Below are 72,089 nucleotides of genomic sequence, written 5' to 3' on the forward strand. Positions count from 1 at the left end.
TATGTACATAATGCTGGGTTTGTCCAGGCCATTTCTACCGCTGGTAACGAGGGGATTCAGTGGGGCAGAAGTTGATTTTCTGTGTGCTGAGGGACTCAGACTGAGTTTATGCTGGACAGGAGGAAGATCTAGACACAGGCTATCAGTCTCTCTGTCCCTCTGTCTGAGTCTACAACTCTCTTTCATTTACAGGAAAATAAACAAATGCAATAGAATTCATGAAAAACTATGTATAAAACAAAGACCTATTTGCCAAAGAAGAAAAAATAAAACATAGTACCTAGAATATGAGTTGTAAATAGTCCTTGAAATTTTGTCTGTAGGTCATGAATCAGTTCAGGACAGTGGTGTCTGAAGTTATTCACACCAGTTCAGCAACCTGATTGTTGTATGTTAACTACTGTTCCTGTTCCTGGTGGTGTGGGACCTAATCCTTCTGTGCCACCTGCCTGATGGTGGTAGTGAGAGAATGTGCGTGGCCTTGATGGGATGGGATTTGATGATAGATGCTGCATTCTGTGGCAGAGCTCCTCGTAAATGTGGTCAGTGCTTGGAAGGACTTTGCCTATGATGGACTGGGCTGCATCCAACGCTTTCTGTAAACTTTTCCATTCCTCAGCCTTGGTGTTTCTATACCAGGCCATGAACAAAGATTATTTAATATCATTCCCAGTACACAAGTCTAAAGGAGAACTCAATATTTGTTACTTCAGATCTGATGCAGGATAAGAAAAAACACAATAAGATAAAGAACACAATATTATAAAAAATAATAAATATAACTACGGAAGATAGTTTATATACATAGAGTACACAAACAACAGGAATTCTGCAGGTGCTGGAAATTCAAGCAACACACATCAAAGTTGCTGGTGAATGCAGCAGGCCAGGCAGCATCTCTAGGAAGAGGTGCAGTCGACGTTTCAGGCCGAGACCCTTCATCAGGACTGACAAAGGGTCTCGGCCTGAAACGTCGACTGCACCTCTTCCTAGAGATGCTGCCTGGCCTGCTGCGTTCACCAGCAACTTTGATGTGTGTTGCCTATATACATAGAGTGATTGTATGGCCATACAACGATGCTAAGCATAGGAGCATTTATCCAGAAGGTGACTGACAGGAAATAATAAACTACAGGTGGTTGGAGTGAGGAAAGGTGGGTTAGTGGGTGGAAATGTTGATCAGCCTTACTGCTTGGGCAAAGTAACTATTTTTGTTTCTGAAGGTCCTAATAGCCTCCTCCCTGATGGGAGTGGGCAAACATGGCACAAGTTGGGGGGTGGCATCCTTCATGATGTTACTGGCACCTTTCTGTATCTGCTATCTGACCTTGACGGAGGATAAGCTGATGCTGGTAATGTGTTGGGCAGCTTTGACTACCCTTTGCAGAGCCTTTCTGCCTGCCACAGTGCAATTTCCGTATAATGCAGTGATGCAGCTTGTTAAGATGGTCTCTGGTGTGCAACTGTAGAGCCACTTGAGTATGGATGTGGATAGTCCACCTCCCTTCAACCTCTTTAGAAAGTAGTGGCTTTGATGATTTTCCTGATCATATAGGATTTAGAAACTTAGAAAACCTACTGCACAATACAGGCCCTTCAGCCAACAATGCTGTGGCAAAAATGTACTTGCTTTAGAAATTACCTAGGGTTACCCATAGCCCTCTATTTTTCTAAGTTCCATGTACTTATCCAGGAGTCTCTTAAAAGACCCTATCATCTCTGCCTCAGCCACCGTCACTGGCAGCCCATTCCATGCACTCATCACTCTCTACGTAAAAAACTTACCCCTGACATGTCTTCTGTACCTACTTCCAAGCACCTTAAAGCTGTGCCCTCTCGTGTTAGCCATTTTAGCCCTGGGAAAAAGCCTCTGACTATCCACACGATCAATACCTCTCATCATCTTATACACCTCTATCAGGTCACCTCTCATCCTCCATCGCTCCAAGGAGAAAAGGCCAAGTTTATTCAACCTATTCTCATAAGGCATGCACACCAATCCAGGCAACATCCTTGAAAATTTCCTCTGCACCCTTTCTATGGTTTTCACATCCTTCCTGTAGTGAGGCAACGAGAACTGAGCACAGTACTCCAAGTGGGGTCTGACCAGGGTCCTATATAGCTGTAGCATTACCTCTCAGCTCTTGAACTTAGTCCCACAATTGATGAAGGCCAATGCACTGTATGTCTTATTAACCACACAGTCAACCTGCGCAGCACCTTTGAGTTTCCTATGGACTCGGACCACGAGATCCTGCTGATCCTTCACACTGCCAAGAGTCTTGTCATTAATACTACATTCTGCCATCATATTTGATCTACCAAAATAAACCACCTTACACTTATCTGGGTTGAACTCCGTCTGCCAATTCTCAGCCCAGTTTTGCATCCTATCGATGTCCCACTATAAACTCTGACAGCCGTCCCCACTATCCACAACACTCCCAATCTTTGGGTCATCAGCAAATTTACTAACCCATCCCTCCACTTCCTCATCCAGGTCATTAATAAAAATCAGGAATAGTAGGGGTCCCAGAACAGATCCTTCAGGCACAGCACTGGTCACCGACTTCCATGCAGAATATAGCCCATCTACAATAACTCTTTGCCTTCTGTGGGCAAGCCAGTTCTGGATTCAGAAAGCAAGGTCCCCTTGGATCGCATGCCACCTTACTTTCTCAATAAGCCTTGCATGAGGTACCTTATCAAATGCCTTGCTGAAATCCATATACACTACATCTACTGCTCTTCCTTCATCAATGTGTTTAGTCACATCCTCAAAAAATTCAATCAAGCTCGTAAGGCACGAACTGCCCTTGACAAAGCCATGATGACTATTCCTAATCATATTATACCTCTCCAAATGTTCATAAATCGTACCTCTCAGGAACTTCGCCATCAACTTGCCAACCACTGAAGTAATACTCACCGGTCTATAATTTCCTGGGCTTTCTCTACTCTCTTTCTTGAATAAGGGAACAACATCTGCAACCCTCCAGTCCTCCGGGACCTCTCCCATCCCCATTGATGATGCTAGGATTATGAAAAGTTGTATGAGATGTGCACTCCTAGGAGTTTGAACCTGCTTACTGTTTCCACTGTTGTGCTGCTGATATAAAGAGAGGTGTGACTGATGCAAGTTCTCCTGAAATTCTCCTTTGTTTTGGTGACATTGAGGAAGAGGTTATTAGCCTGGCAGCAGGCCTTGATCTCTACCAGCTCCCCTCTGTAGGACATCTCATCCATCTCATTGTTGTTGATGATGGGCCCCAGCACTGTTATGTCATCGGCGAACTTGACAATGTGACTAATATAATGTCTTTGGCCATACAGTCGTGTGTGAGCAGATGTGTACAGTTAATGAGCTCAACACACAGCACTGGGGAGGAGCCCATTTTGAGGTTGATGGGGACGAACGTGCAGTTGTCTGAGTTCTCTTTGTTTGGAAGTCCAACACACAGTTGCACAGTGGTGTATTTAGACATAAGAGTAGGAGTAGAAGTTTGTTCACCAAGGTCTGTAGGACAATAGTGTTGAATGCCGAACTGAAATTCAGAAACTGCATTCTGACATAAGTGTTGTTGCTGTCTAGGTGTGTCAGGGCCAGGTGCATTACAGATCGTATACAATCTGTTTTAGAGAGGTTCTGGCAGTAAGCATGTTGATAACTGTCGAGTGTGGCAGGAATGGAGTTTCTGATTGCCAGCTGTTCAAAGCATTTCATGATTATTTGTGTCAGTGCCACTGGGCAGTAGTTGTTTAGTTGTGAAGGTGTGTAGAGTCCTTTGATACAAGGATGATAGGGACTGATTCAAAACATGTGGGGACTGTAAAGTGGCTGAGTGATGTGTTGAAGATGTCTGTGAAGTCATCAGTGAGCTGTGTGCACATTCCCTGAGAACTTGACCTGGGATATTGTCTGGCACGGCTGTCTTAGTCAGGTTGACTCTGCAGAGTCTTTCTCATGTTTACTGTTGCTACAATAACAGCTCACTTGGGAGAGGGGTAGATTTTGTGGTTGGTGTTGTAGTACATGCCTCAAACCATATATAAAATAGAGTGTCAAGGAGGGAGGCACGACTGGTACAGGGCTAGAGTCGAAATTGATTTTCCTTGCATAATACACTTGCTGCCCAGCCACATAGGATGAGGATCGTTATCGGACAGCTGTTCATCCTTTATGAGGCGAGGCCGACTTGTCCCTCTTGATGCCTAAGATGAGGTTTCTCGAGGCTGCTCTGTGATCCATTCTGTCACTGGAACTGAAGGCAGCGTCCCTCACTTTTCATAGGAAACCGTTCAGCCAGGGTGTTTGGTTGGTCGTTCTTGAGTCACCAAGGTTGTCTACACACTTACTGATGCAGCCGGTGACAGATGAGGTATATTTCTCCAGGTCTGTGTCCTCTCTCTTTCTGGCAGCTGCTTTGAACATTTTTCAGTTTATCTGTTCAAAACGGTGCTGAGGCATGGCGATTGCCTCATCAGGCCACACAGTGACGGTCCTCTGACAGGTTCCTCCATTTTCAGCAGTGGTTGGAATGCTGAGATTAACATTATGGAGATGGAATCAGAGAGGCCAGGATGAGGGTATGGGATGGCTTTGTAAGTACCGTGTCTGTTAGAATAAACGTGGTTGAATCTGTCCCCCCCACACCACCCCATCCCCCGTGGCAATGGCGATGTGTTGCAGGAATTTGGATAAAATGTAATCCAACCAGTTAGGGCACTCCCCACTGTGCATCTACAGAAATTTGTCCCTCACATTATTTTATATTTATAGAAGTCTCTTGTGCGCTATTCAACTCCTCATGTTTTCTATCCAACTGAACTGGGGTCAATTTCGAGTGACCCATTCGCCCACCAAACCGCATTTCTTTGGTAAAGGAGAGGAAACTGGAATACACCAAAAATACCGACACGGCAACGAGAAAACATGCACATTCCACGTAAGCACAAAATAATCTGCAGATGCTGGGGTCAAAGCAACACTCACAACACGCTGGAGGAACTCAGCGGGTCGGGCAGCATCTGTGGAAAAGATCGGTCGATGTTTTGGGCCGGAACCCTTAGTCAGGACTGTAGAGGGAAGGGGCAGAGGCCCTATAAAGAAGGTGGGGGGAGGGTGGGAAGGAGACTGGGGGGCCGCTTCGTTAACCCGACGCAGATTGGGGGACCGCTTCGTCGAGCACCTCCGCTCCGTCCGCCAAAACAGACAGAATCTCCCAGTAGCCACCCACTTAAACTCTGCTTCCCACTCCCATTCAGATATGTCCATACATGGCCTCCTCTACTGCCATGATGAGGCTAAACTCAGGTTGGAGGAGCAACACCTTATATACCGTCTAGGTAGACTCCAGCCCCTTGGTAGGAACATAGAATTCTCCAACTTCCGGTAATTCCCTCCCCCTCCCTTCCCCTATCCCTATGTCACTCTGCCCCCTCCCCCAGCTGCCTATCACCTCCCTCATGGTTCTGCCTCCTTCTACTACCCATTGCGTTTTCCCCTATTCTTTCTACACCTTTCCTGCCTATCACCTCCCTGCCTCCCTTCCCCCACCCCTTTATCTTTCCCCTTACTGGTTTTTCACCTGGAACCGACCAGCCTTCTCCTTCCCACCCTCCCCCCACCTTCTTTATAGGACCTCTGCCCCCTCCCTCTTCAGTCCTGATGAAGGGTTCCGGCCCGAAACGTCGACCGATCTTTTCCACGGGTGCTGCCCGACCTGCTGAGTTCCTCCAGCGTGTTGCACATTCCACGAACAGACATCATCGAAGGTCAGGAGGACAGGACAGCTGCACCTCCCGCTCTGCCATTGTGTCACTCCGCGTCATCTCGCTGCCTGCAGGCAAAGATTGGTTTGTTTTGTTGCAAATGGGATTGAATATTGTGCAGTCCTGAGCAAACATCCAATTTGTGATTTAGTTCTGACTTTAGAGGAAGTAAGGTCGTTTATGATCATTTCAAACTGGTTTTACTTGATACCAGGACCTGATGAAATCGTACGTCGATATCATGGTGCTGGATTGATATATCTGTAAATCTCTTAAGGAGGCTTCGATCCTGACAGAGGGCAGTTTGAATATTCTCTCCGTGATCCCGAGAGTTTCCCCAGAGGCTTATATGTCCTTCCACATCCTAGCTGGCTATCGTAAATTATCCACAATGTAGCTGGCTGGCTGAAGAATTGAGGAATCTATATTGGGCGGTGTATATTGGAATGATTGGCAGCTGTGAAAGAGTATATTGTAGTTTATAGGGATCTTTCTGTAAGTGCACGGTTCTGAGTGCACGGTCTGTGTTCATGACACACCGAACCTGCAGAATGAAAAGAATCAAGTCACCCAGCAACAAGTGATCTCATGTATATCTTTATTTCCTATTGGATAACACACGTCAATCTGTCCAATCCGTGAGAGGCTCACAGTGTGAATGAAAGCGGAAGCACAGAATGTACAAATCGCAACGGAGTGTCGATCCAAAACGGACCTTTACTGACGGAGCCTCTTTAATCAAAGATCCAGTGCAGGTAAAGACAAGAAATTGATTGTCAAACTGAATCTATTTATTACCATTACAGAATTTTAACTGTTAGATTGAGACAATTCTGGGCAGTTTACGTATTTGTAAACTGGGCCAACGATCGTAAAACCAATATCGCACGAACAATTTGAGAAAACTCTTGAACGGGTATTACTTTTGTCCTATTTTCTGCCTCTTTTACTATCGTGTAGACATTTAACATTGGGGATCTGGGGGTTTTCGAGTGAAATTGAAGTTGAGCACGTAACAACAGCAGCAAGCTGCCCTAAATTGATAATCGGAATCAGGTTTAATATCACCGGCGTATGTCGTGAAATTTGTTAACGTTGCGGCAAGCAGTACAATGCAGTACATGATAAATGTAAAAAAAAACTGAATAACGGTAAGTATATACAGTATGTGTATATTTACTAGTTAAGTAAAATCAAGTTGTGTAAAACACAACAAATAAAAAGTAGTCTGGTACATAAAGAGGTTAGGATGTATCCAGGAAACGGGAGAGCTGGGAGCAAACCGCAATTCAGTCAAACACAACGTGCGTGCTGCATCATCGCAAACTGGCTAGAAAACAAGTGAGGGTCAAGATTTCCACCTTGGGTTTAGTTCACTTTCCCAGCCTATTTGACCATTCCCAGTACTGCGTGAGACTGTATCATAAGACTTTAACGCAAACTGCAGATCAGGTAACAAAATCTCTGACCCGCGGACTTTGATGGGAGGTGTAGCGTCCAGCCGTTTGCGGGTTTCTCTTTCCTGTCTCCATCCGGACTGGGAGGTCGTGGAGAGTTAGCACACAGTTCAGATTGAGTGTGACCACGGAAGTTTCTTGAGCCATCTGACATTTCAAGTGCGACGTTGTTATTTTATGATATTATTTAAAAGAGAGAAACAAAAGATGTTAAGGAGAAATCTCGAACACATAGCTAAACTAGAAAGTGATGAGTTGTTTGATATAATTCCACATGGTTGCAGTTTCAGGAAGCCATTCCAAAGGCACAGGATGTATACATCTCAAAGAGGAAGAATATACGAAAGCCAAGGTGACACAATCGTGGATAACAACGGAAGTCAAAGTCAAAATAAAATCCAAAGAGAGGCCATATAACGGAGCAAAAATTAGTGGCAATTAAGAGGATGGGGCTTTGAAAAACCAACAGAAAGCAACTAAAAAAGGCAAAGGTGGAATACGAAAGTAAGCTAGCCAATAAAATCAAAGAGGATACCAAAAGTTTCTCCAGATGTATAAAATATAAAAGGGGGTTGAGAGTGGATATCAGACCATTGGGAAATGATGCTGGAGAGGTAGTAATCGGGAAAAAAGAAATGGTGGATGAACTGAGTAAGTGTTTTGCATCAGGCTTCACTGTGGAAGACACTAGCAGTGTGCTGGAAGTTCCAGGTTTCAGGGGTCATGAAGTGTGGGAAGTTACCATTACTGGAAAGAAGGTTCTTGGGAAACTGATAGGTCTGAAATTATATAAGTCACCTGGATTGAATGGTGTACACACCTGAGTACTGAAAGAGGTGGCTGAATATAGGCCAACCAACAGGAATTCTGCAGATGCTGGAAATTCAAGCAACACACATCAAAGTTGCTGGTGAATGCAGCAGGCCAAGCAGCATCTATAGGAAGAGGCGCAGTCGACGTTTCAGGCTCTGTCCGCCAGAGAAAGCAGGAACTCCCAGTGGCCACACATTTTAATTCCACATCCCATTCCCATTCTGACATGTCTATCCACGGCCTCCTCTACTGTAAAGATGAAGCCACACTCAGGTTGGAGGAACAACACCTTATATTCCGTCTGGGTAGCCTCCAACCTGATGGCATGAACATCGACTTCTCTAACTTCCGTTAATGCCCCACCTCCCCCTCGTACCCCATCTGTTACTCATTTTTATGCACACATTCTTTCTCTCACTCTCCTTTTTCTCCCTCTGTCCCTCTGAATATACCTCTTCCCCATCCTCTGGGTTACCCCCCCCTTGTCTTTCTTCCCGGACCTCCTGTCCCATGATCCTCTCGTATCCCCTTTTGCCTATCACCTGTCCAGCTCTTGGATCTATCCCTCCCCCTCCTGTCTTCTCCTATCATTTTGCATCTCCCCCTCCCCCTCCAGCTTTCAAATCCCTTACTCACTCTTCCTTCAGTTAGTCCTGACGAAGGGTCTCGGCCTGAAACGTCGACTGCGCCTCTTCCTATAGATGCTGCTTGGCCTGCTGCGTTCACCAGCAACTTTGATGTGTGTTGCTGAATATAGGCCAGTTACTTTGACCTCAGTGGTTGGGAAAATGTTGGAGCTGATTGTTAAGCATCTGGTTTCGGGGTAACTAGAGCCACATGATAAATAGGCCCAAGTCAGCATGGTTTCCACAAGGGAAAATCTTGCCTGACAAATCTGTTGGAATTCTTTGAAGAAATAACAAGCAGGATAAACAAAGGAGAATTGGTTAATGTTGTGTACTTGTCAGAAGGCCTTTAAGAAGGTGCCACACATAAGGCTGCTTAACAAGCTACGAGCCCATGGTATAACAGGAAATATTTTAGTATGGATAAAGCAGTGATTGATTGGTAGGAGGCAAAGAAAAGATAGAGGGTCCTTTTCTGGCTGGCTGCTGGTTACTAGTGCAGCTTCACAGGGGTCTGTGTTGGAACCAATTTTTTTTATGTTATATGTCAATGATTTAGATGATGGAATTGTTGGCTTTATTGCAAAGTTTGCCAACAATATGAAGATGGAGGAGCAGTTAGTTATGAGGAAGAAGAGAGGCTATAAAAGGATTTGGACATATTAGGAGAATGAGAAAAGAAGTGGCAGGTGGAATAGAGTGTCGGAAATTGTATGGTCATGCACTTTGATAGAAAGACTAATGGAAGGGTTGACTATTTTCTAAATGGAGAGAAAATACCAAAAACTGAGGCAGAAAGTGACTTTGGAGTCCTTTTCCAGGATTCCCTGAAGGTTAATTTGCAGGTTGAGTTGGAGGTGGGGAAGTCAAATGCAATGTTAGCATTCATTTCAAGAGGACTAGAATATAAAAGCAAAGATGTAATGTTGAGACTTTGTTAAGCACTGGTGAGGCCTCACTTGGAGTATTGTGAGCAGATTTGGGCCCCTTAGAAAGGACGTGCTGAAACTGGAGATGGTTCAAAGAAGATTCACAAAAGATATTGCAAGATTTAATGGTTTGTCATATGAAGATTGTTTGATGGCTCTGTGCCTGTATTCACTAGAATTGGGAAGAATGAGGGGTGACATATTTGAAACCTATTCAATAGTGAAAGGCCTTAATAGAGTGAATGTGAAGAGGATATTTCCTACAGTGGAAGAGTCTAACACCAGAGGACACAGCATCAGAATATAGGGGTGTCCTTTTAGAATGGAGATGAGGAGGAATTTCTTTAGCCAGAGAGTGGTGAATATGTAGAATTCTTTGCCACGAACAGCCATGGAGGCGAAGTCTTTATCTATATTTAAGGCAGAAGTTGATAGATTCTTGACTGGTTAGGGCATGAAGGGTATGGGGAGAAGGCAGGATATTGGAGCTGAGAGGAAAATTGGATCAGCCATAATGAAATGGTGGAGCAGACTCGATGGGCCCAATGGCCTAAATCTAGTCTTATATTTTCTGTTCTTATAACAGAAGGCATGGGTTTGTCATGAAAAGCATGGTGATCAGTTGGAGAGAAACAGAAGTGGTGGTGGGTGTCAGTAGTCCCACAAAGTATAGTTGGCAGCTAAAATACAATTCCCCAGCCTCACTAGGTCTATTAAGGCTAGATCTTACCTGAATAAGCATTGGAATCACATCAGCACAGAAGTTCTTGTGTCATTGAGTGCCTTCAGGATCCTATACTTCCTTCCTGATGGTAGTAATGAGAAGAGGGCATGTCCCGGTTGACTGGGGGGAGGGGGAGTTGGACCCTAATGATGGATGCTGCCTTTTTGAGGCATCGCTCCTTGAAGGTGTCATGAATATTGGGAAGGCGAGTGCCAATGATGGAGCTGGCTGAGTTTATAACTTTCTTAGCTTATTTTGAGCCTGTGGAGTGGTCACCCACCCACCTGCATACCAGACGATGATGCATCCAGTTAGAATTCACTCCACGGTGTAATATTGTCTCAATGTATTCTCAATGCTTTATGGACACAACTCTGAAAATTTTCATCCTCTTGATTTAGTTTAGTATTTAACTATATCTTTAGTATTTTATTCCCATCCGTGAAGGCAGAAAAGGTATTTGACAAGTCAGCTTTTTATTTTAATTTAATTGCAATTTCACTGACATCTGCTGTCTATAGACATAACATCTTTCTGTGAATTGTTGGGAGTGTGAGTGAAAAATGCTATTTTTCCCAAAGCGATTGCCATGGGCTTTTCATTGAGACAGTAATGTGGCATTTTACAGCATAAAGGTTTCTGTCACTTCACTTCAAGGTGGTGCCTGATTTATGATGTTGTTTGAGAATTCCACAGACAATTTTGACCATTCTCATTCAGCTTCAGTTCTCTATGTCCTGAGCTTCATGATAGGTCATTTTTCATTGGAACATTGAGAAGGATGCACGACTACCCTCACAATCTCTTTCTTCATTTTGACTAAGGCAAGGTGAGACAACACGATTGCGTATTTTATAGTTGCTTGCATGAAACTAAATGTTAAAGGTGATTGGCTTCTCAGTCTAGGATATGTCTGGTATAATAAAAAAAGCACAACTCAATCTGTCTTCTCCTCTAGAAGTGGAAAAATCACACAAGGAAAGACAAAGAGGCTCCCCAAGTATCATTTAAAGCCCTGTAGTCTCTGGATCGTTATACAGACCAGCCAACAAGGGACAGAGATCAGGAATGGGAGGGTCAAGCTCCAGGTAGGTCGGAAATTATGCACATTGTTTCTTCCCAGCTCTCCTGCATCAACAAAACCTGCCAAAGCAGAAGCCTACAGTGCTCAGCTTTCTCTTTAGAACAGGATAGCACTGGCTCTTCGATGGATTAAATCCCTTTTATTTGTTTTATGAGATGTGGGTATTGGCATCGAGAACAGCAGTTATTAAAAGTTTCTAACAGCCTTGAGCATGTAGCCGGGACCTGCCATATTGAAAAGCTGCATTCAGGATCAATCTGATCCCATCTTGTGGTCAGCTAATGATTTCAGCAAGGTAGACCTGGTGACATTAAAGAAACAATGATACCTTTCCTCATAAGCATGTTGCATAATGGAGATGAAGATACATGAAGAAATGTTATCTCATAGTAAAACCCTGATTTTATGGGATAATCAAAACAGAGTTAACGGTCATTCAGCTGAAAAATCTCCGAAGAAAGAGTATGTATTAACTTAGCCTTAACTCTATGACAGTAACATGGCTAAGTTCCTTGATGATCCATTATTTGAAAGACCAGAAAAATGAAAATGGTGGCCGCAAGAGGAGGTATGGTATCCACCAGTGAGTTGCTAACCTCTTCACACCCCAAAGACCTTCTACTATCTGTGAGGCAGAAGTCATATGCATGCAGGATTACCCCTCACTTTCCTATCATGAATCAAGCTCCAGCAGCACTCAAGAAGTTGGACAGGTACACCATATGCTCCCCAAAACAGCCACACTTTCCACCAGTACCACAGAGGATGAAGTGAGTGCCACTCACAAGATTTAATGATGCTGCCTGTTTATGCTATTCTACAACAAAGTGTCCACAAAGAGAATGAACCAGCGTTTTACTGTGAGATAACATTTCGTCATGTGTCTTCATCTCCATTATGCACCATGCTTATGAGGAACGGTACCATTGTTCCTTTAATGTCACCAGGTCTACCTTGATGAAATGAAGGCATTCCTCTGAAGGCCAGTCTGCTCAGTGGGATGGATAACTTACTATGTCATAGAAAAGAGAAGAAAAAGTGAAGATGCAAAAGAAACAAACACAACCATCATTGTTTAGACCACAAGACATAGGAGCAGAATTAGGTAACTTGGCCCATCGAGTCTGTTCTGCCATTTCATCATAGCGGTATTATATTTCTCAACCCCATTCTCCTGTTTTCTCCCCTAATCTTTGATGTCCTTACTAATGAGGAACCCTTCAACCTCCATTTTAAATATACCCAACGACATGCCTCCACAGACATCTGTAGCAATGAATTCCACAGATTCAATACCCCATGGCGAAAGAAATTCATCTCCATTCTAAAGGGACATCCTTCCATTCAGAGGCTGTGACCTCTGAAACTAGACACTCCCGCTATTGGAAACATCCTCTTCATCTCCACTGTAACTAGACCTTTCAGTATTTTTTACGTTTCAATGAGATTGCCCCCACCCCATCACTATTGTTCTAAACTCCCATGAATACAGGCCTAGAGCTATCAACCACATTTCATATGTTAACTCTTTCTACCCCTGTGACATTCTTGTGAATATTCCCTAGTCCCTCTACAATACTAGCATATCTTTTCATAGATATGGGGCCCCTAAATGCTCATAATACACAAAGTATGGTCTGACTAATGTATGAAGTCTCAATATCACAGCCTTTCTGTAACATTCTAGTCCTCTCAAAATGAATGCTAACATTGCATTTTCCTTCCTTGCCACCATCTCAACCTGCAAGTTAACCTTTCGGGAATCTTACACAAGGACACCCAAATCCCTTTGTACCTCTGATTTATGAAATTGTCCTACATTTAGAAAATAATCTATATATTTATTCCTTCTACCAAAATGCCTGGCCATACACTTCACCACACTGTATTCGTTCTGCCACTTCTTTTCCTATTTTCGGATCTGTCCAAGTCCTTCTGCAGAATCCCTGCTTCCTCACCACTGACATCAATGGAACACCACTAGCCACTGGCAGCCAGCCAGCAAAGGAATAAAGAGTCGTTGTTTCAGGCCGAGACCCTTCATCAGGACTAATGAAGTGTCTCTATCTGAAAGATCAGCTCTTTATTGCTATCCATAGATATGTACTGCCTGACCTGAGTTCCTCCAGCATTTTATGTGTGTAAATGTTATTCCCACTCTTTGCTTTCTGCCAATCAGCCAATCGTCTATTCATGCTGCTATCCTTTTGGAATCTTATTTTGTTTCTAGACTTCTGTGCAGCACCTTGTCAAGGGTCGCCCGAAAATTCAAGTAAACAACATTTACTGTCTCTCCTTTATCTATCCTGCCTGCTATTTTCTCAAAGAATTTCAACAGATTTGTCAGGCAAGATTTCCCTTCAAGAAACCATACCAAGTTCTGCATATCTTATCATGTACCTTCAACTACCTTGATTCCTCATCCTTAATAATAGACCCTAACATCTTGCCCAACTATTGAAGTCACGCAAACTTCCCTATAATTTCCTGTCTTTTGCCTCCCTCTATTCTGAAATCATTCCAGAGACCGTGATTCTTGAAGGATCATTCCTACTGTTCCACAATCTCTTTAGCTACCATTTTTACAACCCTGGGGTGTACCCCATCCTGACCAGGTGACTTATCGACCTTCGGACTTTTCAGTTTCCCATGCACTTTCTTCGTGGTAGTCGCACATACACTACCTCTTCCCTCAACACTATCAAATTTCTGGTAAGCTGCTGAAGACTCCCACAGTGACGACTGTCACAAAACACTTATTAGGTTCATCTGCCATTTCTTTGTCCTCTGATACTTGTTTTCCAGTGTCAGCTTTCAGCAGACCTGCGTTAAGTCTTGCCTCTCATTTACTATTTACACTGCCTATAAAAAGCATTCAACCCCATTGGATGTTTTCATGTCTTATTGTTTTACAACAATGAATGACAGTGGATTTAATTTGGCTTTTTTGACACCGATCTACTGAAAAAGACTCTTTTATGTCAAAGTGAAATCAGATCTCTACAAAGTGATCTAATTTAATTACAAATATAAAACACAAAATAATTGATTGTGCAAGTATTCACCCCCTTCAAGTCCCCATTTTTCGATACAAAACTGCTCAAGCTCTGTCACATTGCACGGGAATCGTGAATGAACAGCCCTTTTCAAGTCCAGTCAGAAGCCATTAATTAGATTGAGGTCTGGTCTCTGACTGGCTACTACAGGACATCAACTTTGTTGGTTTTAGGCAATTCTTGTGTAGCTTTGGCTTTATGCTTGAGGTCATTGTCTTGCTGGAAAACAAATCTCGCAAGTCACAGTTCTCTTGCAGACTGCATCAGGATTTCCTCATTTTTGCTGCATTTATTATACCCTCTATCTTCACAAGCCTTCCAGGGCCTGCTGCAGTGAAGCATCCCTACAGCGTGATGCAGCCACCACCATGCTTCACAATAGGGACGGTATATTTTTGATCATCTGTGGTGTTTGGCTTATCATATCATTTAGTCTGCTGGCCAAAAAGCTCAATTGTTGGTTTCATCAGACCACAGAACCTTCTTCCAGCTGACTTCAGAGTCTCCCACATGCCCTCTGGCAAACTCTAGCTGAGATCTCATGTGAGGTTTTGTCAACAGTAGCTTTCTCTTTGCTACGTTCCCATAAATCTGCGACTGGTGAAGCATCCAGTCAACAGTTGCTGAATGTGCAGTGTCTCCCATCTCAGCCACTGAAACTTGTAATTACTCCACAGTTGTCACAGGTCTCTTGTCAGCCTTCCTCACTGGCACAGTCACTCAAGATTTGAGGATGGCCTGCTCTAGGCAGATTTACAGCTGTGCCATATTCTTTCTGTTTCTTGATGTTTGACAACTGGACTCCAAGTGATATTCAGTGACTTGGAAATTTTCTTGTATCCATCTCCAGACTACTGCGTTTCAATAATATTTTTGCGGAGTTGCTTGGAGTGTTCTTTTGTCTTCATGGTATAGTTTTTGCCAGCAGTTGGACCTTCCAGATACAGGTGTATTTTTACATCTTGACTGCACACGGAAGATCTCTATTTAACTAATTATGTGATTTCTAATCAAGGATGATTTGGTGTGTCATATTAAAGGGGTGTGATTATTTAAGTAATCAATTATTTTGCATTTTATATTTATAATTAATGTAGATCACTTTGTAGAGATTTGTTTTTTCTTTGACACGGAAGACTTTTTCTGTTGAACAGTGTTAAAAAAGCCAAATTAATCCACTGTGATTCAGTGTTGTAAAACAATAAAACTTCTGGGGTGGTGGGGTGAATACTTTTTACGGGCATGTATATATCTAAAAAGAAAGCGGCTTATGGTTTCCTCATATTATTTGCTAGCTTACCTTCATATTTATCATTTCGCTTGTGACTTTTTTTTTAACCCAGTTGCTTTCTGCTTGTTTTTTAAAAACTTCCCAGAACCCTGTCTGAATTATTTTCAAAACCTTCAAAACCTTCAGTTCCTTGTTTAAATTTAGATGTTGGCTATTATTAATTTTTATTATACGAGAAGGCATTTTACCTTTTTTTCTCCTTAATAAACAGCTTCGGTCTTGGTAGGGGTTAGACTCTTTTTTTTTGTAATAAATTAGTATATTTCAATATAACTTCCACTGACCTACATGAATATGGGGTAATGAGATTGTTATTATGAATAGATATAATGTAATTAGTAGTTGTATTTTTTTCAACCTTTATATGTACTTCCTGGTATTCTGTATCCTTCTATGCAGAAACTAATAAAAATATTGAAAGAGAGTAACTTCCCAATCCTCTAACTTCTCAGTATTATTTACTATATTGTGTGTCCTTTATTTTGCATTATTGCTGTCTTGACCTCCCTTGTTCCTATGGTTGCTTCATCCTCCCTTGACAATGTTTCTTCTTTGGGATGAACCGATCCTCTGTCTTCAGAATTGGCTGCCAGTGACTAGTGGTGTTCTGCAGGGGTCTGTGTTGGGACTGCTTCTTTTTACGTTGTATATCGATGACTTGTTTGATGGAATTTATGGCTTTGTGTCCAAGCTTGCAGACAACACGAGGATGGGTGGAGAGGCAGGTAGTCTTGAGGACGCAGGGAGGCTACAGAAGGACTTAGATTAGGAGAATGGACAAAGTGGCAAATGGAATACACTTTTGGGAAATGTATGAAAGTATAGACTATTTTCTAAAAGGGGAGAAAATTCAAAAAATAGAAATGCAAAGGCACTCTGGAGTCCTCGTGCAGGATTCCCAAAAGGTTCTTTTGAAGGCTGAGATTCTTTTGAGAAAGGAAAATGCGATGTTAGCATTCATTTTGATCGGACTGGAATTTAAAAGCAAGGCTGTAATGCTGAGGTTTTCTAAGGCACTGGTGAAGCCTGTCTGAGTATTGTCAGCAATTTTGTGCCACTTGTTTAAGAAAGGATGTGTTGACATTGGAGAGGGTTCAGAGGAGCTACATAGAATGATTCCAGGAAGGAAAGAATTATCGTCTGAGGAGCAATTGATTACTGTGGGCCTTCACTTGCTGGAATTTAGCAGAATGTGGGGGATCTCACTGACACTTACTGAATGTTGAAAGGCCTAAATACTTTACATGTGAAGAGGATATTTCCTATGATGGGTGAGTCTAGGACCACAGGGCACACCATCAGAATAGAGGGGCATTCGTTTAGAATGTAAATGAGGACGAATTTCTTTATCCAGAGGGCGGTGAATCTGTGGAATTCATTGTAACAGGCAGCTGTGGAGGTCAGATTATTGGGTACATTTAAGGTGGTGATTGATTGGTTCTTGATTAGTCAAGGCATGAAAGTTACAGGGAGAAACCAGGAAAATGGTGTAGAGAGAGAGATGGATCAGCCATGATGAAATGGCAGAGCAGACTTGATGGGCCAAGTGGCTTAATTCTGCTCCAGTGTCTTATGGTCTAATTGTTGTCAAAATGTCCAGCCATTACACTTCTATCATCCCTGCCAGTGAACTTTATTGCACTGTATTTTATGCATCCAGTTTTATCTTCTCCCTCTCAAACTGCAGGATGAATTCTATACTGGTATGATGACTGACACCTAAGGGTTCTTTTATGTATGGGGCCCTTAATCAAATCTAATTGATTACACAACATCTAATCCAGAATCTCAACCAAAAGCTGTTTGAAAAACATGTCTTATACATTCTACAAATTCCTTCTCTTGGAATCCATTACCAAACTGATTTTCCAATAAACCTAAATATTGTAATCTCACATGGCCAACACAACATTACCCTCTTTTCATGCCTTTTCTGTCTACCATTGTAACTTGTACCCCACATCCTTGCTACCATTTGGAGGCTTATATAAAGCTCCCATCAGGGTCATTTTTTCACCCTTTGTAGACTGCATCTTCCAGTCATATGTCTGTTTTTTTGTGACTTTATTTATTTTTTCTTAACCAACAAAGCCATCACAACATCTCTGCCCAGCTGCCTTTCCTTTTGATACGATGTGTATCCTTGGCTGTTAAGCTCCCAACTGTGATCTTCCTTCAACGATGACTTAGTGATGCTCATCATACCTGGCAATCTGTAACTGTTCTATGAGATCATCTACTTTATTATATATACATCATGCATTCAAATACAACAGATTCAGTTCAGTGTTCACCACCCTTTTCAATTTTGTCACCATGTTACTGAAGATAATTTCTTATCCATTTCTAAACTTTGTCTTCTGCATTATTCTGGAGACTTCTGCAACCTCTCCTGGACTCTCCTTCCCTCTTATTGTATCCATACCTTTCCAACATGTAGAACCCACCCCCTACTATTTAGCTTAAAGCCCTAACCACAGCCCTGGTTATGTGATCCTGAGTCCTGGTCCCAGCATACTTAAGGTGGAGCCTGCCCCATCAGAACAGCTCCCTTTCTCCAACCCTGGTGCCAACGTTCCACAACTTCAAACCCACTTCTCCCACACCAAACTTTATTTTCTGATCTCATTAACCCTGTGAAAATTGAATTTTGCTCAGATAAAGCCAGAGATCATTATGTGTTTGTATCTGCATTTTAATTTAGACCCTAGGTTCTTAAATTTCCCCAGCAGAAACTCTTCCCTTATTCTTCTAAGATTACTGGTACCCATGTGAAACACAAAAATGGAACCTTTCCCCTTCCCATGCATAATTTCTCTGCAATTCAGATGGGATGTCCCAGACCCAGGAACCAGACAGATAACATTGCCTTTGGGACTCTCAATCCTTGTGACAGAGAATTATGCGGATTCCATTGTCTATACAGTCACCAATTGCAACTACATATCTCTTCTCTCCACGTTCTTGAACAGTGCCATGAACCACAGTGCCGTGGTTTGGTTGCTCGTCTTCCCTACAGCCCTCTATCTCATGCTCACAGGGAGCATCAATCTCAAACAAGAGAAAATCTGCAGATGTTGATAATAGAAATGATAGAATCATGGAAAACCTACAGTACAATTCAGGCCCACAATGCTGTGCTGAACATGTACTTACTTTAGAAATTTCCTCGGGTTACCCATAGCCCTCTTTTTCTAAGCTCCATGTAAATAACCAAGAGGCTCTTAAAGGACCCTATTGTATCCGTCTCCACCACCGTCACCGGCAGCCCATTCCATGCACTCAACACTCCCTGCATAAAAAAACTTACCCGACATCTCCTCTGTACCTACTTCCAAGCACCTTAAAACTGTGCCCTTTCCTGTTAGCTATTTCAGCCCTGGGAATAAGCCTCTGACTATCCACATGATCAATGCCTCTCATCATCATATACATCTCTGTCAGGTCACCTCACATCCTCCGTCACTACAAGGAGAAAAGGCCAAGTTCACTCAACCAAATCTGATAAGGCATGCTCCCCAATCCAGGCAACATCCTTGTCAATCTCCTCTGCACTCTTTCTATAGTTTCTACATCCTTCTTGTAGTGAAGTAACGAGAACTGAGCACAGTACTCCAAGTGAGGTCTGACCAGGTCCTATATAGCTGTAGCATTACCTCTCGGTTCTTGAACTCAATCCCACGGATGATGAAGGTCAATACACCATATGCTTTCCTAACCACACAGTCAACATCCACAGCAGCTTTGAGTGTCTCATGGACTTAGACCCCAAGATCCCTCTGATCCTCCACACTGCCAAGAGTCTTACCATTAATGCTATATACTGCCATCATGTTTGACCTACCAAAATGAACCACCTCACACTCATCTGGTTTAAACTCCATCTGCCACTTCTCAGCCCAGTTTTGCATCCTATTGATGTCCTACTGTAACCTCTGACAGCCCTCCACACTATCCACAGCAACCCCAACCTTTGTGTCATCAGCAAATTTTCTAACCCATCCCTCCACTTCCTCATCCAGGTCATTTATAAAATCACAAAGAGAAGTGGTCCCAGAACAGATCCCTGAGGCACACCACTGGCCACCGACCTCCATCCAGGATATGACCCATCTACAACCGCTCTTTGCCCTCTGTAGGCAAGCCATTTCTGGATCCACAAAGCAAGGTCCCCTTGGATCCCATGCCTCCTTACTTTCTCAATAAGCCTTGCATGAGGTACCTTATCAAATGCCTTGCTGAAACCCATATACACTACATCTACTGCTCTACGTTCATCAATGTGCTTAGTCACATCCTCAAAAAATTCAATCAGGCTTGTAAGGCATGTCCTGCCTTTGACAGGTCATAGTTATATACACAAAATTCTGGAGGAACTCAGCAGGCCAGGCAGGATCTTTGAAGAAGAGTAAACGATCAATGTTTTGGGCAGAGAAATGAAGGGTCTCAGCCCAAAACATCAACTGTTTACTCTTTTCCATTGATGTTGCCTGGCCTGCCAAGTTCCCCAGCATTTTGTGTGTATTGCACCAATTTCAGACCTGTTGGGCAAGTTGAAGGGTTGAGACTCCTCCAGCACTCCCTCTTGGAACACCCCCTCCCCAAATGTCTCACTCACAGTGATACCCTCTAGGCCCTGAGCAGAGTCCAGGTCACTTTCACCCTCCCTGATGCATCACAGTGTTTGAAGCTTAGATTCCAGTTCCTCAAATTTGAGCCAGAGTTTCTTGAATAACTCAGGTGTGATCACCACAAACCAGCTCCCACATCGTGTGATAAAACACATCACCTATTTTCTTTTATTTGTTGCAATTTGGTATCCTTATAATTAAGTATGTTATCTACTGTTCTATGCAAAAGTCTTTGGCACATGTATAGTTCGGGTACCTAAGACATTTTTGCACTATACTGTATTCGTCAAAGTGGAGCGGGGAGTGGTGTGAATGTTGTTGCTGTGTTTCGTAGGGGGGAAGAGGGGTTTAGGGGCCAATGATTTGTTGCATTTGTGCGAGAGACGGGGCTTCGATAGTGGATTGATGATGGTGTTGCTGTTCTTTCTTTTGTGCAGGGGTGGGTGAGTTTGTTGTTTCTCTTTGAACTGAATCCATGGTTTTCTATGTTTCGTTGCTATCTGGAGAAGAAGAATCTCAGTTGTATGTTGCATACATACTTTACTGATAAGTGAGCCGTTGAACTTGTAACAATCTGGTGGGAGCAAAGGATGTTGGAAATGGTGAGGCTGGAGAGCTGCGAGAGGAGTGTGAGGCAGTTGGCTGAGAAGGAATGCCAGGGGTGGGGGTGATTGTATACATATATGTATAAGGCCTTTGCACAATAATGTATAAAATAACTTACCTGTTCTTATCTGCTACAATTCTGTTTTCTTTATCAAAGCCTCTGGAGCCAAAGTTTCACATGTTAAATTACTCTGCTGACAAAGTCACACAATGGTCAATCCAAAATGGCTTTGAGACCTTGGTCTCCACCTCTTCTCACCGAAGCCTCTTGAGCCAAAGCCTCAGTTCAGTATCTAACTTGGCCATTTTTTCCTGAAACTCACACGCAAGGAGATTTGGACTTTAGTGGTTTCACCCCCTGCACAATCTCACGCTTGCTATTCCAAACTCCAGTTTATATGGACTACATCACTAACTGTTGGTATGCATTCTTCTTAGTGCCTACTGAAAGAGTGTGCCTGTTTCTTGCCACACTCAATGGAGCTTTATCCTGGGATCAAAGACAGTTTTCATTATGTATGGGAAGAAGCTCTCATGTCCACAATTGCGCAAAGGTTTGAAGATCAAATTGTCCAAATTAGGCATAAGTGTGCATGTGAATAAGTGATTCTTGAAAGCCCCATGATAACGAGACCCATTGCTCTGTTGATGTTTCTGTGTAAACAGATTTGGTGCACTAGATTTGACACCTGAGCAATGTTACATCTTGGCGTGTAGATACCAGTATTGAAAGACCTCAGGCCTTCTGTACTATATTCTGGAAGTTGTCTGGTCTTATGGCCTTGATGTTGCATCTTAAGTATTGCATCTTCCATTTGTTATTATCGAGTGGCATTGTAGTGTAGTGGTTAGCATAACGTCTTACAGTACTAATGAACTGGGCTCAATTCCCACCCCTGCCTGTAAGGACTTTGTACGTTCTCCCTGTGACCACATGAGTTTACACCAACAGTCTAAAGACATGCCAGTTGGTAGGATAATTGGTCACTGTAAATTGTCCCATGATTAGGCCAGGGTTAAATTGGGAGATTGCTGGGCGGCGTGGCTCAAAGTGCTGGAAGGTCTTTTTCTGTCCTGTATCTCAATAAATCAATAATGTAGAGTGAATTGAAGTCTTTGGATCTAGGATCTGTGGTGGTACAGTCCTGGATAATGAACAGCACGCTTGTAAATATTTCAGCCATGTCTTTAGCACTCACAATGGTTGAGGATGGACATGTTCTGAGAAACTGTTTATATCCCCCTCCCTCCACCACTGTTTAGCTGTGTAGCATCATTCAGAATTGCATGTGCTGATATTAGATTATTGACTGTGGTAGATTGTATCAGTGATTGAAGAATTCTAGGTCTGAAACGTGCTGTTCCCATTCCATTGATGCACCACGCTGCAGAGAGAACACATCATCTGCATAGGAACCTCTGACAACCACTCCTCTTCTGAACCCTATCAAACAATTACTAGCACCCCTCACAATATAGGGCTTCATTTGCTCCAATCACCCTGCACCAACTTCACTTGCAACATCAGTTCAGGGAGGAAAAGGTTTTGACAATCTTGTTCTGACAGGAGATGACATGATGAAGTAACATTGATAAACAGAAATAAAATGGTAGAAATATGTGAACATAGAAATTAGAACTTAGAATAGTACAGCACAGTACAGGCCCTTTGGCCCACAATGTTGTGCCGACCCTCAAACCCTGCCTCCCATATAACCCCGCACCTTAAATTCCTCCATATACCTGTCTAGTAGTCTCAAACTTCACTAGTGTATCTGCCTCCACCACTGACTCAGGCAGTGCCTTCCACGCACCAACCACTCTCTGAGTAAAAAACCTTCCTCTAATATCCCCCTTGAACTTCCCACCCCTTACCTTAAAACCATGTCCTCTTGTATTGAGCAGTGGTGCCCTGGGGAAGAGGTGCTGGCTATCCACTCTATCTATTCCTCTCATTATCTTGTACACCTCTATCATGTCTCCTCTCATCCTCCTTCTCTCCAAAGGGTAAAGCCCTAGCTCCCTTAATCTCTGATCATAATGCATACTTTTTAAACCAGGCAGCATCCTGGTAAATCTCCTCTGTACCCTTTCCAATGCTTCCACATCCTTCCTATAGTGGGGTGACCAGAACTGGACACAGTACTCCAAGTGTGGCCTAACCAGAGCTTTATAGAGCTGCATCATTACATCGCGTCTCTTAAACTCTATCCCCCGACTTATGAAAGCTAACATCCCATAAGCTTTCTTAACTACCCCATCCACCTGTGAGGCAACTTTCAGGGATCGGTGGACATGTGCCCCGAGATCCCTCTGCTCCTCCACACTACCAAGTATCCTGCCATTTACTTTGTACTCTGCCTTGGAGTTTGTCCTTCCAAAGTGTACCACCTCACACTTCTCCGGGTTGAACTCCATCTGCCACTTCTCAACCCACTTCTGCATTCTATCAATGTCTCTCTGCAATCTTTGACAATCCTCTACACTATCTACAACACCACCAACCTTTGTGTTATCTGCAAACTTGCCAACCCACCCTTCTACCCCTACATCCAGGTCATTAATAAAAATCACGAAAAGTAGAGGTCCCAGAACAGATCCTTGTGGGACACCACTAGTCACAATCCTCCAATCTGAATGTACTCCCTCCACCACCAGCCTCTGCCTTCTGCAGGCAAGCCAATTCTGAATCCACCTGGCCAAACTTCCCTGGATCCCATGCCTTCTAACTTTCTGAATAAGCCTACCGTGTGGAACCTTGTCAAATGCCTTACTAAAATCCATATAGATCACATCCACTGCACTACCCTCATCTATATGCCTGGTCACCTCCTCAAAGAACTCTATCAGGCTTGTTAGACACGATCTGCCCTTCACAAAGCCATGCTGACTGTCCCTGATCAGACCATGATTCTCTAAATGCCTATAAATCCTATCTCTAAGAATCTTTTCCAACAGCTTTCCCACCACATACGTAAGGCTTACTGGTCTATAATTACCCGGACTATCCCTACTACCTTTTTTGAACAAGGGAACAACATTCGCCTCCCTCCAATCCTCCGGTACCATTTCCGTGGACAACGAGGACACAAAGATCCTAGCCAGAGGCTCAGCAATCTCTTCTCTCACCTCATGGAGCAGCCTGGGCAATATTCCGTCAGGCCCCGGGGACTTATCTGTCCTAATGTATTTTAACAACTCCAACACCTCCTCTCCCTTAATATCAGCATGCTCCAGAACATCAACTTCACTCATATTGTCCTCACCATCATCAAGTTCCCTCTCATTGGTGAATACCGAAGAGAAGTATTCATTGAGGACCTCGCTCACTTCCACAGCCTCCAGGCACATCTTCCCACCTTTATCTCTAATCGGTCCTACCTTCAATCCTGTCATCCTTTTTTTCTTCACATAATTGAAGAATGCCTTGGGGTTTTTCTTTACCCTACTCGCCAATGCCTTCTTATGCCCCCTTCTTGCTCTTCTCAGCCCCTTCTTAAGCTCCTTTCTTGCTTCCCTATATTCCTCAATATCCCCCTTGAACTTCCCACCCCTTACCTTAAAGCCATGTCCTCTTGTATTGAGCTGTGGTGCCCTGTGGAAGAGGCACTGGCTATCCACTCTATCTATTCCTCTTATTATCTTGTACACCTCTATCATGTCTCCCCTCATCCTCCTTCTCTCCAAAGAATAAAGCCCTAGCTCCCTTAATCTCTGATCATAATGCATATTCTCTAAACCAGGCAGCATCCTGCTAATTCTCCTCTGTACACCTTTCCAATGCTTCCACATCCTTCCTATAGTGAGGCGACCAGAGATGCTACTCTACGGACAAAGAGGTTGATATCTAGTGCTCCATTAGTGAAATCAATGGGGTTTAAGCAAAGTCAAAGCATATTTACCATTCAGAGGGTTGTGCAAGTGTGGAATAAGCTGCCAACACAAGTGGTGCTTGTGATCTCGGGATTTTAACGTTTAAGAGAATTTTCAATCGGTACAGCAATAATAGGAGTATGGAGGGCTGTGGTCCCGGTGCAGGTTGATGGGAGTAGACAGTTTAGCTGGGGTGGGTATGGACTACAAGGGCCAAAAGGCCTACTTCTGTGCTGTACTTTCCTATGACTACTTATCCTTATGCATATTTTAATAACAAATTATAGATAGCTGTTGGATAGCAAATTGTAATAGCAAAGAGAACTGAGACCATTGAAAGTAAGGACTAACATGAGAACGTTCTGTGAATGCTATGCTGTGAGATATAAATGGAAGTTGTTTCAATTGAAAATTTTAATGGAACGTATTTTCTTTCAGTCAACAGGTGGCAGAGACTGAGACCTCCTCATACTTCACACAGGAAGAACTGAACAAACTAAAGTCTGATTTTGAAGCAGGTGGGGTGGAAAAAGTTAAACCACTGATAGAAAAGAAGGTAACTGATCTGGATAACACAGAGCTTAACATCGCAGTGACGGGAGAGTCAGGTACAGGAAAATCCACCTTCATCAATGCCATGAGAGGACTTCGGAGCATTGATCCGGGAGCAGCTAAAGTTGGGACCACAGAAACAACAATGGAGCCAACCGGGTACTCACATCCCACTCTGCCCAATGTTCGTTATTGGGACCTGCCAGGGATCGGAACTACACAATTTCCAGCAGCTAAATATCTCACAGAAATGAAATTCAAAAGATTTGATTTCTTTATCATAATCTCCGCTCTTCGATTCAAAGAAATTGATGTAAAACTTGCCAAAGAGATTAAACGGCTAGGGAAACAATTCTATTTTGTCCGTTCTAAGATTGATGCTGATCTTTATTCCATGAGGAAAGATAAGGTGTTTATTGATGAAGAAGAAGAGCTGGAAAAGATTCGGAGTGACACTGTCAGGAGGTTGGCAGAGGCAGGGTTTCCAGATCCAACTGTGTTCCTGATATCCAGTTTCGAGCCGAAAAATTTTGATTTCATTCGGTTAAATGAAAGACTCAAAGGTGATCTAAATAATGTAAAGAAAAGGAACTTTGTCCTGGCCCTTCCAAATTTAATGTAGAGATAGTTCAGAGGAAATATGAGATTCTGAAAAAACATATCTGGATATTTGCAACACTCTCTGGGGGATTGGGAGCGGTCCCAGCTCCCGGTGTCCCTCTCGCTTGTGATATCCGGAAATGCTTGGGTCTGGATCAGGGGAGCAGTGCTAATTTTTTAGGTGCCGGAGCTGACAAAATGCTTGCCATTTCCTATATCCTCTCTATATATATGTTAGACCTAATGTGTGTACCTGCTCATTTCATGTACTGGGCAACTTCCTTGTCCCATTCGTGTTATGAGCAGGTACACAAATTGGGTGTGACATATATATATGAATAGGGCTTCTTATAATGTCAAGCAATAAACCAAGATGAAAGCAATATATGAATTCCAGAGCTCCACAGAAATATAGTGATAGTTAAGACATTGACAAGTTTATAGCCTATCACTACATTTCAGTGCCTAACTGGTGCAATACATCATATAATACAATTTAACAACATGACAAAGTACTCACTAATTAGCCAATGCCGATTCTGCCGTGATCTTTAAGTTCTTGAGGCTGTAGTGCTTTACATAGCTAGCCAGCCATCCCTTACTAGCCAGAAACTCCCTCGGCTGGCTCTTCTCAACCCCCTCACAGCAGTGCTCATAGAGGCTAAGTGCCTTTTCAAGCATAATTTTGCCATCAACATCATGCTGCTGTGACATGTCCTCAAGCCACACACTTAGTATTTGCAAGCACGAACCAGAGAAACCATTTTTGCCATTGTAGGGGTAGCACTAACACTTCCATGAATTTCAGCTTCTTTCTGCTTTATCGTGTGAATGCTCGATTCGTTCTTACCGACCTTACGGCCCACTTTGGCAAGCGACATGCCACTTTTCAAAAGATCTAAGATTTTTATTTTTTTGGCGAACAATTCTCAAACAACGAGTGCTGGAGAGAGTCTGAGGATCTGTGAAATGGTGGGAGGCTACAACAGGGCATGCTGGGACAACAGGTTGAGCGAGGAGGAATTTCACAAATACCTGAATAAAAAGCAGTTACAGCTCCAGGATTTCACCAAAAACGATCAAATATCCTCATGTTATTAGTAGTATTTTTCCCACCAGCCACCATCCTGTCTCCCCAACCCCCACATCCGTAAAATTCCCTCTATTTAATATGCAACCGTTGTTAAATTCCCCGATTGTTTATTTTGACTTTTTTTTACAGAGTTGCCGGAGCAGCGCGCCGGTGATCTCCAGCAGCGCTGCACTCCTGGTCTGGATGATGCTTCTCTTCGAGGACTGGTCAACAGAGCAAGAAAACCTGTGGAAGAGCTAAAGGCAGCAGTAAAAGCTCCACTACTGGGGGAAATAACCACATATGCAATTATGAGGTTAGGCTGTTGCTACTGTTTCAGCCCTGGAATTCACTCTCGACTTTGTCCCTGTTATTGGCTCCATTTTCGGAGCAGGCTCATCATTTCTCATGACGTACAAGATACTGAGTGCTGCACTGAAGGATCTTACAGAGAATGCAGAGAGAGTGGTGAAAGTTACCTTTGAAACTGATTAACTGGTCTGTAGATGTATCGACCCAGTGAATTTGTATCACACCATGCTTAATAATTGGATGACATCACACCAAGCACAAAATCATGCTGTAATTCTACTCAATAATGTTCACCTCTACTGCATGGGTTCCTGGAAATATTTCTCATTCAATACCTGGGGGTGGTGGGGGCGGGGGAAGGAGTTCCAATCTGCAGCTTTGTGGAAAATCAGTACAAAATCAACAGAGTGCTGCTCCATGAACTAAACGTTAAAATTAAACTATATCTGCCTTCAGAGTGTACATAAAGGATGTACCCAATAAATGTTGGCCTATGGAAGCTGGGTGGGCTGTGAGGCAATAATCAGAAGCACCTTACATTATTCAGCCAATTACTTATTTAAAAAAAAGAACTGCACAGGCCAGATGATAGCTGATAACTGAGTGCAGTGTATAGATGCCTGTATCAATCGAGATGTTGTAGATCATTGTTTGAAATATCATGTGCCACCTTCAAGCTCAGGTTTGAAAATCAAATTGTCCAAATTAGGCATAGGTGTGCATGTGAATAAGTGATTCTTGACAGCCCCATGATGACGAGACCCATTGCCCTGTTGATGTGTCTGTGTAGACAGATTTGGTGCACTAGATTTGACACCTGAGCAATGTTACGTCTTGACGTGTTGATACCTGCATTGAAAGACCTGAGGTCTTCTGTACTATATTATGTAAGTTGCCTGGTCTTATGGCCTTTATGTTGCATCTCAAGTATTGCGTCTTCCATTTGTTAGTATTCAGTGGCATTGTAATGTAGTGGTTAGCATAACGTCTTACAGTACCAGTGAACTGGGTTCAATTCCTGCCCCTGCCTGTAAGGACTTTGTACATTCTCCCTGTGGCCACGTGAGTTTTCACCAACAGTCTAAAGACATGCCAGTTGGTAGGATAATTGGTCACTGTAAATTGTCCCATGATTAGGCCAGGGTTAAATTGGGAGATTGCTGGGCAGTGTGGCTCAAAGTGCTGGAAGGTCTTTTTCTGTCCTGTATCTCAATAAATCAATAATCTAGAGTGAATTGAAATCTTTGGATCTAGGTTCTGTGGTGACACAGTCCTGGATAATGAACAGCATGCTTGTGAATATTTCAGCCATGTCTTTAGCACTCACAATGGTTGAGGATGGACATGTTCTGTGAAACTGTTTATATACCCCCCCACCCCACACAACTGTTTAGCTGTGTAGCATCATTCAGAACTGCATGTGCTGATATTAGATTATTGACTGTGGTAGATTGTATCAATAATTGAAGAATGCTGGGTCTGAAATGTGCTGTTCCCATTCCATTGATGCACCACGCTGCAGAGAGAACACATCATCTGCATAGGAACCTCTGACAACCACTCCTCTTCTGCACCCTATCAAACAATTACTAGCACCCCTCACAATATAGGGCTTCATTTGCTCCAATCACCCTTCACCAACTTCACTTGCAATATCAGTTCAGGGAGGCAAAGAGTTAGACAATCTTGTTGGGCTGACAGGAAATGACATGGTGAAGTAACATTGATGAACAGAAATAAAATGGTAGAAATATGTGAAGATGCTGCTCTGTGGACAAACAGGTTGAAATCTAGTGCTCCATTAGTTACATCAATGGGGTTAAAGCAAAGTCAAAACATATTAACTGATCCTGCAAGTGTGAAATGACCTGACAGCAGAAGTGGTGCTTGAGATCTCGGGATTTTAACGTTTAAGAGAAGTTTCGATGGGTACAGCAATAATAGGAGTATGGAGGGCTATGGTCCCATAGAAACCATAGAAAAACTACAGCACAGAAACAGGCCTTTTGGCCCTTCTTGGCTGTGCTGAACCATTTTCTGCCTAGTCCCACTGACCTGCACACGGACCATATCCCTCCATACACCTCCCATCCATGTATCTGTCCAATTTATTCTTAAATGTTAAAAAAGAACCCACATTACCACTTCGTCTGGCAGCTCATTCCATACTCCCACCACTCTCTGTGTGAAGAAGCCCCCCCTAATGTTCCCTTTAAACTTTTTCCCCCTCACCCCTAACCCATGTCCTCTGGTTTTTTTCTCCCCTTGCCTCAGTGGAAAAAGCCTGCTTGCATTCACTCTGTCTATACCCATCATAATTTTATATACCTCTATCAAATCTCCCCTCATTCTTCTATGCTCCAGGGAATAAAGTCCTAACCTATTCAATCTTTCTCTGTAACTGAGTTTCTCAAGTCCCGGCAACATCCTTGTAAACCTTCTCTGCACTCTTTCAACCTTATTTATATCCTTCCTGTAATTTAGTGACCAAAACTGAACACGATACTCCAGATTCGGCCTCACCAATGCATTATACACCCTCATCTTAACATTCCAGCTCTTATACTCAACACTTTGATTAATAAAGGCCAATGTACCAAAAGCTCTCTTTACCACCCTATCTACCTGTGATGCCACTTTTAGGGAATTTTGTATCTGTATTCCCAGATCCCTCTGTTCTACTGCACTCCTCAGTGCCTTACCATTAACCCTGTATGTTCTACCTTGGTTTGTCCTTCCAACGTGCAATACCTCACACTTATCTGTATTAAACTCCATTTGCCATTTTTCAGCACATTTTTCCAGCTGGTCCAAGTCCCTCTGCAGGCTCTGAAAACCTTCCTCACTGTCTACTACACCTCCAATCTTTGTATCATCAGCAAATTTGCTGATCCAATTTACCACCTTATCATCCAGATCATTGATATAGATGACAAATAACAATGGACCCAGCACTGATCCGTGTGGCACACCACTAGTCACAGGCCTCCACTCGGAGAAGCAATTCTCTACTACCACTTTTTGGCTTCTTCCATTGAGCCAATGTCTAATCCAATTTACCACCTCTCCATATATACCTAGCCACTGAATTTTCCTAACTAACCTCCCATGCGGGACCTTGTCAAAGGCCTTACTGAAGTACATGTAGACAGTATCCACTGCCTTCCCTTCATCCACTTTCCTGGTAACATCCTCGAAAAACTCCAAGAGATGGGTCAAACATGACCTACCACACACAAAGCCATGTTGACTCTCCCTAATAAGTCCCTATCTATCCAAATGCTTGTAGATTCTGTCTCTTAGTACTCCCTCCAATAACTTACCTACTACCGATGTTAAACTTACCGGCCTATAATTTCCCCGATTACTTTTCGATCCTTTTTTAAACAAGTGCAGTGTAGTGCAGTTCGATGGGAGTAGGCAGTTTAACTGGTTTGGGTATGGACTAGAAGGGCTGAAGGGCCTGTTTCTGTGCTGTACTTTCCTATGACTACTTATCATGCATATTATAATAATAAATTATAGATAGCTGTTGGATAGCAAATTGTAATAGCAAAGAGCACTTAGACCATTGAAAGTAAGGACTAACATGAGAACGTTCTGTGAATGCTATGCTGTGAGATATAAATGGATGTTGTTTCAGTTGAGAATTTTAATGGAACATATTTTCTTTCAGTGAACAGGTGGCAGAGACTGAGACCCCCTCATCCTTCACACAGGAAGAACTGAGCAAACAAAAGTCTGACTTTGAAACAGGTGGGGTGGAAGAAGTTAAACCACTGATAGAGAAGAAAGTAACTGATCTGGACAAGACAGAGCTTAACATTGCAGTGACGGGAGAATCAGGTGCAGGAAAATCCTCCTTCATCAATGCCATGAGAGGACTTCGGAGCGATGATCCGGGAGCAGCTAAAGTTGGGACCACAGAAACAACAATGGAGCTAACCGGATACTCACATCCAACTCTGCCCAATGTTTGCTATTGGGACCTGCCAGGGATGGGAACTACACTATTTCCAGCAGCTACATATCTCACAAAAATGAATTTCGAAAGATTTGATTTCTTTATCATAATCTCCGCTGTTCGATTCAGAGAAAATGATGTAAAACTTGCCAAAGAGATTAAACGGCTGGGGAAGCAATTCCATTTTGTCCGCTCTAAGATTGATGCTGATCTTTATTCCATGAGGAAAGATAAGGTGTTTATTGATGAAGAAGAAGAACTGGAAAAGATTCGGAGTGACACTGTCAGGAGGTTGGCAGAGGCAGGGTTTCCAGATCCAACTGTGTTCCTGATATCCAGTTTCGAGCCGAAAAATTTTGATTTCATTCGGTTAAATGAAAGACTCAAAGGTGATCTAAATAATGTAAAGAAAAGGAACTTTGTCCTGGCCCTTCCAAATTTAATGTAGAGATAGTTCAGAGGAAATATGAGATTCTGAAGAAACATATCTGGATGTTTGCAACACTCTCAGGGGGATTGGGAGAGGTCCCAGTTCCTGGTGTCTCTCTAGCTTGTCATATCCAGAAATGCTTGGGTCTGGATCAGGGGAGCAGTGCTAAGTTTTTAGGTGCTGGAGCTGACAAAATGCTTGCCATTCCCTATATGCTCTCTATATATACGTTAGACCCAATTTGGGTACCTGATCATTTCATGTACTGGGCAACTTCCTTGCCCCATTCCTGTAATGAGCAAATGAGCAGGTACAGAAATTGGGTGTAACATATATATATATATGAATAGGGCTTCTTATAATGTCAAGCACTAAACCAAGATGAAAGCAATATATGAATCTCAAAGCTCCACAGAAATATAGTGATAGTTAAGACATTAACAAGTTTAGAGCCTATCATTACATTTCAGTGCCTAACTGGTACAATAAAACATATAATACTTAATTTAATAATATGACAAAGTATTGCATGTTTGCACTCACTAATTAGCCGATGCTGATTCTCCGGTGATCTTTAAGTTCTTGAGGCTGTAGCACTTTACATGACTAGCCAGCCATACCTTACTAGCCTTAAACTCCTTCCTCTCGCTCTCCTCAAACCCCTCACAGTAGTGCTCATAGAGGCTAAGTTCATTTTTACGGATAATTTTGCCATCAACAGGGATATGCTTGTGACATGTGCTCTCGCCACACACTTAATGCTTTCTCAGTCTTTACAGGCACTTCATCATGAACCAGGGAGACCATTTTTGCCGTTGTAGGGGTAGCACTAACACTTCCATGAATTTCAGCTTCTTTCTGCTTTATCGTGTGAATGCTCGATTCGTTCTTACCGACCTTACGGCCCACTTTGGCAAGCGACATGCCACTTTCCAAAAGATCTAAGATTTTTATTTTTTTGGCGAACAATTCTCAAACAACGAGTGCTGGAGAGAGTCTGAGGATCTGTGAAATGGTGGGAGGCTACAACAGGGCATGCTGGGACAACAGGTTGAGCGAGGAGGAATTTCACAAATACCTGAATAAAAAGCAGTTACAGCTCCAGGATTTCACCAAAAACGATCAAATATCCTCATGTTATTAGTAGTATTTTTCCCACCAGCCACCATCCCGTCTCCCCAACCCCCACATCCGTAAAATTCCCTCTATTTAATATGCAACCGTTGTTAAATTCCCCGATTGTTTATTTTGACTTTTTTTTACAGAGTTGCCGGAGCGGCGCGCCGGTGATCTCCAGCAGCGCTGCACTCCTGGTCTGGATGATGCTTATCTTCGAGGACTGGTCAACAGAGCAAGAAAACCTGTGGAAGAGCTAAAGGCAGCAGTAAAAGCTCCACTACTGGGGGAAATAACCACAGATGCAATTATGAGGTTAGGCTGTTGCTACTGTTTCAGCCCTGGAATTCACTCTCGACTTTGTCCCTGTTATTGGCTCCATTTTCGGAGCAGGCTCATCATTTCTCATGACGTACAAGATACTGAGTGCTGCACTGAAGGATGTTACGGAGAATGCAGAGAGAGTGATGAAAGTTACCTTTGAAACTGATTAACTGGTCTGTAGATGTATCGACCCAGTGAATTTGTATCACACCATGCTTAATAATTGGATGACATCACACCAAGCACAAAATCATGCTGTAATTCTACTCAATAATGTTCACCTCTACTGCATGGGTTCCTGGAAATATTTCTGATTCAATACCTGGGGGTGTTGGGGGCAGGGGAAGGAGTTCCAATCTGCAGCTTTGTGGAAAACCAGTACAAAATCAACAGAGTGCTGCTCCATGAACTAAACGTTAAAATTAAACTATATCTGCCTTCAGAGTGTACATAAAGGATGTACCCAATAAATGTTGGCCTACAGAAGGCACAGCTGGGTGGGCTGTGAGGCAATAATCAGAAGCACCTTACATTATTTAGCCAATTACTTATTTAAAAAAAGAACTGCACAGGCCAGATGATAGCTGATAACTGAATGCAGTGTATAGATGCCTGTATCAATCGAGATGTTGTAGATCATTGTTTGAAATATCATGTGCCACCCCAACCAACTGTACTAACCTCTGATCTTAACTATCGGGAAGGATTTCACAGCCTGTGTTCAGTGCTTATGAACCAGTTCAGTTTCACTTGCCTTCAAGAGAACCTCCAAATAATTAAAACAAATATCATTAAAAAACTTGGCACAGGGCTTATGTCAAGATCCAGGATCAATGAAGGGCTTGCAGCTGAGTTGAAACTTGATGTTTCAATCCCTATGATAAGTCGGCACTCTCAATGTTGGCAGTGGGCTTGGAGTGATGACAAGGAGGGTAGGTATGTCTTTGGGGTCATCAGGTGGGCACCCTCCTTCTTTGACGTTTCATTGATAAGCCCACGACATCTCCAGAGGGCTCAACTCTGCTACCTGGCGTCCCAGATACAGTCCTCTCAGTTCCCTACCCTCCTGTCTTCATCTTGTAGCCCAGTTGTTGTCTTTCCTTTTAATCCAAATCCACTTACTGCTTTCTTCTGCTGCATTTGACAAGGACTTGATTGCCCTCACCCCCATCTTCCTCAATAGACTGGTCATAGATGTAGCCACAAATCGCCTGCATCCCACTTCTACAGGGAAAATCTTGGTCTTCCAGCCGTTCTGGGCAGCCTCAGTTGCCAGTTCAGAGTAACGGTCTTTTTCCTCTCATAAGCTTCTTCAACACCATCTTCCCATGGTACTGTTAATTCCACAACATAAGCCATCTTGGCTGTTGTGGACCATAGGACCATGTCTGGCTGCAGTGTTGTAGCCGCAATGTCTGGGGGAAACACAAGCTTTTTTTCCAAGTCCTCGTCCATTTTCCAATCCCGAGCAACCTGCAGAACGCTTACCTCTTTTGATGTTAAATGGTGCTCTGGAGGTTGGCCTGCTGGTACAAATCGTATGATATGAACATTTCTTGCTGATGTTTGTGGCAGAGCATTTGTTGTGATTCGCCTCTGTTCCAAGATTGCTCCCAGCTGTCTGAGAACTTGGTTATGCCGCCAAGTGTACCGTCCCTGGGTGAGGCTCGAGGTGCATCCTGTTAAAGTGTGCCTTAGTGATCCAGGTGCTTGACAAAGGGAGCAAGCGGGGTCTTCTCCCCACCACTGGTTCAGGTTCTGGGGTGTGGGTAGGAGGTCATAAGTGGCTCTGATGATAAAATTTAGCTGAGATCCCTCCATCTCCCAGATATCATGCCAGTTGAGTTTCCTCTTTTCCAGGCTCTCCCAATTAGTCCATTGGCCCTGCTTGGATATTGAGATGGTCCTGGCGTGTCAATCTGCCTCTTCCTGTCTTCTTACCTCCTCCACCACGAGCCATCTCTTCTGCACTGATGTTGCTTTGTGCCGTTGAGAAGCCTTTGGGACAAGCCCGAGCCCGGCCAACCACATCCCTGAAGTGAAGAGCAGACTTAGCACTCTGAACAGCTTCAGATGGGGTCCACTTCCTTCCCGTTGCCACACAGGGGAGGGGGGGGGCGCTGTTCGAATAACAGTATCTTCAGATTCAGTGAGGGTCATGACCAACCTTGCTCTGGTGCATTTGAATTCTTCCACAAGACTTACAATTGGTAATTCTAATTTGCCGTTCCCGTACAGTTCAACAGGACTTAAGCATCATGGAAATCCAAGCCACTGTTTCACATGTGTGCTGATCACTCTTTAAAGCTTTTCCACCTTGTTGATGGGGATTTCATATACTGTTAAAGGCCACGTGAGTCTTGGAAGTATGCCGAACTGGAGGCACCACAGCTTGAGTTTTCCTGGCTGCCTGGTCTTGTTGATGCAAGCTATGTACATGATGGTATCCTTTTTGAGTTGTTCAAACTGCTCAGTTTAAAGTTCGGCTTAGCATCATACCATCAGCCCAAGCTCTCCAATGGCATTTCTGAAACAGGACAGGTGTTCCGTCAATATGAAAACTTTGATCCATGACTTCACCTTTGACAATGGAGATGCTTCTGCACTTGCTGGGCTTGATCTTCATCCTCGCCCATGTGATGTTTTGATGAAGCTTTTCCAGAAGTCTCTTGGTGCAGGGGACAGTTGTCGTCAATATCGTTATATCGTCCATATAGGCTTCTATCGGTGGTAACCTTTGACCAAACTGTAGCCGTTTTCCTCCTCCAACCTATTTTGCGGCTCTGATAATGAGCTCCATTGACATAGTGAAGGCCAATGGGGAGATGCTGCACCCCGCCATGATGCCTACTTCCAGTGGTTGCCAAGGTGTAGTGAAGTCTGATGTTGTGAGACAAACTTGCATACCTTGGAAGTAGTGTTTTATCAGATTTCTTATTGTTGCAGGGACCTGAATGAATTCAAAAGCAGTCCACTGATGATACTGATAAATGAACCTTTGAACTTGTAACAATCTGGTGGGAGCAAAGGATGCTGGGAATGGTGATGCTGGAGAGCCGCAAGAGGAGTGTGAGGCAGTTGGCTGAGAGGGAATGCCAGGGGCGGGTCTGATTGTTTACATATGTGTATAAGATCTTTGCACAATAATGTAAAAAATACCTGTTCTTATCTGCTACAATTTCGTTTCCTTTATCAAAGTCTCACATGTTAGAATACTCTACAGACCCACTCACTCAATAGCCAATCCAAAGTGGCTTCCGAGACCTTGGTCTCCACCTCTTCTCATCAGAGCCTCTTGAGCCAAAGCCTCAGTTCAGTAATCTAACTTTGCCAGTCTGCCTGAAACTCACAAGCAAGGAGATTTGCACTTTTTAGTGGTTTCACCCTCTGCACAATCTCACTCTTGCTATTACAAACTCCAGTTTATATGGACTACATCACTAACTGTTGGTATGCATTTTCCTTAGCGCCTACTGAAAGAGTGTGGCTCTTTTTTGCCACACTCAGTGAAGCTTTATCCTGGGATCAAAGACAGTTTTCATTATGTATGGGAAGAAGCTCTCATGTCCACAATTGAGCAAAGATTTGAAGATCAAATTGTCCAAATTAGGCATAGGTGTGCATGTGAATAAGTGATTCTTGAAAGCCCCATGATGACGAGACCCATTGCCCTGTTGATGTGTCTGTGTAGACAGATTTGGTGTACTAGATTTGACACCTGAGCAATGTTACGTCTTGACGTGTAGATACCTGCATTGAAAGACGTGAGGTCTTCTGTACTATATTCTGGAGGTTACCTGGTCCTATTGCCTTTATGTTGAATCTTAAGTATTGCGTCTTCCATTTGTTAGTGTCGAGTGGCATGGTACTGAGGTGGTTAGCATAACGTCTTACAGTAACAGTGAACTGGATTCGATTCCCTCCTCTGCCTGTAAAGAGTTTGTACATTCTCCCTGTGACCACGTGAGTTTACACCAACAGTCTAAAGACATACCAGTTGGTAGGATAATTGGTCACTGTAAATTGTCCCATGATTAGGCCAGGGTTAAATTGGGAGATTGCTGGGCAGCGTGGCTCAAAGTGCTGGAAGGACTTTTCTGTCCTGTATCTCAATAAATCAATAATGTAGAGTGAATTGAAGTCTTTGGATCTAGGTTCTGTGGTGACACAGACCTGGATAATGAACAGCACGCTTGTGAATATTTCAGCCATGTCTTTAGCACTCACAATGGTTGAGGATGGACATGTTCTGAGAAACTGTTTATATCCCCCCGCCCACAACTGTTTAGCTGTGTAGCATCATTCAGAATTGCATGTGCTGATATTAGATTATTGACTGTGGTAGATCGAATCAATAATTGAAGAACGCCAAGCCTGAAATGTGCTGTTCCCATTCCATTGATGCACCACACTGCAGAGAGAACACATCATCTGCATAGAAACCTCTGACAACCACTCCTCTTCTGCACCCTATCAAACAATTACTAGCACCCCTCACAATATAGGGCTTCATTTGCTCCAATCACCCTGCACCAACTTCACTTGCAATATCAGTTCAGGGAGGCAAAGATTTAGACAACCTTGTTGGGCTGACAGGAAATGACATGGTGAAGTAACATTGATGAACAGAAATAAAATGGTAGAAGTATGTGAAGATGCTGCTCTGCGGACAAACATGTTGAGATCTGGTGTTCCATTATTGAAATCAATGGTGTTTAAGCAAAGTCTAAGCATATTAACTGGTCAGAGGATTGTGAAAGTGTGGAATAAGCTGCCAACACAAGTGGTGCTTGTGATCTCGGGATTTTAAGGTTTAAGAGGAGTTTCAAAAGGTACAGCAGTAATAGGAGTATGGCGGGCTATGGTCCCAGTGCAGGTCGATGGGAGTAGGCAGTTTAACTGGTTTGGGTATGGACGAGAAGGGGCGAAAGGCCTATTTCTGTGCTGTATTTTCCTATGACTACTTATCCTTATGCATATTTGAATAACAAATTATAGATAGCTGTTGGATAGCAAATTGTAATAGCAAAGAGCACTGAGACCATTGAAAGTAAGGACTGACATGAGGATGTTCTGTGAATGTCATGCGATGAAATAGAAATGGAAGTTGTTTCAGCTGAGTACTTTAATGCAACATATTTTCTTTCAGTGAACAGGTGGCAGAGACTGAGACCCCCTCATTCTTCACACAGGAAGAATTGAACAAACTGAAGTCTGATTTTGAAACAGGTGGGGTGGAAAAAGTTAAATCACTGATAGAGAAGAAAGTAACTGAACTGGACAAAACAGAGCTTAACATCGCCGTGACAGGAGAAACAGGTACAGGAAAATCTACCTTCATCAATGCCATGAGAGGACTTCGGAGCACTGATCTGGGAGCAGCTGAAGTTGGGAACACAGAAACAACAAAGGAGCCAACCGGGTACTCACATCCCACTCTGCCCAATGTTCGCTATTGGGACCTGCCAGGTATTGGATCTACACAATTTCCAGCAGCTAAATATCTCACAGAAATGAAATTCAAAAGATTTGATTTCTTTATCATAATCTCCTCTGTTCGATTCAAAGAAAATGATGTAAAACTTGCCCAGGAGATTAAACGGCTAGGGAAACAATTCTGTTTTGTCCGCTCTAAGATTGATGCTGATCTTTATTCTATGAGGAAAAAGAAGTTTACTAATGAAGGACAAGAGCTGGAAAAGATGCGGAGTGACACTGTCAGGAGGTTGGCAGAGGCAGGGATTCCAGATCCATCTGTGTTCCTGATATCCAGTTTAGAGCCAGATCGTTTTGATTTCATGCGGTTAAATGAAGGACTGGAAGGTGATCTAAATAATGTAAAGAAAAGGATCTTTATCCTTGCCCTTCCAAATCTAAGTGTGGAAATAGTTCAGAGGAAATACGAGATTCTGAAAAAACATATCTGGATGTTTGCAACACTCTCTGGGGTACTGGGAGCGGTCCCAGTTCCCGGCTTCTCTCTCGCTTGTGATACCGGAATTTTGATTGGAGCCATTGTCCACTTCCGGAAGTGCCTGGGGCTGGATGATGCTTCTCTTCAAAGACTGGCCAACAGAGCAGGAAAACCTGTGGAAGAGCTGAAGGCGACAGTAAAAGGTCCACTACTGGGGGAAATAACCGCAGGTGCAATTATGAGGTTAGGTTGGGGTGCTGTTGCTGTTACCGTTTCAGCCCTGGAATTTACTCTCGACTTTGTCCCTGTCATTGGCTCCATTTTTGGAGCAGGCTCATCATTTCTCATGACTTATAAGATACTGAGTGTTGCACTGAAGGATCTTACAGAGAATGCAAAGAAGGTAGTGAAAGTTGCCTTTGAAACTGATTAGCTGGTCTGGAAAGGTATCGACCCAGTGAATTTATATCACACCATGCTTAATAATTTGATGACATCACATCAAGCAAAAAATCCTGCTTTAATTCTACTTAACAATGTTCACTTCTACTGCATGGGTTCCTGGAAATACTTCTGATTCAATACCTGGTGGTGGTGGGGGCGGGGGAAGGATTTCCAATCTGCAGTTTTGTGGAAAACCAGTGCAAGATTAACAGAGTGCTGCTCCATGAATTAAATGTTAAAATTAAACTATATCTGCCTTCAGAGGTGTACATAAAGGATGTACCCGATAAATGTTCTTTTTCAATATTTTTATTAATTTCTACATAAAGAATACAGAGTACAAGTATATATTATGTCAAAAAAAGATAAAATAATACCGATAAATATTAGAATCACACTTGCAACCCCATTACTCTATATTCATGTAAATTTAATTAAATCATAATATTGAAATATGATAATTTTATTATTATATGGAAAAGAAATCTAAACTCACTAGCAAGATCGAAGCTGCTTGGTAAAGAAAGAAGGAAAAGAAATCCTTATCATATAGTGAAATATGTTACTAACCAACATATGTTCTTTAACAACAAATTAAAGATTTTGAAAATAGTTCAAAAATGGTTCCCACCTTGTGTGAAATTGTTGGCTAGGTTCAGAAATTGAACAACGGATCTTTTCTAAATTTATACATGATATAACATCACATAACCATTGAGCGTGAGTAGGCGGATGACTACCTTCCATTTAAGCAAGAGCGTCCTCCTAGCTATAAGAGAAATAAGAGCCAAAATGTGCAAATCAGATGTCTCCAGAATAATATCTTTTTTCTCCAACAACACTGAATAAAGCAGTCAAAGGGTTAGGCTTAAAATTAATTTGAAAAGTACAGAGAAAGTTTGAAATACTTCGTTCCAGTATTTCCCGAGACTCGGACAAGTCCAAAACATATGAATTAATGAAGCTTCTCCATTATTACATCTATCACAAAAGGGAGATATATCCAAATAAAAATGTGATAGCTTATCCTTGGTCATGTGTGCCCTATGGACCACTTTAAATTGTAAGAGGGAATGGCGGGCACATAATGATGAAGTGTTAGCCAATTTAAAAATCTTATTCCAAGTTTCCTCAGAAATTGAAGTCTGTAAATCTTGTTCCCAAAGATTTTTAATTTTGTCTAAAGGAGCATTTCTCATTTCTAGCAACATACCATAAATATTAGATATTGAACCATTGTGAAAAGGTTTCAAATTAAAAATTACATCTGATAAGTTCTTATCAGGACTTTTAGGAAATGTATATAATTAAGATCGCAGAAAGTCTCTAATTTGTAGATATCGAAAGAAGTGGGTTTTTGGTAAGCTTTACTTAGCTGACAATTTCTCAAACGAAAAGAGACCTCCTCCACAAACAAATCCTGAAAATATTTAATACCCAATCTATCCCATTCTTTAAAAACTAGATCGGTCATAGAGAGTTTAAAAAGTAATTAGAAAAACTGGGACTAGAAAGAGAAAATCTCAATAAACCAAAATATTTTCTAAATTGTACCCAAATCCTCAAAGTATGTTTAACTACCAAATTGTCAGTTAGTTTACTTAAAGATAAAGGAAGTGAGGATCCAAGAAAAGAAATGATGGAAAATTTATCAACAGAATTAGCTTCTAAAGAAACCCATACCGGACAGGCCTCGCGGTTAATATAATATGACCAAAACGTAAGGTTTCATATATTGCCTGGCCAGTAATAAAACCTAAATTTGGGTAAAGCCTAACCTCCATTCTTTTTACCCTTTTGAAGATTAACTTTAATCAAAAGTCTTTATTTTTCCATATATAAGATAGAATAGAATCAAGAGAATCAAAAAAAAAAGATTTAGGAATGAAAACGCGTAAGGCCTGGAAAAGGTATATAAATTTAGGTAAGATATTCATTTTAATAGAATTAATTCGGTCAACCAACGATAACAAAAGGGGCGACAAGTTTGATAGTGCCCTTTTAATATAATTCAGTAGGATAAGAAAATTTTCTTTAAGTAGGTGTTTATAATTCTTAGTAATTGTTACACCGAAATAGATAAATTGATTTCGTACAATTTTAAAAGGAGGGTTAGTATTAATTGATACCAAATTATTCAGAGGAAAAAGTTCGGACTTATGTAAATTCAGTTTATAGCCTGAGAACTGACTAAAACAGGAGTGCAAAGAAAGCACACAAGGTAATGAAATCTCAACATTAGAAATAAAAAGCAATGGATCATCAGCATAAAGTGAAACTTTATGGATAGTACCTCTTCTTTCGATACTAGTAATATCATTAGATTCTCGAAAAGCAATGACTAAGGGTTTTAAAGCCAGATCAAAGAGCAAAGTGCTCAGGGAACAACCTTGTCTAGTTCCACGTTGAAGTTTAAATGGTTTGGAATTCTGAAAATTAGTAAGAACCTGAGCAGAGGGAAATAGATAAAGTAATTTAATCCATTGAATGAAATTGGGCCCAAAATAAAATTTTTCTAAGGTTCTAAATAAATAATTCCATTCAACCCGATCGAAAGCCTCAGTGTCTAAAGATATCACACATTCCGTTATCAGGAGAATAAGTAACATTTAATAAACAATGAATATTAAAGTGGGAATATCAATTTTTTATAAATCCAGTCTGATCATCAGAAATGAGAGACGGTAAAATATTTTCAATCCTACAAGCCAGAACTTTGGATAGAATTTTAGTATCAACATTAAGTCAGGAGATTGGTCTATATGGAGAACATTCAATTGGGTTCTTATTCTTCTTAAGAACAAGCAAAATAGAAGCCTCAATAAAAGATTGTGGCAACCTACCCAACTTAAAGGAATCTGAAAAGACTGAACATAAATGAGGTATAAGCAGTGAGGAAAAAGCCTTATAGAATTCTCCAGAAAATCCATCAGGACCCGAAGTGCAATGAATGTACAGCCTCGGCAACTTCCTCATAAGGAATAAGGTTGATCCAACTGTTTTTGGTTATGAACAGAAAGTGTAGGAATGTTTAATTGGTCTAAAAAAATATTCATAGCAGTAATATCTTTATGAGGGTCGGAACTATGAAGTTTAGAATAAATTTCTCTAAAGGTATCATTAATTTCTAAATGGTCAGTTGTCCTACCACCATTAGCTTTACAAACTTCTTTAATTTGGCATTTAGCTATAAAGGTTTTTAATTGATTAGCCAACAATTTACCCATTTTATCTCCATGAATATAAAACTGGCTTTTATCTTTTAAAAGCTGAGTTTCAATTGGATAAGTTAAAAGAAGATCATATTTAGTTTTAATTTCAACATGTCTTTTATATAAAGCCGGATCTGGAGCCAAGGCATATTTTTGGTCTAATTGTTTCAACTGGTTACCTAATTCAATTCTCTCTTTATTAGCTTTTTTCTTAACACTTGCAGCCGAAGAAATAATTTGTCCTCTAATATAAGCCTTGAAAGCATCCCATATAATAAGACAAGAAGTCTTTTCCAGCGTATTCTCTTTAAAAAAAAAGATTAATTTGTCTCTCCAGGAACTTTAAAAAATCCTTGCCAGATAGCAAAGTTAGATTAAAACACCAAAACCTATTTATTTGAGGGAAACCAGGGAGACTTAAAGATAAAAGCACAGGAGCAAGATCTGAGACAGCAATCTCTTAATATTCACAGGGTCGAACTAATGGAATCATTTGGCTATCAGTAAAAAAAACAATCAATACCTAGAGGTGGTGAGGGCGGGGGAAGGAGTTCCAGTTTGCAACATTGTGGAAAACCAGTACAAGATTAACAGAGTGCTGCTCCATGAATTAAACTTTAAAATTAAACTATATCTGCCTTCAGAGGTATACATAAAGGATGTACCCGATAAATATTGACCGATAAAGGCACAGCTGGGTGGGCTGTGAGGCAATAATCAGAAGCACCTTACATTATTCAGACAATTACTTTTTTAAAAAAAGAACTGCACAGGCCAGATGATAGCTGATAACTGAGTGCAGCGTATAGATGCCTGTATCAATTGAGATGTTGTAAATCATGGGTTGAAATATCAAGTGCCACTCCAACCAACTGTTCTAACCTCTGATCTTAACTATCAGGAAGACTTTCACAGCCTGTGTTCAGTGCTTATCAACCGGTTCAGTTTCACTTGCCTTCAAGAGAACTTTGAAGTAATTAAAATAAATATCGTTTAAAAAATTTGGCACAAGGATTATGTCAAGATTCAGGATCAATGAAGGGCTTGCAGCTAAGTTAAAACTTGATATTTCAATCCCTAGATCTCATTTAAATTAGTCAAACAATTGTCTAATTCTCCCTTCTGCAGGTTCTGTGAGTTTCATATGAACACTTCTGGTTGGCGTATATTACTCATACAGCACAGCAAGTCATGTTATTCTACTCGGGAGATAGTAAAGGGGGTTCCCCCGCGTGAGAGGACCTGCAGAGAGGGCCCCTCTCTGAAGGGACGGATAGCACAATGGCCCATGGAAGACCGGGGTCCTGCGAGTCGAGGTGCCTGTTGTAACTGTGTGGAAGAGGGGCACTTTAGGCGGGAATGTGAACGGCTGGGGGAGCAAGTCCCCTGGCGTCTCAGCAGGAAGAGGAGTCGGGAAACTTAGAGGAGACCCAGTGAGGGAATGGCCTGGAGTCTCTGGGAAAACACGTTCCCAGCAATGTACCACAGCATCCCGGCGAGGAAAAGATCCTATTCCAGAAAGATTGGTGGGACCCCGGTTCGGCGTTTCAATACGGATAGAGGGAATAGATGCCAAAGCCATACTTGACACTGGATGGCAGGTCACGTTACCGTACCTTTCGTTCTATGATCAGTATTTGCACCATTTACCCTTGACACCCTTCAGTGCATTGGAAATCTGGGGTATCAGTGCTGGTGATTACCCATACGAGGGTTATTTGTCAGTGAAGCTGGAGTTCTTGGAGGCCGCAGTGGGAGTGTCCGCGGCTCATGAGGCCTTTTTGCTGGTTTGCCCGGACCCAACTGAGACTGGGGGTGTGTCAGTTCTGGTAGGGACCAATACCCCTATTGTGCGCGGGCCTCTGCGGGCCTGCAAGGAGCAGGCGGGTGAGGACTTTTGGAGACACTGGCGGTGCACCCAGTGCTTCGAGTGGCTTTTGAGGAAGTGTGTTGCTGCACTGGACAGGACACGGAATTTAAATTGGAACTGTGTGGTGTGTCCAGTCTAAGCTTATGACCCGGGGAAATAGCGAGAGTGATGAGGACCCCCAGATTTCCCGGGGTGCCTGGGACGTGAAGCCCTTTTGGTGGACATCCTGGAAGATCTTGAGGGGGAAATCGAGATTTCCGGCTGGGGTGCTGGTGAGACCTGAGTTGCAGAGTACAGGCGCATAGGATGGTGGTAGTCGTCAGCAACACTACGGAAAGGGAGGTCACCTTTAAGCAAGGGATGCCCTTGGCACATTTGTTCCCGGTGACGGAGATGCATAGTGCCCCCAAAAGGCTCACTGAGGCAGAGCTATTGGGAAACAGGGATAAGTTGACTGCTGAAGCTTTTAAATTTGGGGCCTCCCCTGCGCCGGAGGCTTCGAAGCAGAGACTCGGGGTGAAGATGTTGACGCAGAAGGATTTCTTTTCCTTGACAAGTTTGATGTGGGTTGTTCCAGGAGCACTCTCCACACCACCTGGGTGACTGAAGACACCCTGTTTCGAGAGAGGTCACGGTGACTGGCCCCTACAGACGTGGAAGACATGCGGCAGCATTTCTGTAAGTTGAAGGAAGCTGGGATCATTGCGGAGTCCCGAAGTCCTTATGCATCCCCAATAGTGGTGGCCTGGAAAAAAATGGGAAGATTTGTATGTGTGTGAACTATAGGACACTGAACAGGCACACCGTCCCTGACCAGTATACTGTCCCAAAGGTCGAAGATGCGCTGGGCTGTCTGAGTGGGGCGAAGTGGTTTAGCATACTGGATTTGAGGAATGGATATTGCCAGATCCCGATGAGTGAGGCCAATGAAGAGAAGACGCCACTCATATGCCTTCTGGGATTTTACCAGTTCGAGAGGATGCCCCAGGACATATCGGGAAATCCTGCCACCTTTCAGAGGATCATGGAGAAGACGGTGGGGGATATGAACTTGCTTGAGGTGCTGGTATGCTGGGATGACTTGATAGTATTTGGATCCACCTTGGAAGAACATGAAGCGAGGCTAATGAAGGTGTTGGACCGATTGAAGGATGAAGGATTAAAACTTTCCTTGGACAAATGTCAGTTCTGCCAGTCAGTTAGCTATGTTGAACACATAATCTCGAGGTATGGAGTAGTTACAGACCCAGCTAAGATAGAAGCGGTGACCACTTGGCCAAGGCCCCAGACTGTGAGTGCTCTGTGCTCGTTCTTGTGGTTCTGTGGATACTACCAAAAATTCATGAAGGGCTACGCTAAGGTGAGTCTCCCCTTGACCCAGCTTCTGCGTGGCTACCCTCCTCTGGGACAGAGAGGGACAGGGAGGAGAGGCCGGGAGGTTGGAGAATATCTGAATCTGTCAGAGCCCTTTGGACAGAGATGGGATGACAAACGTGAGGAGGCTTTTCAGTCATTGAAAGAGATGCTGACGCAGACACCAGTGCTGGCGTTTGCGGACCCCCGATTACCCTATGCGCTACACACCGATGCCAGTCGTGAGGGGTTAGGGGCAGTCCTGTATCAAGATCAGGGCTCCGGCTGAGGCCCGTAGCATTTGTCAGCCGGAGTTTGTCACCCTCTGAGAGGAACTATCCCACCCACAAGTTGGAATTTCTGGCGTTGAAATGGGCGGTGGTAGATAAGCTGAGTGGCTATCTTTACAGGGCCAAGTTTAAGGTGAGGACAGACAACAACCCATTCACCTACATTCTGACCTTGGCGAAACTTGGCAACCTTGTCCGTATATGATTTCAGCCCGAAGTACTGGCTGGGGAGTTGGATGTCGATGTTAATGCTCTGTCCCAACGGAGGCCTGAGGGATGAGGAGTGGGAGAGTGTTCCTGCATCTGAGGTGAAAGCCATGTGTCAGTTTGCTATTACAGTGCAGGGCGAGGAAAAGGAGAGGCCCGATCGCGCCATGGACTCATTGGGAGTGTCCGATGACGCCCTACCCCTAGTTTACTGAGACCTGGCTGCTCTGAAGACCACGCAGCTGCCGGAGTTCCGGAGTTAAGCCCTGGGGAAGTGGCGGCTGCTCAGCGAGATGGCCCGGGCATTGGCCCTGTCTGACACGCAGTTAAAGAGACGGGCGGAGAAGACAACACACGTTTCGGTGTCCCTGTTACTGAGAGAATGGCTTCGGTTGCGGTTGAAGAATCAAATTTTATACTGGGTGACGTCACCCCCGGACCAACCTCGGTGTTGGCAGCTGGTCCTGCCGGAGGAGTATCGGAAGGTTGTGTTGAAGTCACTCCATGATGACTCCAGACAATTGGGGTGGAAAAGACCTATGGATTGCTCAAGGACCAGTTTTATTTTCCCCAAATGAGGTCAGAGGTCGAAGAGTACTGCAAATCCTGCATTTGGTGCATACGCCGGAAGACACTGCCTGTGCAGGCTGCTCCTTTGTCACACTTGCAGAGTGCGGGGCCTTTGGACCTGGTGTGCATGGATTTCCTGGCTATAGAACCTGATGCCAGCAACACGGCGTATGTCTTAGTCATCACGGACCACTACACCAGGTATGCTCAAGCTTTTCCTACCAAGGATCAGAGGGCGACAACGGTGGCCAAAGCGCTATGGAAGTAGAATTTTGTGCAGTATGGCCTTCCTCGGTGGATATATAGTGACCAGGGATGGGACTTCAAGAGTAAGTTCATCTATGAGTTATTCGGAATGCTGGGGGTGGAGAAATTGAGGACTACGCCCTATCATCTGCCAGGCGATCCCCAGCCAAAGAGGTTTAATTGAATGTTGCTATACATGCTTAACACTCTGGAGATCAGCAAAAAGAACAGATGGAGTCAACATATCGGGCATCTGGTTCACTGCTACGGGATACTCACCCCATTATCTGATGTTTGGGCACGAGGCAAGTTTGCCCATTGACCTCTGTTTTGGAACTGACGCTGGTGGGGTATCACCAAAGCCTTATTTGAAATATGTGTCTGATATGAGGAAAGAGTTGAAAAGGGCTTACGAGTTGGCTGGGGAGGTGGCCGCCAGACAGAAACGGGGAAATCAGAGGAGGTATGACCAGAAAGTAAAGTTCTCTCAACTCCTACTGGGAGGCCGAGTTCTCACAAGGAATTTGGGATTACCTGGAAAGCACAAGTTGGCTGATCGCTAGTCGGCCACACCCTATGTAGTGGAGAGTCAGATGCCAACTTTACCAGTTTTCCGGTGCAGCCTAAGGATGGAAAGTGGCCTGTCAAGGTCCTCCATTGGAATCACCTGTTGCCCCAGGGGCAAGATGTACAGGTAGAGCCGGAGCCTGACATGGCGGCTGCACCTAGTACAAGGACTCTGAGTTCCCGCGGGATGACGGAAAAGCCCATCCCGGAAGAGACGGGCCCACGCCCAGCCTCTGTCGGGGATGCTGATTCGGAAGATGATGATTTGGACTATTGGTACAGAATGCCATTCGCTGATGCCCCCATGATGGAGGAAGAGACTCCTGGCCTTTTCCCCACTGGATTAGACGGGGTAAGGGGGGTTAGTGATGGGTAATTGGTGGTACCACAGGGCCCTGAATGAAAGGGTGTGGGGCCTGAACAGGAGACAGATGATTCCGGAGTGCAGAGGGGTTTGAGTGACCACTCACGGGAGGGTTCACCACATTGCTCCCAAGGGTCCCCCATAGTGTCTGAAGTGGAAGAGTTAGAAGAGGGGGTACGCCGGTCTCAAAGAAGTAGGAACCCCCCAGATAGGTTGACCTATGTATCACCTGGGGAACAGGGTGTTGTCCCCACTGTTTTGGGGTGCTATGTCACTGCTTTCTGCATTTGGATTGGGCTCTGTGATTTGCACGGAGGGTTGGCAAATTATTTGAATGTCATGAGGGCATGACTAAATTTGGTGGGGGGAGAATGCAGGGTTCTCAGTAATATTAATTGAAATGTGAATTGTTAAGGCTGACAAAATGGCTTCTTTGTAATGTTAGCTGCTGAGTTAACTGTAGCAGCTTGTTTGGGTTATAATCACTGATAACAGGATTAATGACTTATTTATATTAATAAGTCACAAGAAATAATAGAAAATATTGCAAGATGACAAAATAAATTGCATAATATTGAAATAACATAACATAAAACTTTCCATCTTTATTTTTACTGTAAATTAAGCTCAAACAGCATTCTCTTCAACTGAGCTTAACTCGTCCTTTATGATCACTCGGAGGAAATGGCTCTGGATGATACCAGTGCTGTGTCACATCCAATATCTCAAATTATTCCAAACTGCTTCAGAAATGAAACTCCCTCTTGTAAATTTATTCAAAGCACGCCAATTGTGACTGTGCAAATTACATTCAGTCTTTTCCACTGCAAGTCCAGTATTAGTGAATTTAATTATATTGCATCATCCATATTAAGCTGGATTTTCTTTTGTCAGGAGAAAACTGAGGACTGAAAAGATCTTGCTCTAGTAAATGCTTACTTGTTATGTCTGTTCTGTGGCTATTCTCCAATAGAAACTCTGTGGTAAACAGATGAACAGGTTGTTTGCTTCTAGCTGAGCTATTCATTTCATGGATTCCCTCGCCCACCTGTGTACAATAAAAGAAAATGCTCTCATTGCTCAAAAACTGAAATGAAAGCCAGGTGAGCGAGATACTCACCAAATCAGGCAAACACTACAGTGAGAAAGAAATTTCAAAATCCAAGGCAATTCTCTTCACTTGAAACTGCATCAAAAGTTTTTTTCAATCATTCCAATTATTCCTCCTCATATAGCAGATGGACACAGAAATCAACTTCAGTGCTACAGAGTGTGAATTAATGTTATCTTTGTTTGGCTATAATCACGAAAACATATGTAGGGTTCTCAGTAATATTAATTGAAATGTGAATTGTTAAGGCTGACAAAATGGCTTCTTTGTAATGTTAACTGCTGAGTTAACTGTGGCAGCTTGTTTGGGTTATAATCACCGATAACGAGAATTGTATTCATTTGCTAACCAGTTGGGATAGATGTTATTCTTTCGTGTGTGTTTGTAAGCTGTTGCTTGCACTAGATTTGGGGCCTTTTCATCGGAGAAGAAGAAGAGGTTGGGCAGGAGTTGAGCGCTCTGGTTGACCACGGGGTAGGGTGATCCCAGCGAGGGTCGATGGAGTTCAGAGGAGATCGAGGAATGGACAGGATACCTGTTTTTGTGAGCTGCAACGAGTTATTTTGTGCACAGAACTGATAAACTTATTGATTTGATGCCTTTATTGTATTTGTTTCTACTAACCCATCACCCAGAAATAGTTATAAAGTGTAATCATTTAATTGTATAGTGTGTACTGTCTGATATTTTTGGGTTGTGAGCTTGTACCAAGGTGCATCACACAGTATCCACACCAACGCGATTACAGCGTTGCTGGGGTCAACACCAGCTTACCCTAGATGAACGGGGAACAAGTTGGGCAAAGACGTTACACATAAGAAAATATTGTTGAATCAATGTAAGATTACAGAGTAAAATATTGAAAAGTGTTAAGTAAACTGAACTACTTTATTTCTTGGCAATTAATTTGATACAATTGAAATAAACAGTAGACATTATGGCATGTTTATGATGAAGTTTAAGGTTGTTGGGGAAGTAAGAAATGATTCTCTGATTCTAGTAAATAGCGGGCTAAAATTAGGTGCCAACTTGTGTATGCTCTGTTCTGTGAAAAGTTGGAGAGACTGTCCTTGACTGAAAAAAAAACTGCCTTCAGTTTTTTTTTTACACAACTCACAGCTGTTCCTTTGAGAATGACACGTGGGCTGTATTCACATAGGTTGCATACATCATGCCCCATGATGTCACATCACTGGTCTATGTTCCCACCATTGTCTATTCAAGTTTTACTGAGAAGGCAAGAATTTGTCTGAAATTAAAACACCTGATTTGGTGTACTCTCTTATCGAAGTTATTAAGTTTTGCTGTAACTGATTTAGTGGGAATATCCATGAAACTGGCTGCTCTTTGCTTCGCCAGTTCTATAAAATGTCATGTTTCTGAGTATTAGACAGGAAGCTCGTCTGAGCCACTGTCTCTCTTTGATGACTGGCTCCGAGTCCTTTCTGTCCGGCTGAATTCGAACAAATACACTGCTGAAAGGTTAAAATAAAGACTTGTGTGTGGTGTAGTTATTTGGTCCGGCAAATTCAAGTTTACATTTGGTGCCGTGACTCGGATCCCAACATAGGGAACTTTTCTCTGGGCTGAGTAAGTGACCGAGAGTTTGAATTGAACACAACCGAGTGGTAGGGCGCCCCGAGGTGTTTTACCTCTGGCCACTCATTGTGTCTCGTCAGGCGTTCTGTCCCTCGCCCCGAGGATTCTGTACTTTGATGGGATCCAACGAACCACCTGGACCAGGAGAATAAAGTAAGCAGTTGTTTTGTGAGTATTAAAGTCTGCGGGTGCTGAAGAATTGGGCAATAGGTCTTTGGCCTGGTTGATTAAACTAATTGGGCAACAGGTCTCTGGCCTAGTCAATTAAGCTGTATATGCGAATAACCAGCACAGAAAACAGACGCCTCCAGAGGTTAAGCGCAGCACTGACAAAAAAAAACAGAGAAATGGTGTGTCCACCAGGGGAGCTTAAGGTAGGACCTCTTGTGAACAAGCAGTAAATTTAATTTGGAAAAAGAATTGCGTTAAAAAGTTTAAATTATTGATCAAAGAATGGAAAGATAAAGCTGGTACCAGATGGAATAGTACTTTACTGGCCAGTTAGAGGAACAATGCCTGTGATAAAGGGGATAGAGGTGTGTACTGTCATGGTTCAGTCTGTGAAGTCCGCATTCCGTTTCACGGTCCGGACTGTAGACTCAGGGCTCCGGGTCATCCAGCTGTCCCTTGTTTTGTTTGAGTTAATCATAGGCACCTGATTCCTATCTTGGGGCTTGGAATATAAGTAGACTTGGGGTTGTGTGTAGGATGCTGGTTTGTCTTGTCAAGATCCCCTGGGAGTAACCTGCTGGTGGAAGGCTAGAGTGGCCGCTTGTCAGCTTTAGGCCGTGTTGGAGAACCATCGCTTCATGGAGCCTTGCTGTCGATAGTCGGAGCTGACTTTGCAGTATGGATTCGGCTGTTTCCCGGGCCAGCTGAGTGACTGCCAGTCACTCTGAGCTAGGTAGGGATCTGGCTGTTTCCGTAGCCAGCTGAGGTTGCTGGCCGAACTGAGACTCGGAGCTACCCTGGAGCAGAGATGGAACTGTCTGTCGTTCTTTGGCGTAGGTCTCTTCTTGTCCTTGCCTCTGTGGGGTAAGTCTGGTCGTTCTGCCATTGCCCTGTGGGGGGTCCTGTCGTGTCTTGTTCTGTCCTCGCCCCCTTTGGGTAAGTCCTGCCGTTCTGCCGTTACCCAACAGGTGGACCTGTCCCACCTTGGTGTGGAGATAAAGTTGAGTCCCGGCTTGTCTATGGATGAGTCCCGGCTCTATGTCTATGTACTGTCCAGTTTCATGTTAGTGTCGAGTTAAAGATGAGTCCCAGCTTTTTGAAGGATAAGTCCCGGCTCTCTGTTGATGTAGAGTTCCTAGTCTGTCCAGCCTCCGAGCTATCAGCCTCCGCATTCCAAGACCAAGACCCCAGCCTGCAAACCTCAAGACCAAGATCCCAGCCTCAAGCCTCAAGTCCCCAGCCACGTCCTGTCCGGTAGTCATGTCACATCCTTGCCTGGTTTTGGGGCCCGAGCCCGAGGCAAGACCAGGTTCTGGGTCCTTGTCCGGTCTCTGGCTCGGAGCCCAAGCCCAGGCACCTAGTTCATAGTTCCTTGCCTGGGTTCCCTGTTTCTTGTCCATGTCCCAGCCCAAGTCTGCATTCTTGTCCCTGCTCCTTGTCTGTACCCTGTCACGTCCCTACTCTAGTCAAGTCCTGTTCTTTGTACTTCAGTGTCTGTGTCTTGCATTTGAGTCCGTTCCCAACGCCCGCATTGTGACATGTACAGGTGATGGCACTCCCAAGAGCTGGGAGAAGTTGAAGGCAGAGTGTGAACGGGTAGGTGGAAGGAAAAGAGAAAGAAAGAAACAAAGAAAACAGGCAAAGGCAGATATGAACAGACAGGGAGGTTTAAATCGGTAGTGCCACGCACGAGATCCAGGGCCAAATACGGGATCCCGAACCTATGTCTGACATACCGACCCTGTTTGAGGACAGTGACCACGATGAGGATTGGGCACCCACCGTATCCCTTACCTTACCAGGGGCCAAGTGAACCTGGTGCTCCCAAACCTCAATCCTCCTAGTACTCAGATAGGGGAATCAAGGGTTATGGGGACAAGGCAGGAACCGGGTATTGATAGTAGATAATCAGCCATGATCTCAGAATGGCGGTGCAGGCTTGAAGGGCCGAATGGTCTACTTCAGCACCTATTGTCTATTGTCTCAGATACAGTGGCCGCTCGGGTAAAACAGCAGCAGCGGGGAAGGGAAGGCTCTCTATTTGAGATCCAGAAGGGAATACCGAGGATTATTCCGAGACAGAGGGGGGAAGAATCCAATAAAACCCCAGAGTTAATGGCTCCACAAAGACAATTGCCCACCCGAATGCTGCCCTGTCCATGAGCAGCCGAGGAGGGGCAGCCCTCAGTAATCCCTGTGTATGCACCCTGGAAGCCACAAGAAAGGATAATGATCATGAATCAGGCCCCAGATAGAAAAGAACAACCAGCACAATTTGCTCAGTATGTCCGCAGTACTATACAAATGTATAATGCGACCCCGCAAGATTTATTCCGTCTCTGCAGCATGATTCTCTCAGCTGAATTAAGATACCAAACCTTTCAGGAGTTACAGGCGGAAATCCATAATTAGAAGGAACACAGACCAAATTATTCAAGCCTCGGAGAGGGCTCTCCAACAACTTGTAAATAGCACTAAAGGTACTTGAATGCTAACCTAAGCCTGGGAAATCGGGACCAGCTATCAGGAGCAACTTTTGGCCTGCTACGGCACTTTCTCAAGCGACCAAGCCTTTAAATATGGGAATTCATCCCTCAGTTTAATGCCCTACTGCTCCAATGCTTACCAATTAAGTCAGTCAATATGATTAAAACTAATAATATGGATTAGCCTGACAATGACCGAAATCGAATGCGAAGAGCTTTGACATATTACTGGGACCCAGCTTTCGAATCCAGATCAACCCCGAAGGGAACTAATATTAAAGGTGAATATGTTCAGCGGGAAGAAGGATACCAGCGAGCTATATCTGGGGATCAGAATTGGGAAAGGAAGCACGGAACGCATGTATTCACGTACCCAGCCATTGCAGGTGGAATTCCAGGGGGGTCCAGTGTGAGATTTCATTTACAGCCACCACCAGTCTGGGGTGGGAGAGACTTGCTCTGTCCGTTGGAAATCGAGTTTCTATGCACAGGCAAGGATATCACCCTGAGACTAATGAACAACCGACTGCTTCCCCAGTTACCACCGCCCCCCCCCCCAGTGGCGGGCAATTAATCTGGACACCACTTCGATTGAACCCTCACTGCCAGCGGTCGACCCCCATGTGACTCTGTGCTATGATCCTACGGGGTGCTCAGCTGAGGAAAGCCAATATAATGCACCCCTCGAGGGACAGTAGTTCCCAGTCATGGTGATTGGAGAGGTAAAAGGGAGAGAGGGCAGTACGTTAGTGGCCGAAGTTCCAGATTTCCTTTGGCGACAGACAGGATTGGTGGTTCCCCATACCACCGTTAGTGTTTGCCCTGGGTTCAAGAGCCTAGGATTCCTTGCCTATACCCTGACGAAACAGGCCTCCAGCACTGAGGGAGACTGGCAAGATGGCCGCAGGCCAACTCTGATACTGGAAGGTGTCGGAGGTGAAGACGGGACATTCTTTTAATATTGACCGAACCCAAGACGTTGTACCCCATATCTGGGCAATTTCAGGCCATGAAATCGGCCACACCAAATGACCCCCTGTCCAGATCACTGTAAAAGAAGGACAGACTCTCCCATCCCTTCTGCAATACCCCCTCAAGCCCAAGGCAACGTCTTATGAGGATGGAAGCTCTTTTGTGGATCCAGCAGGAAAACGATGTTCTGGCTATAGGATAGTGACGAACAGTGAAATAGTTAAACAGACCTCTTTTGAAACAGTTGTCTCCACCCACAAGGCTGAACTGTCTGCTCTGACTCATCTCTGTATCCTAGCAACAGACTAAAGTGCAGTCTAACAGATTACTCAGTTCTGATCTTGAAGAATCCACCAGAGAACCAATTCTGAAGACCTAAAAAAAAACAAAGCCATAAATGAAGATGACTCTGAAGAGGGAGCCACAACTATTTGGAACAAAATAAAGAGGGACTGAATGAGGGCTTCAGTGGAGGAGCCAAAAGTACAAGCATAAGCTGGAATCCTCCTTGATTAATGTTTAGAATTTTAAAATGAAAAAGCCTGTGGAAAAGAAATCTCAAACCAAGATTAAAGTGCAAACCTTTACACAGACTCCCTTTATGCACTGACTATGGAACTTTGGGGATCCCTGATTCCTCTGGCCATCATATTAGTGATGCTACCTTTGTAAACAATGTACTCAGCGCTCTACAGCTACCTCGAGTTTTGGCTATTATTAAATGTGCTGCTCACACCGGAGAATCTGATGAGATTTCAAAAGGCAACGCTCGAGCAGATGCAGCAGCTAAACAGACAGCCTTGAATCCCACACTTTTAGTCCCCTCGGGAACCCAGCAAGCTCCTATTAGACAAAATCTAAGGACGGGCACGCCAGACATGGGGGAAATATGTAACTTCCAGGGGGACACCCCTGAAGGAGAGTGCAAACTATGGTCCCAAATGGTTTGCCACCTTGAACCTCAGACCAATTTATGGGTAACCCCTGCGGGACAGGTCTGTGTTCCCTCTGTGTTTTTACCTATTTTGATAGATTATGCACGTAATTGTACACACTTGGGCAAGGAGGGAATGGTAAATACATTATTACAATCTTGGTGGCACCCTAAAAAAATGAATGCTGGAAAGGGGATGTCTCTGGAACCACCCCCTTGCCTGGTGGACCTTTTTCTTGTTTACAACTTGATTTTATAGAATTATCCAGAATACATTGTTATTAAGTATTACTTGATGGTAATAGATATAGTTAGCAGATGGATTGAAGCTGTTCCTACAACTAATAATGCCGTTATGACTGTTGTGAAAATATTACTAAAAGAAATTCCTCGTGATGGACTTCTGGAAATGATAAGCTCGGACAATGGGCCACATTTTGTTGCCAAAATAAATGAGGAAGTCTGTAAAGAACTTGCTATGAAACAACAGTTCCACTGCACCCATCATCCGAAAGCAGTTGGCGTAGTGGAATGAGCCAATGGTACTTCGAAAGATAAGTTGGCTAAACTTACATAAGAAATTGGATTGACCTGGTTGAAGGTTTTACCCTTTGCCCTATTCCATATGAGAATCACGCAATCAAGTAAGACGGGGTTATCACCTGCAGAAATTATCTACGAGAAGCCCATGAGAACTCCATCAGACCCCGACCTTGTTCGCCGCTCCTCCATAGAATAGAAACCATAGAAAAACTACAGCACAGAAACAGGCCCTTTGGCCCTTCTTGGCTGTGCCCAACCATTTTCTGCCTAGTCCCACTGACCTGCACACGGACCATATCCCTCCATACACCTCCCATCCATGTATCTGTCCAATTTATTCTTAAATGTTAAAAAAAGAACCCACATTTACCACCTCGTCTAGCAGCTCATTCCACACTCCCACCGCTCTCTGTGTGAAGAAGCCCTCCCTAATGTTCCCTTTAAATTTTTCCCCCTTCACCTTTAACCCATGTCCTCTGGTTTTTTCCTCCCCTTGCCTCAGTGGAAAAAGCCTGCTTGCATTCACTCTATCTATACCCATCATAATTTTATAAACCTCTATCAATTCTCCCCTCATTCTTCTACGCTCCAGGGAATAAAGTCCTAACCTATTCAACCTTTCACTGTAACTGAGTTTTTCAAGTCCTGGCAACATCCTTGTAAACCTTCTCTGCACTCTTTCAACCTTATTAATATCCTTCCTGTAATGTGGTGACCAAAACTGAACACAAGAGCCTCACCAATGCCTTATATAACCTCATCATAACATTCCAGCTCTTATACTCCACACTTTGATTAATAAAGGCCAATGTACCAAAAGCTCTCTTTACGACCCTATCTACCTGTGACACCACTTTTAGGGAATTTTGTATCTGTATTCCCAGATTCCTCTGTTCTACTGCACTCCTCAGTGCCTTACTATTTACCCTATATGTTCTACCTTGGATTGTCCTTCCAAAGTTCAATACCTCACACTTATCTGTATTAAACTCTATCTGCCATTTTTCAGCCCATTTTTCCAGCTGGTCCAAATCCCTCTGCAAGCTTTGAAACCCTCCTCACTGTCCACTACACCTCCAATCTTTGTATCATCAGCAAATTTGATGATCCAATTTACCACATTATCATCCAGATCATTGATATAGATGATAAATAACAATGGACCCAGCACTGATCCAGTAGTCACAGGCCTCCACTCTGAGAAGCAACCCTCTACTACCACTTTTTGGCTTCTTCCATTGAGCCAATGTCTGATCCAATTTACCACCTCTCCATGTATACCTAGCCACTGAGTTTTCCTAACTAACCTCCCATGCAGGACCTTGTCAAAGGCCTTACTTAAGTCCATGTAGACAACATCCACTGCCTTCCCTTCATCCACTTTCCTGGTAACCTCCTCAAAAAACAACAATAGATTGGTCAAACATGACCTACCATGCACAAAGCCATGTTGACTCTCCCTAATAAGTCCCTGTCTATCCAAATGCTTGTAGATTCCGTCTCTTAGTATGCCCTCAAATAACTTACCCACTACTGATGTCAAACTTACTGGCCTATAATTTCCCGGATTACTTTTTGATCCTTTTTTAAACAACGGAACAACATGAGCCACCTCACCGGCACCTCACCCGTAGACACCGACATTTTAAATATATCTACCAGGGCCCCTGCAATTTCAACATTAGTCTCTTTCAAGGTCCGAGGGAATACCCTGTCAGGTCCTGGGGATTTATCCACTTTAATTTGCCTCAAGATAGCAAGCACCTCCTCCTTTTCAATCTGTACAGTTTCCATGATCTCACTACTTGTTTCCCTTAATTCCATAGACTTCATGCCAGTTTCCTTAGTAAATACAGATGCAAAAAAAACCATTTAAGACCTCCCTCATTTCTTTTGGTTCCGCACATAGCCAACCACTCTGATCTTCAAGAGGACCAATTTTATCCCTTACAATCCTTTTACTCTTAATATACCTGTAAAAGCTCTTTGGATTATCCTTCACTTTGACTGCCAAGGCAACCTCATGTTTTCTTTTAGCCCTCCTGATATCCTTCTTAAGTATTTTCTTGCACTTTTTATACTCCTCAAGCACCTTATTTACTCCCTGTTTCCTATGCATGTCATACAACTCTCTCTTCTTCTTTATCAGAGTTGCAATATTCCTCGAAAACCAAGGTTCCTTATTCCTATTCACTTTGCCTTTAATCCTGACAGGAACATACAAGCTCTGCACTCTCAAAATTTCTCCTTTGAAGGCTTCCCACTTACCGATCACATCCTTGCCAGAGAACAACCTGTCCCAATCCACACTTTTTAGATTCTTTCTCATTTCTTCAGATTTGGCCTTCTTCCAGTTTAGAACCTCAACCCTCAGACCAGATCTATCTTTATCCATGATCAAGTTGAAACTAACGGTGTTATGATCACTGGAACCAAAGTGCTCCCCTACACACACTTTCGTCACTTGTCCTAACTGGTTTCTTAATAGGAGATCTAATATTGCATCCCCTCTAGTTGGTACCTCTATGTATTGATTTAGAGAACTTTCCTGAACACATGTTACAAACTCTAACCCAGCTAGACCTTTAACCATATGGGAATCCCAATCAATATCTGGAAAATTAAAATCCCCTACCACAACTTTATGTTTCCGGCAGTTGCCTACTATATCTCTGCAGATTTGCTCCTCCAATTCTCGTTGACTATTGGGTGGTCTATAATACAACCCCACTAATGTGGCCATACCTTTCCTGTTTTGCAGCTCCACCCATAAGGACTCAGTAGACAAGCCCTCTAATGTGTCCTGCCTGAGCACTGCTGTAATATTTTCCCTGACAAGCAATGCTACCCCCCCATCTTTCAGTCCTCTGCCTCGATCACATCTGAAATATCGGAACCCTGGAATATTAAGCTGCCAGTCCTGCCCCTCCTGTAGGCAAGTTTCACTAATTGCTATAACGTCATAATTCCACGTGTCAATCCACGCCCTCAACTCATCAGCCTACCCCGCAATACTCCTAGCATTGAAATATATACACCTCAGGAGATTTTTACCACCACTCACAATCTTTCTATTTGCGGCTTTGCTTGAACTTCTAACATCATTTATTTTCACCCCAGCCCCACTGTCAGCTCTGGCACTCTGGTTCCCACCCCACTGCAAATCTAGTTTAAAGCCTCCCCAATAGCACTAACAAACCTTCCTGAAATGATATTGGTCCCCTTGTAGTTCAAGTGTAACCCATCTCTCTTGTACAGGTTCCACCCGCCCCAGAAGAGGTCCCAATGGTCCCTGACAGCTTACCTGCAAAATTAGATATGCATACCTTCGGGGAGGAGATGGGAAAATATTTATGAAAATTAACCAAAACTCTCCAAAGCTTGCATTTGCAGGTGCGGCAGGCCGATCAGGAAGACGAGGCCCAGCCTAGCGGTGACTACCCCACAACTGAGCCTGCAGATTTTGTCCTGATCGAGAACTGGGATCGAGGGAAACTCGGACCTTGGTGGAGACAACCACACTCACCATGACTGATTCTAAATATTTCACAACAACCAAGAAAGGAGAAATCTTTGAACTCAAAGCAGAACTCAACAGTGACAAGAAGGAGAAAAATAAAGAAGCAGTGAAGAAAGTGATTGCATCAATGACCATTGGCACAGATGTCAGTGCCCTCTTCCTGATGTCGTAAACTGTATGCAGACAGACAAATTGAAGTTGAAGATGCTGGTGTACCTCTCTTGAATGAACTATGCAAAGAGCAAACCAGATATGGCAATTATGGCTGTCAACGCTTTTGTTAAGGACTGAGAGGATCCCAATCCACTTATCAGAATGCTGGCCGTGAGAACAATAGGCTGCATCCGTGTGGATAAAATTACTGAGTAATTGTGTGAACCCCTGCGAAGATGTCTAAATGATGAAGACCCTTATGTACGAAAAACTGCTGCTGTCTGTGTAGCCCAGCTATATGACATCAATGCACAGCTGGCACACCCTTTTTTCTCCAAACATACCTTTGCTCATTGCGGCCAAAAAGTCCTATTTAAAATTCATCAGTCCACAGGACTTGTTTCCAAATTGCATCAGGCCTGTTTAGATGTTCCTTTGCAAACTTCTGACGTGGAATTTTGCGGTGAGGACACAGGAAAGATTTTGGAGAAAAAAAGGTGCAGAATTTCATGAAATGAACCCCTCTCCAACTGTTAAGCATGGGGTGGATCGATCACGCTTTGGGCTTGTGTTGCAGCCAGTGGCACGGGGAACATTTCACTGGTAGAGGGAAGAATGAATTCAATTAGATACCAGCAAATTCTGAAAGCGAACATCACACCATTCATAAAAAAGCTGACGATGAAAAGAGGATGGCTTCTACAATAGGATAATGATCCTAAACACACCTCAAAATCCACAATGGACTACCTCAAGAGGCGCAAGCTGAAGATTTTGTCATGGCCCTCACAGTCCCCTGACCAGCATCGAAGATCTGTGGATAGACCTCAAAAGAGCAATGCATGCAAGACGGCCCAAGAATCTCACAGGACTTGAAGTCTTTTGCGAGGAAGGATGAGCAAAAATCCCCCAAACAAGAATGGAAAGAATCTTAGCTGCCTACAAAAAGCGTGATACTTGCCGAAGGGGGTGTTACTAAGTACTGACAATGCAGGGTGCCCAAACTTTTGCTTCGGCCCCTTTTCCATTTTTTGTTATGTTGAAACTATAAAAGATGGAAATAAAAGTTTTCTTGCTTAAAATATTAAAGAAATGTGTCATCTTTAACTTTATGCCTTTTGGAAATCAAGTCATCTTTTACTTGCTTAGCTATTCACAGTAGCAGAAATGTTGACGCATGGTGCCCAAACTTTTGAATGTCACTGTATTTATCCTTGATTGTTTTGCCAATTATATCCCAAAGGATGACTGAGAAGCTCGAAGCATCTGTGAGCGTGTGACACCACGTTTATCTCACACCAACTCAGCTGTTGGCCTGTCAGCTGTAAAGGTTCTGATGAAATTCATGGAAATGCTTTCAAAGGACTTGGATTACTATGGCACTTTGTTGAAGAAACTGGCTAACCCACTATTAACGCTGTTGTCTGCAGAACCAGAACTCCAATATGTTGCCCTCTGGAACATCAACCTCATTATGTGGAAAAGATCTGAGATTCTTAAGCATGAAACGAAGGTTTTCTTTGTAAAATACAATTATCCAATATAAGTGAAACTGGAAAAACTGGATATTATGATTTGATTGGCTTCTCAAGCCAACACTGCATGGGTTTACTTTTTTCTTTTACTTTACTTTATTGTCATCAAACAATTGATACTACAGCATACAATCATCACAGCGATATTTGATTCTACGCTTTGCACTCCCTGGAGTACAAATCGATAGTAAATAGTAAAAATTTCACTATTTTAGCAGAATTGAAGGAGTATGCCACTGAAGTAGATGTTAACTTCATACAAAAAGCTGTGCATGTAATTGGACGATGTGCAATTAAAGTAGAGCAATCAGCAGAACGCTGCGTGAGTATGCTACTTGACCTCATTCAGACAAAAGTAAACTACGTCATCCAAGAAGCTATTGTGATAATAAAGGACATTTTCCATAAATACCCAAACAAGTATGAAAGGGTTATTGCAACACTTTGTGAAAATCTGGACTCATTGAATGAACCAGAAGAAAGATCAGTGATGATACGAATAGTTGGAAAGTATGCAAAAAGAATTGACAATGCTGATGAGCTATTAGAGAGCTTCCTGGAAGGATTCCATGATGAGATCACACAGGTTCAACTACAACTTTTGACTGCTATCGTGAAACTATTCTTTTAAAAAAATGACTGAGACACAAGAGCTGGTGCAACAAGTTCTAAGCTTGGCGTCGCAGGATTCCGACAACCCTGACTTGAAAGACCATAGCTATATAAACTAGTGTCTACGTTCTACAGATCCAATGGCAGTAAAAGCATTGTATTGGCAGAAAAACCTCTGATTTCAGAAGAAACTGATCTTATTGAGCCAACACTCCTTGATGAATGAATCTGTCATACTGGAACACTGGCCCCTGTGTACTATAAGCCACCCAGTGCATTGGTGGAGGGGCAATCTCGGAGGACACATAGAACAGACTACAAACGTGTTACTGAAGGAACTGAGTAGAAGGACCCTATTGGACTAAAGGAAGATGTATGGGTTGATAGTAGTGTTTTGCATTTCAGAAGTCTGATTGTATTAATTTTGATTATTGTCTGTATCCTACGGTGCCTTTGGCCATGTTTCGTATCATGATGTAGAAGCGACAATCAGTTCTGAAAGGTTATCATGTAATGATAAAAAGGAGGGAGTGATGAAGTTTAAGGGTGTTGGGGAAGTAAGAAATGATTCTCTGATTCTGGTAAATAGCGTGTTAAAATTAGGTGCCAGCTTGTGTATGCTCTGTTCTGTGAAAAGTTGGAGAGACTGTCCTTGACTGAAAAAAACTGCCTTCAGTTTTTTTTTAAACAACTCACAGCTGTCCCTTTGAGAACGACTCGTGGGCTGTATTCACATTACTTGCATACATCATGCCCCATGATATCACATCACTGATCCCACCTTTGTCTATTCAAGTTTTACTGATAAGGCAAGAATTTGTCTGTAATTAAAACCTGTGATTTAGTGTGCTCTCTTATCTAAGTAATAAAGTTTTTCTGTAACTGATTTGGTGGGAATATCCATGAAACTGACTGTTCTTTGCTTCGCCAGTCCTAAAAAATGTCATGTTTCTGAGTGTTAGACAGAAAGCTCGTCTGAGCCACCAAGCAGGGACAGTCTCTGTCTCTCTTTGATGACCGGCTCCAAGTCCTTTCTCGCCGGCTGAATTCAAACAAATAAACAAGTGAAAGGCTAAAATTAAGACTTGTGTGTGGTGTAGTTATTTAGTCCGGAAAATTTAAGTTTCCATAGACATTATGACATGGATGTTAAGGAGCAAGCACTGAGTGTTCCCATGCTTTCTTCCCATACTTTTGTTTTCCGAGGAATTATCCAGTCTCCAGCAGAGACATCATGGCACCTGCTTTACACCATCTTCACCATCAGGGCTGTGCCATCAAAAACACAAGAGATCTCACAGATGTTGGAAATCCAGAGTAACACACACACAATGCTGCAGAAACTGAGCAGGCCAGGCACTGTCTATGGAGAGGAATAATCAGTTGGCATTTATTTGATTTCATCAGATCCTGATGAAGGGCCTCAGCCCAAATGGCAACTATTTATTCTTCGTAAATACTACCTGCACTACTGAGTTCCTCCAGAATTGTGTGTTAGTACCATCAAAGGAGAGAAAGATGATCTGAAAGAAGCCATATTCAGAAGGCAGCAACATCACACTCAATGCCAGCATAACCAAGGAACTGGACTTCAGGAGGGAGAAGTCATGAGAACACATATCAGTCATCACTGAGCAATGGAAAGGGTGAGCAGCTTCTAGTTCTTGCACATTAACATCTCAGAGTATCTTTCTAGGGTTCAACACAGTTATGCAATCACTAGCATTAAAGATTACGAGGAGAAGGTCGGTGAGCGGAATGAACGAGGGGGAAAAGGATCAGCCATGATTGAATGGTGGAGCAGACTCATTGGGCCAAATGGCCTAATTTTGCTCCTATGTCTTATGGACTTAGAGCTGCTTGCATTGGGAGTAACTTGTGAGAGCATCTTACTTGAACTATTCTGCTTGTTTACAGATTTGAACATTGGAGTGCTATTAGTGTTGGGATATACTTCGTTCTTTAATTATTTTACCAAATTCCAGATGTGTGTATTGTTGGTCCATAACTATGCCCCTAACAAATTTACATGATTAAAACATGTGCAAATGTAACTTATTGGGGCCTAATTTCTTTAATTCTCTTTTGCAGTGCGGTTTTATCATACCAAGTCAGATAACAAGCCAGTTGCATTCTATTTCAGATTGCTGCCACATTGTAGTGTCCTGTGTAGTAATTAAATTCTGGACATACTTTGAATAAATTCTACCCCAGCTTATGCATGTAATAGCTACAAAGCTTAAAATCAGAACCCTGCACAGCAGTCTGAAGATTGTAGAAGGACGTTGTCATTCATTACATAGAATAGGAATGCAAAGTGAAGTGTTACTGATGGGAAAACAAATGATTTAAGAAGGCATTAATTGGTTGGTCATGACAACCCAGAAATATGTGACTTTAAGAAATGCTAAGAATTTAGCTTTTCTTTTGCTGGGGTGGGTTTTTTTTTTCAACATGCAGTTATGCCTATTGTTTATGAAATCCACGTCTCTTTGATTAATCATTAACCGTTAACGAAATGAAATGTCATTCAAGTACTACATTCATTTTTCTTTAAGTAATGCACAATAGAGGTTCAAAATAACATAAACATTTTTAACTTTGTGTATCTGCCCAACGTACTCATACCAGTAAAGGTACTTTGTATGAGCAAATTTGACTCATCAGTGGCTCAAAGCATGGACTGGAAATCATGAAAACATTTAAAGTTAACACCTCAGGTAAGAGGGTTAAAGTAAAATCGCCTCAGAGCTTCAGTAACTGGGTTCTATTCTGTCAAATGTTGTTCCCTCTTTAAACTTTTCCTAACTTTTATTTCTCCGATGGGGTGGGTGTCTCCCAAATGCTCAGTTTCAGGTTACTCAGCCACTGTAAGATGCCATAAATGCAGGCAAGTGATGGGAACATGGGTTGAGTGAGTTACAGGGCAAATTGTTTAGGAAGGTTATTTTCTTCAAGCTGCCATAAACTCAGTGGGCCAAAAGGGTTCCTGATATTAGGCTACCTTGAAATAATGTCCCATGAGGGCTTTTAAAACAAGATGAAATATGTAACATATTGTCCAGTTAATTTAATGGATATTTTGACTAAAAACAACAAGAACTACTATCATGGTACTTCCTTGTGTATAGATATTTGAAAACCTAAAGTGCAACTTCTTTTGCTGAGTTGACTGTTGCAGTGGTCGTGAGCTCTTCCATATCTTTGGGAGGAACCTGGTATCCCACCATGATTGGCATTTGGCAGTTTCCATTACTTCTATCGTGCCTGTAATTCAGCTCAGGTAATCACCCTGATCTGAGCACCTCAGTGTCAGAGAAGATGCAATTGTACTTGTCGGTGAGAGTTGTGCATAAACCTACATTATTCAAGCGATGCTCGAACTCCGGCCAACCAAAATGAAAAGTCAGCAAGGAGGACATCCAGATTTTTTTTAGTATTTATGGTGTATGATTTTTAATTTTGGTAATTGTGTGAATTGACATCTGTAAAGGTAAAGCAAAGAGTATTGGAGGGTTGCAAATGGTGTTCCCTTGTTCAAGAAAGGGAGTAGAGGTAACCCATAAAATTATAGACCAGTGAGTCTGACTTCAGTGGTGGGCAAGTTGTTGGAGAAGATCCTGAGAGACAAGATTTATATGCATTTGGAGAGATATAATCTGATTAGGGATAGTTAGCATAGCTTTGTAAGGCATTACCTGCCCTTGACAGACCTGATTGAATTCTTTCAGGAAGTAACAAAACACATTGATGAAGGTAGAGCCGTGGATGTAGTGCATATGGATTTCAGTAAGGCATTTGATAAGGTTACCCATGCCAGGCTCGTTCAGAAAGTAAGAATGTATGGAATCCAAGGAGACCTTGCTTTGTGGATTCAGAATTGGCTTGTCCACAGAAGGCAAAGGGTGGTTGTAGATTGTTCATATTCCGCATGAAGATTGGTGGCCAGTGGTGTTCTGTGGGGATCTGTTCTAGTGCACCTCTTCTTTGTAATTTTTATAAATCACCTGGATGAAGAAGTAGAAGGGTGGGTTAATAAGTTTGCTGATGACACAAAGGTTGGGGGTGTTGTGGATAGTCTGGAGGATTGTCAGAGGTTACAGCAGGCCATCAATATGATGCAGGACTGGGCTGAGAAGTGGCAGATGGACTTCAAGCCATACAAGAGTGAAGTGGTTCATTTTAATAGGTCCAATTTGAAGACAGAATATAATATAACTGTTAAGACTCTTGGCTGTGTAGAGGACCTATAGATCTTGGGGTCCGTATCGATAGGACACTCATAGCTGTTTCACAGGTTGTCAGTGTTGTTAAGAAGGCATATGTGTGTTGGCATTCATCAACCGTGGGATTGATTTCATGAGTCGTGAGGTAATGTTACAGCTATACAATACCTTGGTCAGACCCCACTTGGAGTATTGTGTTCAGTTCAGGTCGCCTCACTACAGGAAGGATGTGGATACAATAAAGAGTGCAGAGGAGATTTACAAGGATGTTACCTGGAATGGAGGATGTACCTTATGAGACTAGGTTAAGGATACTTGGACTTTTCTCCTTTGGAGTGATGAAGAATGAGAGGTAACCTGATAGAGGTGTGAAAGATGAGGGGCATTGATTACTTGGACAGCCAGAGGCTTTTCCCCCCAGGGCTGAAATGGCTAACATGACGGAGCATAGTTTTAAGGTGCTTGGAAATAGGTACCAAGGGGATGTTGGGGTAACTTTTTCACAGAAACTGGTGGGTGTGTGGAATGCACTGCTGGTGGCGGTGTTGGAAGCGGATACATAGGGTCTTTAAGAGCCTCTTAGATAGGTACATGGAGCTTAGAAAAATAGAGGGCTGTGCGCTAGGGAAATTCTAGGCAGTTTCTAGAGTAGGTTACATGGTCCGCACAACATTGTGGGCCAAAGGGCCTGTAATGTAATGTAACTTTCTATGTTCAAAGTCAATAAGATGTGGCTGTGTGGAAAAAATGCAGACTCTGGAAGTTCAACATAAAACTGGAAACAGATCTCAGCAGATCAAGCTGAAAGAGGAAACTTTTAAAAAATCTTGACATTTCCGGTCAAGGAGCTTACTTAAGTACTTTTAAAAAAAAGAAAAGACAGGTGTCACAATTTGCAAAAACGGGGTCCGCTTAAATGGGAGTAAATTGGAATATCTGTGATTGTGGGGGACCAAGGTAATCAAGGTCATATTGAATTAGAGAGAAAAAAATATATAGATGGAGGGAGGAATTTGACCATCAAGTCATGGAGACAGTATTCTGTCCAGAATACTGAAAGGTACTGAGAGTGGAAAGGACTCTGGATCTGGAATGCAGTGAAACCTGGTGAAAATTATGGAGTGCTGTCCATTGAGTGTTGCTGGCATGGTGGAAGAGAATGGAATGTGTTAATCCCATCGGGTCCATGCTGCCCCTTATATTAATCTGCTCATTTTCATCATGACATTCATTTCCCCTATTCTAGACACAATTATTAAAGAAGCTTGATCTCATGCCATCCTCACGATATTCCTTTTATCTTCATATGCTAATAATAGTTTACAGAGGCCAATTAACATATCAAATATTGGGAAAGAACAGCTCACCATCATTCTGGGATCAGAACTTACGAAGATGACGGCGAAGCTGATGCCAAGAGTCACTTGTATTCAGAGTGGGAGCAAAATCACAGACAGGAATGTGGGGGTCGGTATTCAAGGGGATGGATATCGAGGAGTGTTAGAATTCAGGATCTGTTCAAGTTTAAAAGGAAAGGTGTTTTTGTTGAAATGTCAGATGAAGAATAAAGTAGACCAATGGATCAAGACAATTTGAACATAGAATTACTTGCCACTTTTACCAAGAATAGTCAGCAACATGAAATAGCGCATGGCACGAAGCTTGGGAAAGGGTGTGGCTGTAAAAATAAGTATTCTCTGACACCTTCTCCAATTAGACGTCAGTACTGCGAGAGGATAGCTTACTTAGTAGGTGATGAGAAGTGAAGGGGAAAATAATAAATTTCACACCTTTTGCGGTTTCATGGTGGACTGCAATGAAAATCTCTGCATGATACATGCTCGCCTCTCCCCCCTCCCCCAAACATTAAAGGCAGACCACCTGGTGTGTTACCAGGAAGTGGGCTGATGAACTTGGTAAGTGAACAGAAGACACGAATTATGAATAAGCACATTAAATATTATTTACAGATAAACAGTGAAACATTTGACCAAACTTCTATGCCACCCTAAGCTACAAAAACTACACACTAAGAACACTTCAAACTCTTCGTGTACTTCTTTATGTCCTCCCAAGTTGTATTACTACAAAACTAAACATTCAACTGATACTTGGCTCAGTGTGCACATAGGCCCTCCTAAATCCTGCAGCACTTTCCCAATGGTCCTTCAGCACTGGTCGCGATCACAGTGAAGATGAGCCCCAGAGACAAAGTGAGCCAGCCAGTCTCTCGCACGTACTATTATACCCCTGAGGGAATTGGAACCAGACACTGGTGCCGTCGCACTCATGACAACCAATAGGAAAGAGCTGCTGCCTCGATGACCTGCACGGCAGAAGCAGCTTTCAACCGACGAGTAAACTAACCCTTCGCATTGCAGGTGGTTAACATTTCTACCCTGGGCATCAGATGCTGACTGTCTATGCCTCTTATCATTTTTAAATCTTCTATCAGGCTCCCTTCGACTTTCGACGCTCTCAAGAGAAAGCTCACACCCTCTAATCCAGATAGCAGCCTGGTAAACCAGTTCCGCGCCTTTTCCCCACATATCCACGTCCTTCCTGTAATAGGGCGAACAGAACCGCACACAATACCCCAAGTGTGGTTTCACTACGATTTTATATTTAGTGACTGTAGACTGATGGCTGGAAGCTACTCGCTCCCACTGCCAGTCTAGTCAGACTTCAACTATGACCCAGAAGTACTTGTCCTGGACGCACCAGCTCCAAGACTGCCGGTCCGGCTAGTTGAAAATAGGGATGGATGGGTGATGTGTTTTTGGTGGCTGACTGTGGAACTCAAGACTGCTCGGTACCAAGGACGATGATGTGAGGGGATTTGTGTCTGTCTGAACTGGGCATCAGTGTCTTTAAACTGGCAATCCCTCAAGGGATGGGAGGTAGGCAGATGCAATGACTTACTGGCACCCAGAATGAAAAAAACCTCATTTAACTTTTCAATACTGGATCCAAGTCTACGACAGATCCCCAATCACGGGCATATATTCCCAATCGTTTTTACCCATCTCCTTAGAATCTCCTCTCTGCACTATTAGGCAGGACTCGAGAGCGGTGTGGGATGTGAAGAGATTTTCTGCTCCGATGTAAAGGAGGAGTTCTCACCTGTCACAGTCCCGTATCTGTCTGCAAACACTTTATTTCATTCGTAACAGCTATTATTGGAGGAATCTCCTCCAATTAGAATCCTTATTTTTTATTCTGGCTTCTACCGCTAACTTTCCTGTCCTGATGGAGGGTCTCAGCCCAAAATGTCCATTGCTTATTCCCTCTATAATATTTTTGAATCAAAACTGAAAAAGTTATCCACTCAAAATACACACAATGATTACAAAACTAATAACAATTTCAAATTAAAATACAGCTACTTTTATCTACAAAATAGTCGATTCCGGGGCTGGGGTCGGGGGCTGCAACCGTTCTCTGAAATACCCCTGTGACCAAAAGGACTGTATACTGTTCTCAAAGGACACCCGGGCACAGTCCAGGAGTTGGGGAGTGTGGAAACGGTGGAAGGAACAGGGTTCGCACCCTGACCCATTTCATGTGGGTCCAAGTGACACTGAATGTATCCAATAAACTCAGCAATCGAGCATTTTTTGTTTGAAAAAATCTCCCATAACACTGAACAACAAATTTTTCAAAAGTGTTGCTTCCACAGAATTTTTTTTTTGTTTATGATAGACTGCTTGAAGATGAACACAAGTATAATTTCAGACTACTTGTGTCACGTAGGACTTTGGAGAAACAACAAATTAACTTTTATTGACTATAATGTGTTCAATTGCATAATGGTGCTGATGCTCTGGAATAGTTCAACTAAGTTAAAAATATTTTGTTAATGATTTTCATTTCTACTCAGTGTCTGAGGCTTCTCGCTTAAGTGTCCAACAATAATTCTCCAGCATTGATGGATTCCAGTTGCCCTGGTACCTTTTCTCCATGACCGCAATGTCCTGGTGAAACCTTTCACCATGTTCATCACTAACAGCACCAGGATTTGCAGGGAAGAAGTCTAAATGGGAATGCAGAAAATGGATCTTTAGTGACATGTTGCAATTCATGGTTTTACATGCTTGAAGCATGCTATCAACCAGCTGCATGTAGCTTGATGCTGAGAAAAATTTCAACAACTTCCTTGAATGCCTTCCATGTGATTTTCTCCTGTCCCATTAGAAATTCTTCAAATTGCCTGTCATTGATGACCTGTTTGATTTGTGGACCAACAACAATGCTTTCCTTAATCTTGGCATCAGCTATTCTGGGAAGCATCTGTCTCAAATACCAAAATCCTTCATAGGACTTTTTGTGCCTAGTGACAGCAAATTCCATCCTTACAGTCCTGAACCCAATAATTATTACTAAAACCTGCCCTGCCATGCAGCAGCCACGCGCCACTTAAGCCTGCCTGGACAAGATAGGAAACTTTCCAGCTTGCATTGTAGGCAACATTTTAATTGAAATGATAAACATAAGTGATTTCAAAAAATGGTGCATAATGGGAAAATTTCATGGTGATTTTCATGATCAGTAGTCCAAAATTCATAAGATACACCTAAAGGTATTCAGGAAGCAAAATCTTTGTTGTCCAGTGTAATTCGTTAATATAGCGCAAATTTAGTCCTGTATTTTGACCAGCATGGTGACAGATGAAACAAAAGAGTGTCATAAAAGATGAAAAAAAATCTAGTACATGACGAATAAACTCTTCTCGGACTTCAAGCCAGGTACATATGTCGATTATTTTTTTGTCATAAAAGATATTTAACATCATAATGGGTTAAGAAGTCTGAAAGGTGTAAAGTGAGGAGTAACTGACTACAGGTTTAGTAAAAGTGTGCATGAATGTTCGATTATTTATAAGTGTAAGTAGATCATATTCTGTGTGAGCATCGCTTAATGTTCAACGGGATGAGTGCCGGAATTTAAAGGCAGGAAGAGTAATTCATTCCTACAGCCACAAGAGGGTGCTATTGCACTTCTCCCTCCCCAAGTAAAATGTTAATATGGTATTTTCATTATGAATGAACATCGACCTGTAATGAAAATAGGGTCACTATTGACATCTACTGCATTATGACCCATCTGGATCTTATATACATTTACTACTTACCTCCATTGTGTTCAGCATTTTTGTCCGAACTTTCCTCTTGAAAGGTCCCTCGAGGAATGGTTGGCAGACTGGGTTTGATCCGGGGTTGTTATGGCAAAGCTCTGTATCTTCAATCTGTGGAAGAGTAGGAGAGGCTTAGACCAGGTAGATCCAAGTGTAGAGGAGTTCAGAGACATGGACGAAGTTGAACAATGAATCTTCAATCGTGGACTAGTATGTAAACAGGATTTGAGAATCACTACACACAAGGTAGGTAAACTCAAGACGAAACAAAGCAAAACAAAAGAGGGAACTTAAAGAGAGAAACAAAATAAGGCAGAGGGATACTGATAACTAAAACAAGACTCAGGTTAAAATAATTAAACAGTAATCAGAGGAGCAGGAGCATCGGATCCTGAAGGACTCTGGCGCCCCCTGGTGATCATAAAAGGAATTCGACTTCCAAACACGAGGAATTCTGCAGATGCTGGAAATTCAAGCAACACATATCAAAGTTGCTGGTGAACGCAGCAGGCCAGGCAGCATCTCTAGAAAGAGGTACAGTCGACGTTTCAGGCCGAGACCCTTCGTCAGGACTGACTTTCAGGACCTGGATATGCCTGCTGTTTGCATATCTTTTAAAGAGTTTAAAGATCTGTGACTGACTGAATGCAAGATAAAATGGTAATGTAGACTGCAGTTATTTCTTCCAACCCCGTGCTTGTGAGATTGCACATCAATGTCCATTACATTCTGCCTTACTTCTGACAGCAAATATGACATACTGCCGTTTACCAAGACTGGCAATTTACTTTGCCTGTCGCTGATTCCACTGTGTCTTTCCATAC

The 72,089-nt window shown here is 42.9% G+C and overlaps 1 protein-coding gene and 1 pseudogene across 2 annotated transcripts; both read left to right on the forward strand.

Annotated features, from left to right (window-relative positions):
* The first annotated feature begins 5,841 nt into the window (after positions 1-5,841).
* Positions 5,842-40,581, forward strand: LOC134352914 (interferon-inducible GTPase 5-like). 2 transcript variants are annotated; one of them, XM_063060523.1, is made up of 7 exons: positions 5,842-6,527; positions 11,280-11,409; positions 25,301-25,977; positions 27,237-27,402; positions 31,075-31,751; positions 33,058-33,223; positions 38,382-40,581. In XM_063060523.1, the coding sequence occupies exons 2-7, from the start codon at positions 11,390-11,392 to the stop codon at positions 39,577-39,579; spliced, it is 2,904 nt and encodes a 967-aa protein (XP_062916593.1). In that variant the 5' UTR covers positions 5,842-6,527; positions 11,280-11,389; the 3' UTR covers positions 39,580-40,581. The 2 variants fall into 2 exon arrangements, with proteins under 2 accessions (XP_062916593.1, XP_062916594.1); XM_063060524.1 differs by having other exon boundaries at positions 5,847-6,527; positions 25,301-25,380.
* A 19,031-nt stretch (positions 40,582-59,612) lies between these two features.
* On the forward strand, positions 59,613-62,251 carry LOC134352540 (AP-1 complex subunit beta-1-like; annotated as a pseudogene).
* Positions 62,252-72,089: the final 9,838 nt, after the last annotated feature.

Source organism: Mobula hypostoma, chromosome 10 (genome assembly GCF_963921235.1).
Source record: "Mobula hypostoma chromosome 10, sMobHyp1.1, whole genome shotgun sequence".
NCBI classification, from domain to species: domain Eukaryota; kingdom Metazoa; phylum Chordata; class Chondrichthyes; order Myliobatiformes; family Myliobatidae; genus Mobula; species Mobula hypostoma.

Excerpts from the sequence above, each read along its gene's own strand:
- LOC134352914 (XM_063060523.1), top strand. The coding sequence starts at position 11,390 with ATGGGAGGGTCAAGCTCCAG. Across the intron at positions 11,410-25,300 it reads ATGGGAGGGTCAAGCTCCAG|TCAACAGGTGGCAGAGACTG; the intron begins GTAGGTCGGAAA and ends ATTTTCTTTCAG. Across the intron at positions 25,978-27,236 it reads GTTAAATGAAAGACTCAAAG|AGTTGCCGGAGCAGCGCGCC; the intron begins GTGATCTAAATA and ends TTTTTTTTACAG.